The 72,089-nt window shown below is 44.9% G+C and overlaps 2 long non-coding RNA genes and 1 pseudogene across 3 annotated transcripts; 1 reads left to right on the top strand and 2 right to left on the bottom strand.

The window, feature by feature from the left end:
- Nucleotides 1-1,287: 1,287 nt before the first annotated feature.
- Nucleotides 1,288-4,116, bottom strand: LOC138355914 (uncharacterized). Its single transcript, XR_011224059.1, has 2 exons — nt 2,430-4,116; nt 1,288-2,041 (listed from the first exon to the last, which is right to left on the bottom strand). It is a non-coding gene; the product is annotated as an uncharacterized lncRNA (long non-coding RNA).
- Nucleotides 4,117-22,563: 18,447 nt separating this feature from the next.
- Nucleotides 22,564-48,371, top strand: LOC138355724 (uncharacterized). Of its 2 annotated transcripts, XR_011224009.1 has the most exons (3): nt 22,564-22,779; nt 26,443-26,528; nt 47,209-48,371. It is a non-coding gene; the product is annotated as an uncharacterized lncRNA (long non-coding RNA). The 2 variants fall into 2 exon arrangements; XR_011224008.1 differs by lacking the exon at nt 47,209-48,371 and having other exon boundaries at nt 26,443-29,707.
- Nucleotides 48,372-48,609: 238 nt separating this feature from the next.
- On the bottom strand, nt 48,610-56,876 carry LOC123759729 (tRNA (guanine-N(7)-)-methyltransferase-like; annotated as a pseudogene).
- Nucleotides 56,877-72,089: the final 15,213 nt, after the last annotated feature.

Raw genomic sequence — 72,089 nt, 5'->3', positions numbered from 1 at the left:
AGGAATATCCCTGCCCCCCCCCACCCCCCCCCCCACCCCCCCCCACCCCCCCAAAAAAAACAGGGGCCACGGCAGTTACCAGATGCGGCGCACAAGCTGTAGAACCAGCCTCAACAGGCGGAGCAGCAGACGGGCAATCAGGCGCCTCAAGCACAGTACCCACTCCATCCTCAGTACCGTCCGAACGCAACACGGGCGGAAAATCCTACGCACAAAAAACATGCACCCTACAAGTTGGTCCCACGACGCACGCTGCAGCCAGATGACTCTCGTGACCACACCGATAACAAGTGTGCAGTTGTCCCCGATACAGGCAGCGGAGAGTGTAACCCAAGACGGTCACTGACGACGGAACACTACACTTCAGCGTCATCATCAGGATGTGGGAGCCGTCAAGCATCCCAGCACAGTGTCTGGCAAGGACCTTGTGCCAACGAACACTTAACACAGTCCCAAACCGTTCAAAACAGGCGGTCAAAAGATCGTCCTGAAACTCGAAGGGGGCACCATACACCGCCACATGCATCCAGGTGACACTAAGACTCACCACTTAAACAGAACCGGCAGTATAAGGGAGAGGGTAAACACGCCCATTACACCACCCAAGAAACGTCTGAAAGGCAGCCAGCCTGACCACAGCACGGTTGCCCTGAAGCATCTGGACGCCCACTATGTCCGACAGCTGCACATGTAGCACGTCCACTAGGGCGACACCAAGCAACAGATGATCCACATGCTCCGTAAAGGCCAGACCAGCCGACGATGTCCTCTTCACTGTAAGCCGAGAAGTCCCCATGGCAAATCCAAACGCCATCCTGTCAGTGGCAAACCATCACCAGGCAGGACAACCAGCAATCGTCCAACGTAAACACTAGCTAGGAGCGGAGCGACCTCAGGAACATCCGACCCGGCTGGTGGTTGCCACCTATTATAGACTGTGGGTTGGTTGGTGTTGTCGTCGTTGATCCTTCTCTATGGACAACCCAACCCACAACTCGGCAGAGTGCTTATACTAGGAGATCACCCTTGGCGCTTCTGGCTCTTGGAGAGGGGCTCAACGTCACACGCTTAGGGGATGCGGCTCCAACACTTAGCCTCGTTGTCACGTGCACACACCCACTTGAGCCGCTGTGACTCCCCACTCTCTCCTTATGAGATATGATCTCAATCCCCTATGACTTACTAGTATTACCTCTTACCCTGTCCACAGCAGTGGTTCTTGGTTCTTTCTCTCTCCTTCTTTACTACCTCCTGGGAAGCCTCACTAGGACAAGGGCAAACACCAGCAAATTGTGACACATTTACTGGACAAAGCACATACACGATACATACACACATATAATAATAATGAATCCTATACTCGATAATCACAATCAGGTTGCACTCCAACACCATCAGAACTCTATTATCAGCTTATCCAGTGGTATCCTATCTCCTGGTTCACCACCTGATACTATTAACCTCCTCAAGTTGGTCAAACCTACATACACTGTTGCACTATCAGCAAGATAATGTATATATAGAAAATCAGCATTTGAATGCAATAACATATACCAGTATAAATGTTCATTGATACTTCAGTATAAAAAACTCCTTGACATAAGAATGCCAACAGTCACTCACCTCTCACTGCGTCTTGCACGCTACTGACAACCAAACACTATCAACTCCCTACAAGTAATCCATCAGAACTTCCCCTTCCACCTCTGGAAGTTCACAACCCTAATATCCTTAGGTTCTTCCGGGCTTCACTACCAGGATCCTCTGCAGCTCCTCCAGGCTGCTATCATGAAGTTTCCTTGAGTAACTACGGTGCTTCACCCTTCTGCTAGGTTCCTCCACAGCTCTCTTGGCTGCTACACCATGAAGTTTCCCCGAGCAACTATGGTGCTTCTCCACCTCTGCAGAAGCACGTGACACTCCTCTTCACTGCTGCTTCTCCTCACAGCTCGAGGTCCTCTGCTCCGCTACCTTGGAGTCTCATCAGCTACTTCATCTGCTGGCTTCGAAGTTCTCAGCAACTTCTTCCCCAAAGACAAACCTGCAACCCATCGACGTTCCAATAAAATGTTCCCCTTTAACACATAAACAAAAATAACCACACAATATGCTTGCCTCAAACCTCTATCTGTCCTCTACATACAGTGAGAGTGGACTCCCCCGTTTTGGGCGGGTCCATACTCCACCTCGCCTGGCGGCGGTCCTCACTCGCTGGGAGGGTCTTCCTCCATCCGGAGCCAGGCTCCCTCAGTCGTCCGCCAGCGCTCAGAGGGGGCGGACGTCGCTCCGTGTTCCTCCCTCTCCACTCTCTTATTTCAGGCTTTCTGCCTTATTAAAACATGTCTAACTTACAAATAAACATTGCTACTGTCGCTGGGCACACGACCAACTACAAGTGATCACTATGAACTGGCGTATATCGTGCTTACCACAGATTAATTGGTCGAGGGCGCTTTCCCTCTGACGGCGTCTGGTCAGGGCGCTCCCACGGCCCACAATAATGCCTCCGGGCGGCTTAATATTCACTAATTATCGTCCACGACTTGAGACCACACGTCCCCAGCTCGATTCCACAGCTGGCACGTCTGCACACTTCTCTTCTCTTAGAGATATATCACTAGGGGTTCCCTTCTGACGGGAGCTCAACGGAGCGCGGCTTCCCCCTGCGATGTCTGGCACTCAAGTGAGGTCAAGGTCCTCCAGAAGCGAGCCTCACGCCTCCAGCAAAATGTCCACATCTCCTAGCCCGTCATTTATCTATTTTCTTCTGCATTGCCCATAATCTCAAACTGTTACACATATCCAAGCAACTATTTTACATATGCGTTATCACCTCAATATTCGCTAGACCTTCTAGTTAGGTCAGGCTTGCTGAATAACTCTCAAGAAGGGAGACTCGTTTCTCCTGCAGGCTGAGATCATAACACTCCCCTCCCCTTATTTTTGAGAGTTATTCCAGTGGCAAAGCTCGGGATAATACATCCGCCACCACACTGTTTCTTTCTTCACCCCATATACTCTCTTAGGAGTCTACAATTAATTCGTTGCACCTTGCAACATCTGGCTCACAACTCTCCAGAAACACGATCTTCTCATAAACGATTTGACTTCTCTGGCACCTCTTGGCTAGGCTGTCCTCCTTGGAAGCCTGCAATCCATTGGTCCACTCTACTTACTGTCTCCACCCTCCGTTTCCTCGTCTTCTTCTCTTCCCGTCCAGAGTCAGACATCTACTGTCTGTATCTCCTCTGTCGTCTTCACACTTCCATCTACTGCCATTATACTTTCGTCTCCTGTCATCATACGTCACTCCCTCGTCTTCACCGACGATCCTCCCTTTCGTCTCTTCATTTATCCGAGACATCGTCTTGTTTGACCTCCATCGAGTCCTCGGCTTTCTTCTATTCCTCCATGCTTGCATCATCATCCTCTCCCCACACTTCTCACCTCTATACCACTCCATTTCTTCTCCTTCAACTCTTCTTCGTTCCCTAAAAGTTTCTTCGAGCACTGCACTACATCCAACAGCACTCGACCATACATGTCGCTTTGCCTCTCCCAAAGTGCTCGTAAGCATCTCTCCACACATACTGTCTCTTCTCCTTTCATTTTCTCGGCTATTACTCTTCTTCACTATCTCTCCTCCACGTTGTCTGCGAAACGTGTCAACTCTTGACATCTCAAACAACTTAACTCCACTATCCCTATGCCTCTGTGCTCGTGGACAACGTGACGCTCTACTCCCGTCCTCAGTATGTTCACATCTTTCCTCATTCATACTCAGCACAGTTGCATTCACCTTCCGACTCCTAATTTCAGCAGTCTGGGCTCTACTCAGGTCCGCTCTCTTCACATGATTCTTCTTCGGCTGGGTCATCCTCACTTTCGACCTCACCGAGACTCCATTTGCCTGGGCTGGCCCTTCATCAAACAGCCACGCTATATCTACGTCGATATCTTCCACCGGCTGAATCGACACTGTCTCACCTTCTCCAGTGTCTTCCTCGTCGGCCACCTCTGCCTTCGTCACTACCGAGACAGGGTTTTCAATGGCTTGGCGGTCTCCTGACTCATCTCCTCGGATGTCAGTCAGGTTCACACTCTCAGGTGTCCCACACGTGCCGTGGCCTTCTGGGCACTTCTCCGGCACAGTTTCCGCCATGACTCTTGTCAACACCTTTGTCCCACACAAGTCATTCCCCAGGATCACTTGAACTCCTGGAATAGGTATGTCGGGGCACACTCCCAACATCACCTCCGCCGACACATATTCCGACCTTAGCTGGACAGTACAAACGGGCATGTCACTCTCCGACAATAACCCATATACTCTCATCTTACTCCTGCCAGCTAACCGTCGATCATTCCCAATCAGGCTTCTCGTAATCAAGCTCTGATTAGCTCCGGTATCTCTTAAGATACCAACTTCTACCTCAGGTTGGCCTCCTACACTGATCCAACCTTTGCTCATGAACGGCCTATACCTCTCGTTCACTAAGTTCACTTTCTGTGGTTTGTCTCGGAACACATTAGTATATTTACCTCGGGGGTCACACATGGCCAGGGTCACAACTCTCTTGCCCTGCCGACAATCTCGCATCACGTGACCCAATCCGTTACATTGGTAACATCTCATCTGTGAAAAATCTCTCCTATAAGAACCAGAGTGGCTCTGACTTTGTCCACTCGCATGAGAGTTCCTAGGGCCAGGCACACTACCTGCACTCTGTGGGGCTTTACTGGACTCTTGGTTTCCTGGATAACGATTAGTTTCTCGTCTGGCTCCTCCATCTTCACTTTCAGACGAAGTGCGCGACCTACTCTTCTGAGTTTTAGGGTATTTACTTTTATCTGCCCATTTATCAAAATTTTTCTCACCCCAGACTCTTCTGGGTCTTTCATAATTTCTTCCTCCCCAGACTCCATTGGATCTGCTATTGCTGCATCTCGCCTCACTTCTCACTCTGTTCTCCCTTAAGCTCTTGTACGCTTCAGTAATCATATCCGCCCTATCTGCGGCATCTTTCACCTCCTTTATCCCTGCTTCTTGGATCTTGAACTTTGTTTCGGGATGCATCATCTCCACGAACTTCTCCATGACCATCAGTTGCTTCAGGTCAGCATAAGATCCAACTCCAGCAGCCTCAATCCACTTCTGGAATCGTCTTTCCAGATCCCTTGCTGTCTCAGCAAACGTACATGCTCCAACTTTGATCATTTCTCTGAAGCGCTTCCTATAAGCTTCTGGGGTTAACTGAAACGAGCGCAATATGCTGCTCTTTACTGTGGCATAATCCTGGCACTCTTCCAGTGACAATTGGGTGTATGCCTCCCTGGCTGCACCGGTCAATCTTAACTGGACCAGCTGGGCCCATTCCTCCTGTGGCCACTCCTTGATGCTGGCTACTTTTTCAAAGTGCTCGAAAAAGCTCTCTGCCTCTTCGGGAACAAACAAGGGAATGTCCTTCTCCCTAACCCTAACATCTGGTGGGTGTGATACCTGGGTGGTGCTCTCTGGCAACCCATGTTCAATCCTTTGCTCAGCCAAGGTTCTATTCGCTTCTATCTGCATTTGTTTTGTTCTCTCTTTTTCTTTTTCGACCTGGGCTTTTTCTTTTTCTTGTTCCAACTCCAGTTCTCTTACTCTGGTTTTCTCTTTTTCTACTTCCAACCTGGTTTTCTCTTTTTCTACTTCCAGCCTGATTTTCTCTTTTTCTACTTCCAGCCTGGTTTTCTCTTTTTCCTTCTCGGCTTCATTTTTCATCTGGAGTTCTAATTTCATCTTTTCCAGCTGGAACTGTCTCTCCTCACGCTGTTGTTGGATCTGGAGCTCTAACTGGAATCTCTCCAAGCTCCTATTTCCGCTACTCCTGCTACTGCGGCTACTCTTGCTGCTCCTACTCGATCCCTGGGATCTCACTTCATCCTGCCCATCATCCTCCTTTCCACTTTCAGCTCCTTTCTGGGCTCCTTGTTCTGCCGCTTCATTTTTGGCTCTTAACTGCCTCAGGATCTCATCCTTCATCCCAGCTACTTTAGATGCTTTCAACCTGATGCCACATTTTTCTGCTATTTGTTTCAATTGATCCCTCGTGCAACCTTCCAAGTCCTCAGGCTTGCCTGACTCCACAAACGCTTGCACCTTATCCATCTTTGTCCTGTGAGTCTTCCCAAGAGAGAGAGTATACACCTGCGGTCACACAGTTTATCTATTTCAGCAAGGGTGTACAAATCCACTCTTGGACAGGGTGTGGGTGTGTCAGTTCACTCTCCCGGACACAGGCCCCCAATTTATTATAGACTGTGGGTTGGTTGGTGTTGTCGTCGTTGATCCTTCTCTATGGACAACCCAACCCACAACTCGGCAGAGTGCTTATACTAGGAGATCACCCTTGGCGCTTCTGGCTCTTGGAGAGGGGCTCAACGTCACACGCTTAGGGGATGCGGCTCCAACACTTAGCCTCGTTGTCACGTGCACACACCCACTTGAGCCGCTGTGACTCCCCACTCTCTCCTTATGAGATATGATCTCAATCCCCTATGACTTACTAGTATTACCTCTTACCCTGTCCACAGCAGTGGTTCTTGGTTCTTTCTCTCTCCTTCTTTACTACCTCCTGGGAAGCCTCACTAGGACAAGGGCAAACACCAGCAAATTGTGACACATTTACTGGACAAAGCACATACACGATACATACACACATATAATAATAATGAATCCTATACTCGATAATCACAATCAGGTTGCACTCCAACACCATCAGAACTCTATTATCAGCTTATCCAGTGGTATCCTATCTCCTGGTTCACCACCTGATACTATTAACCTCCTCAAGTTGGTCAAACCTACATACACTGTTGCACTATCAGCAAGATAATGTATATATAGAAAATCAGCATTTGAATGCAATAACATATACCAGTATAAATGTTCATTGATACTTCAGTATAAAAAACTCCTTGACATAAGAATGCCAACAGTCACTCACCTCTCACTGCGTCTTGCACGCTACTGACAACCAAACACTATCAACTCCCTACAAGTAATCCATCAGAACTTCCCCTTCCACCTCTGGAAGTTCACAACCCTAATATCCTTAGGTTCTTCCGGGCTTCACTACCAGGATCCTCTGCAGCTCCTCCAGGCTGCTATCATGAAGTTTCCTTGAGTAACTACGGTGCTTCACCCTTCTGCTAGGTTCCTCCACAGCTCTCTTGGCTGCTACACCATGAAGTTTCCCCGAGCAACTATGGTGCTTCTCCACCTCTGCAGAAGCACGTGACACTCCTCTTCACTGCTGCTTCTCCTCACAGCTCGAGGTCCTCTGCTCCGCTACCTTGGAGTCTCATCAGCTACTTCATCTGCTGGCTTCGAAGTTCTCAGCAACTTCTTCCCCAAAGACAAACCTGCAACCCATCGACGTTCCAATAAAATGTTCCCCTTTAACACATAAACAAAAATAACCACACAATATGCTTGCCTCAAACCTCTATCTGTCCTCTACATACAGTGAGAGTGGACTCCCCCGTTTTGGGCGGGTCCATACTCCACCTCGCCTGGCGGCGGTCCTCACTCGCTGGGAGGGTCTTCCTCCATCCGGAGCCAGGCTCCCTCAGTCGTCCGCCAGCGCTCAGAGGGGGCGGACGTCGCTCCGTGTTCCTCCCTCTCCACTCTCTTATTTCAGGCTTTCTGCCTTATTAAAACATGTCTAACTTACAAATAAACATTGCTACTGTCGCTGGGCACACGACCAACTACAAGTGATCACTATGAACTGGCGTATATCGTGCTTACCACAGATTAATTGGTCGAGGGCGCTTTCCCTCTGACGGCGTCTGGTCAGGGCGCTCCCACGGCCCACAATAATGCCTCCGGGCGGCTTAATATTCACTAATTATCGTCCACGACTTGAGACCACACGTCCCCAGCTCGATTCCACAGCTGGCACGTCTGCACACTTCTCTTCTCTTAGAGATATATCACTAGGGGTTCCCTTCTGACGGGAGCTCAACGGAGCGCGGCTTCCCCCTGCGATGTCTGGCACTCAAGTGAGGTCAAGGTCCTCCAGAAGCGAGCCTCACGCCTCCAGCAAAATGTCCACATCTCCTAGCCCGTCATTTATCTATTTTCTTCTGCATTGCCCATAATCTCAAACTGTTACACATATCCAAGCAACTATTTTACATATGCGTTATCACCTCAATATTCGCTAGACCTTCTAGTTAGGTCAGGCTTGCTGAATAACTCTCAAGAAGGGAGACTCGTTTCTCCTGCAGGCTGAGATCATAACACTCCCCTCCCCTTATTTTTGAGAGTTATTCCAGTGGCAAAGCTCGGGATAATACATCCGCCACCACACTGTTTCTTTCTTCACCCCATATACTCTCTTAGGAGTCTACAATTAATTCGTTGCACCTTGCAACATCTGGCTCACAACTCTCCAGAAACACGATCTTCTCATAAACGATTTGACTTCTCTGGCACCTCTTGGCTAGGCTGTCCTCCTTGGAAGCCTGCAATCCATTGGTCCACTCTACTTACTGTCTCCACCCTCCGTTTCCTCGTCTTCTTCTCTTCCCGTCCAGAGTCAGACATCTACTGTCTGTATCTCCTCTGTCGTCTTCACACTTCCATCTACTGCCATTATACTTTCGTCTCCTGTCATCATACGTCACTCCCTCGTCTTCACCGACGATCCTCCCTTTCGTCTCTTCATTTATCCGAGACATCGTCTTGTTTGACCTCCATCGAGTCCTCGGCTTTCTTCTATTCCACCATGCTTGCATCATCATCCTCTTCCCACACTTCTCACCTCTATACCACTCCATTTCTTCTCCTTCAACTCTTCTTCGTTCCCTAAAAGTTTCTTCGAGCACTGCACTACATCCAACAGCACTCGACCATACATGTCGCTTTGCCTCTCCCAAAGTGCTCGTAAGCATCTCTCCACACATACTGTCTCTTCTCCTTTCATTTTCTCGGCTATTACTCTTCTTCACTATCTCTCCTCCACGTTGTCTGCGAAACGTGTCAACTCTTGACATCTCAAACAACTTAACTCCACTATCCCTATGCCTCTGTGCTCGTGGACAACGTGACGCTCTACTCCCGTCCTCAGTATGTTCACATCTTTCCTCATTCATACTCAGCACAGTTGCATTCACCTTCCGACTCCTAATTTCAGCAGTCTGGGCTCTACTCAGGTCCGCTCTCTTCACATGATTCTTCTTCGGCTGGGTCATCCTCACTTTCGACCTCACCGAGACTCCATTTGCCTGGGCTGGCCCTTCATCAAACAGCCACGCTATATCTACGTCGATATCTTCCACCGGCTGAATCGACACTGTCTCACCTTCTCCAGTGTCTTCCTCGTCGGCCACCTCTGCCTTCGTCACTACCGAGACAGGGTTTTCAATGGCTTGGCGGTCTCCTGACTCATCTCCTCGGATGTCAGTCAGGTTCACACTCTCAGGTGTCCCACACGTGCCGTGGCCTTCTGGGCACTTCTCCGGCACAGTTTCCGCCATGACTCTTGTCAACACCTTTGTCCCACACAAGTCATTCCCCAGGATCACTTGGACTCCTGGAATAGGTATGTCGGGGCACACTCCCAACATCACCTCCGCCGACACATATTCCGACCTTAGCTGGACAGTACAAACGGGCATGTCACTCTCCGACAATAACCCATATACTCTCATCTTACTCCTGCCAGCTAACCGTCGATCATTCCCAATCAGGCTTCTCGTAATCAAGCTCTGATTAGCTCCGGTATCTCTTAAGATACCAACTTCTACCTCAGGTTGGCCTCCTACACTGATCCAACCTTTGCTCATGAACGGCCTATACCTCTCGTTCACTAAGTTCACTTTCTGTGGTTTGTCTCGGAACACATTAGTATATTTACCTCGGGGGTCACACATGGCCAGGGTCACAACTCTCTTGCCCTGCCGACAATCTCGCATCACGTGACCCAATCCGTTACATTGGTAACATCTCATCTGTGAAAAATCTCTCCTATAAGAACCAGAGTGGCTCTGACTTTGTCCACTCGCATGAGAGTTCCTAGGGCCAGGCACACTACCTGCACTCTGTGGGGCTTTACTGGACTCTTGGTTTCCTGGATAACGATTAGTTTCTCGTCTGGCTCCTCCATCTTCACTTTCAGACGAAGTGCGCGACCTACTCTTCTGAGTTTTAGGGTATTTACTTTTATCTGCCCATTTATCAAAATTTTTCTCACCCCAGACTCTTCTGGGTCTTTCATAATTTCTTCCTCCCCAGACTCCATTGGATCTGCTATTGCTGCATCTCGCCTCACTTCTCACTCTGTTCTCCCTTAAGCTCTTGTACGCTTCAGTAATCATATCCGCCCTATCTGCGGCATCTTTCACCTCCTTTATCCCTGCTTCTTGGATCTTGAACTTTGTTTCGGGATGCATCATCTCCACGAACTTCTCCATGACCATCAGTTGCTTCAGGTCAGCATAAGATCCAACTCCAGCAGCCTCAATCCACTTCTGGAATCGTCTTTCCAGATCCCTTGCTGTCTCAGCAAACGTACATGCTCCAACTTTGATCATTTCTCTGAAGCGCTTCCTATAAGCTTCTGGGGTTAACTGAAACGAGCGCAATATGCTGCTCTTTACTGTGGCATAATCCTGGCACTCTTCCAGTGACAATTGGGTGTATGCCTCCCTGGCTGCACCGGTCAATCTTAACTGGACCAGCTGGGCCCATTCCTCCTGTGGCCACTCCTTGATGCTGGCTACTTTTTCAAAGTGCTCGAAAAAGCTCTCTGCCTCTTCGGGAACAAACAAGGGAATGTCCTTCTCCCTAACCCTAACATCTGGTGGGTGTGATACCTGGGTGGTGCTCTCTGGCAACCCATGTTCAATCCTTTGCTCAGCCAAGGTTCTATTCGCTTCTATCTGCATTTGTTTTGTTCTCTCTTTTTCTTTTTCGACCTGGGCTTTTTCTTTTTCTTGTTCCAACTCCAGTTCTCTTACTCTGGTTTTCTCTTTTTCTACTTCCAACCTGGTTTTCTCTTTTTCTACTTCCAGCCTGATTTTCTCTTTTTCCTTCTCGGCTTCATTTTTCATCTGGAGTTCTAATTTCATCTTTTCCAGCTGGAACTGTCTCTCCTCACGCTGTTGTTGGATCTGGAGCTCTAACTGGAATCTCTCCAAGCTCCTATTTCCGCTACTCCTGCTACTGCGGCTACTCTTGCTGCTCCTACTCGATCCCTGGGATCTCACTTCATCCTGCCCATCATCCTCCTTTCCACTTTCAGCTCCTTTCTGGGCTCCTTGTTCTGCCGCTTCATTTTTGGCTCTTAACTGCCTCAGGATCTCATCCTTCATCCCAGCTACTTTAGATGCTTTCAACCTGATGCCACATTTTTCTGCTATTTGTTTCAATTGATCCCTCGTGCAACCTTCCAAGTCCTCAGGCTTGCCTGACTCCACAAACGCTTGCACCTTATCCATCTTTGTCCTGTGAGTCTTCCCAAGAGAGAGAGTATACACCTGCGGTCACACAGTTTATCTATTTCAGCAAGGGTGTACAAATCCACTCTTGGACAGGGTGTGGGTGTGTCAGTTCACTCTCCCGGACACAGGCCCCCAATTTATTATAGACTGTGGGTTGGTTGGTGTTGTCGTCGTTGATCCTTCTCTATGGACAACCCAACCCACAACTCGGCAGAGTGCTTATACTAGGAGATCACCCTTGGCGCTTCTGGCTCTTGGAGAGGGGCTCAACGTCACACGCTTAGGGGATGCGGCTCCAACACTTAGCCTCGTTGTCACGTGCACACACCCACTTGAGCCGCTGTGACTCCCCACTCTCTCCTTATGAGATATGATCTCAATCCCCTATGACTTACTAGTATTACCTCTTACCCTGTCCACAGCAGTGGTTCTTGGTTCTTTCTCTCTCCTTCTTTACTACCTCCTGGGAAGCCTCACTAGGACAAGGGCAAACACCAGCAAATTGTGACACATTTACTGGACAAAGCACATACACGATACATACACACATATAATAATAATGAATCCTATACTCGATAATCACAATCAGGTTGCACTCCAACACCATCAGAACTCTATTATCAGCTTATCCAGTGGTATCCTATCTCCTGGTTCACCACCTGATACTATTAACCTCCTCAAGTTGGTCAAACCTACATACACTGTTGCACTATCAGCAAGATAATGTATATATAGAAAATCAGCATTTGAATGCAATAACATATACCAGTATAAATGTTCATTGATACTTCAGTATAAAAAACTCCTTGACATAAGAATGCCAACAGTCACTCACCTCTCACTGCGTCTTGCACGCTACTGACAACCAAACACTATCAACTCCCTACAAGTAATCCATCAGAACTTCCCCTTCCACCTCTGGAAGTTCACAACCCTAATATCCTTAGGTTCTTCCGGGCTTCACTACCAGGATCCTCTGCAGCTCCTCCAGGCTGCTATCATGAAGTTTCCTTGAGTAACTACGGTGCTTCACCCTTCTGCTAGGTTCCTCCACAGCTCTCTTGGCTGCTACACCATGAAGTTTCCCCGAGCAACTATGGTGCTTCTCCACCTCTGCAGAAGCACGTGACACTCCTCTTCACTGCTGCTTCTCCTCACAGCTCGAGGTCCTCTGCTCCGCTACCTTGGAGTCTCATCAGCTACTTCATCTGCTGGCTTCGAAGTTCTCAGCAACTTCTTCCCCAAAGACAAACCTGCAACCCATCGACGTTCCAATAAAATGTTCCCCTTTAACACATAAACAAAAATAATCACACAATATGCTTGCCTCAAACCTCTATCTGTCCTCTACATACAGTGAGAGTGGACTCCCCCGTTTTGGGCGGGTCCATACTCCACCTCGCCTGGCGGCGGTCCTCACTCGCTGGGAGGGTCTTCCTCCAACCGGAGCCAGGCTCCCTCAGTCGTCCGCCAGCGCTCAGAGGGGGCGGACGTCGCTCCGTGTTCCTCCCTCTCCACTCTCTTATTTCAGGCTTTCTGCCTTATTAAAACATGTCTAACTTACAAATAAACATTGCTACTGTCGCTGGGCACACGACCAACTACAAGTGATCACTATGAACTGGCGTATATCGTGCTTACCACAGATTAATTGGTCGAGGGCGCTTTCCCTCTGACGGCGTCTGGTCAGGGCGCTCCCACGGCCCACAATAATGCCTCCGGGCGGCTTAATATTCACTAATTATCGTCCACGACTTGAAACCACACGTCCCCAGCTCGATTCCACAGCTGGCACGTCTGCACACTTCTCTTCTCTTAGAGATATATCACTAGGGGTTCCCTTCTGACGGGAGCTCAACGGAGCGCGGCTTCCCCCTGCGATGTCTGGCACTCAAGTGAGGTCAAGGTCCTCCAGAAGCGAGCCTCACGCCTCCAGCAAAATGTCCACATCTCCTAGCCCGTCATTTATCTATTTTCTTCTGCATTGCCCATAATCTCAAACTGTTACACATATCCAAGCAACTATTTTACATATGCGTTATCACCTCAATATTCGCTAGACCTTCTAGTTAGGTCAGGCTTGCTGAATAACTCTCAAGAAGGGAGACTCGTTTCTCCTGCAGGCTGAGATCATAACACACCCCATCGTATACAGCTCTTGCTTGAGTGTTCACACTCGCTGAACACAAGTCGTCAACACTACAAAGATCAGTCACCAGGCACTCGTGTTTTCACTGCTCTAAGCAACTGCCACCGTCTAGTAGAGTTGTGCATGAACAATATTGGTGACGGTAAAATTGTCGGATTTGAAGATACATTGCACAACGTGAAGTAGTGTTTTGTGTAGCCATTTTGAGCAAGAGTTGAGGGTAAAAGTAAAAGTACAGTTTGTCTGATGACATATCAGTTCAGAAGTAATATTATTTACTATAGTCAAAATCATAGTTGTCAACATATCTTGGACTGGTTCTGCTTGAAATATGCGCTAATAGTACTGTAGAGGGAATTCTTCTGGAATAGAAAATTAGATGTGAAGAACCTTATTGGAATTGGAACAAGAGTGTTATGATTCCAATTAATTATTGAGTTTACACAAGATTAAACGTAAGTTATATCACTCGATTGGATGTGTATGCTACTCTTATGGCAAGTGTTGCAGCCAAGCAAAGACCTCTTACGGCAAGTGTTGCAGCCAAGCAAAGACCTCTTATGGCAAGTGTTGCAGCCAAGCAAAGACCTCTTATGGCAAGTGTTGCAGCCAAGCAAAGACCTCTTACGTCAAGTGTTGCAGCCAAGCAAAGACGTCTTATGGCAAGTGCTGCAGTCAAACAAAGACCTCTTATGGGAAGTGTTGTAGCCAAACAAAGACCTCTTACGTCAAGTGTTGCAGCCAAGCAAAGACCTCTTATGGCAAGTGTTGCAGCCAAGCAAAGGTCTCTTGCAGCAAGGGTTGCAGGCAAACAAAAACCTCTTATGGCAAGTGTTGTAGCCAAGCAAAGACCTCTTATGGCAAGTGTTGCAGCCAGACAAAGACCTCTTACGTCAAGTGTTGCAGCCAAGCAAAGACCTCTTACGTCAAGTGTTGCAGCCAAGCAAAGACCTCTTATGGCAAGTGTTGCAGCCAAACAAAGACTTCTTATGGCAAGTGTTGCAGCCAAGCAAAGACATCTTATGGGAAGTGATGCAGGCAAACAAAGACATCTTATGGGAAGTGATGCAGGCAAACAAAGACCTCTTATGGCAAGTGTTGCAGCCAAACAAAGACCTCTTATGGCAAGTGTTGCAGCCAAGCAAAGACATCTTATGGGAAGTGATGCAGGCAAACAAAGACATCTTATGGCAAGTGTTGCAGCGAAGCAAAGACATCTTATGGGAAGTGATGCAGGCAAACAAAGACATCTTATGGGAAGTGATGCAGGCAAACAAAGACTTCTCATGGCAAGTGTTGCAGGCAAACAAAGACCTCTTACGTCAAGTGTTGAAGCCAAACAAAGACCTCTTATGGCAAGTGTTGCAGCCAAGTAAAGACCTCTTACGGCAAGTGTTGAAGCCAAGCAAAGACCTCTTACGGCAAGTGTTGAAGCCAAACAAAGACCTCTTACGGCAAGTGTTGCAGCCAAGCAAAGACCTCTTATGGCAAGTGTTGCAGCCAAGCAAAGACCTCTTACGTCAAGTGTTGCAGCCAAACAAAGACTTCTTATGGGAAGTGTTGCAGGCAAACAAAGACTTCTTATGGCAAGTTATGCAGGCAAGCAAAGACGTAATAAACTTGTAAATTTAGTTGATTGGAATTTCAGACTTCTTCTGCAAAGAATTTCTTCACTTTATAGATGCCTTCCGGTTCAAATCCATTTAAAGAAATTATCAAATGTGCCGCCATCTCTGCATTAATATTAACACAGGCAAATGCTGAAGCAGAAAAGGTTTTCAGGTTGAGTTACATAAAATCAAAGTCTCTGGAATGAAATTGGAACTGGTATATACCATTTTAATAAAATAGTTTATCCAGATTAGAGGAATGTTGCGACTCCTAGGAACTTCCATCTAAGTTGTTGAATGACGGGAACACTCTTCCCACTCAACACCTTGAAGTGTCTTCTTAACCTGGCCCATAGAGTGCCGAAGATAAAGTTGAAGATTGTTTGTTGCTTAATGTAAAAATATTAAGTAGCATTTTTAGTTTTTTTTATTACGTTTCAGGAATTTATTTTCGTGAACTATGCTGGAGAATTATTAGTACACAAGAATTTTTAGTTGTGTTTTCGCAAAATTAGATAATTTTTTATTTTACTGATGTCTCTTAGTTGTAAACTTGAGAATTGTTGGCAACCTTATGAGGGATTTGGCAGTTGTCCTTCCCGCAGTCTTAGATGATTGACAGAACCCTTCAATTACTCTGCTTGCCTTGTTGCATGCGATTCCTTATTTCTTGGCTTATCTAGCTTAAAGTTCATATTTTTACCGCTCAAAAATATCAATAATGCCCATTGTTTTCTCAGGTAATGTTCTTTACATACAGATACCACTCTGGGTCCTAAATATAGAACCTACATATTTTTAAATCTAAAAAAAGGTTCATAGATTTTAAATCTACGAGACTGTAAAATATACTTACTGAAGTAGAATAACGTCCCAAACACGGCCAGCCTCGCATATTAGTCTCCTAAACCTTCCCTTAGACTTACGTACCACATTTCTGTAAAGTAATTTAAAATAAGAACACTGTTAAGGTTTCCTTTACTAAAACGGCTCACTATTTTAATAGTTGTGATTTCCTGTTGTAAGTAGTGTGTGCATTCGGTATGTTTAAAGCGATAATAAGCTAATTATAGGATCTGACCAGTTAATTTTAGTACAATTCGTCCAACACTTGACCCAGATGGAATAGATTTTCATAATGTTTCATTCGTTTCAGATTTTAGCCTATAATATCTAGGTTTTAGATTAGCCACATTGTAAGTGATAGTGCCCAACAAGTTTGGATCTTTAAGTATTTCTAATACTTCCATCATATATATGGGTAACAAATATTACCACCTAAAGTGGTTTAATATTTGGATAATATTCCTGGACATAACATTTTTTCCGATACTAAAGCCAGGACAAGCTTTACACTTGTCCCCCTCTATGGGACAGAAGGGGAACAACACTGGAGCACTAGTAGAGCAGGAGCTAGTCCACCGGCCCACAATACATTGTCCAGGAACAACACGGGAGCACCAAGAGAGCAAGAGCTAGTCCACCGGGGCCACAATACATTGTCCAGGAACAACACTGGAGCACCAGTAGAGCAAGAGCTAGTCCACCGGGGCCACAATACATTGTCCAGGAACAACACTGGAGCACCAGTAGAGCAAGAGCTAGTCCACCGGGGCCACAATACATTGTCCAGGAACAACACTGGAGCACCAGTAGAGCAAGAGCTAGTCCACCGGGGCCACAATACATTGTCCAGGAACAACACTGGAGCACCAGTAGAGCAGGAGCTAGTCCACCGGGGCCACAATACATTGTCCAGGAACAACACTGGAGCACCAGTAGAGCAGGAGCTAGTCCACCGGGGCAACAATACATTGGTCCGGCGTTCGAATCCCGGGCTTGGTGAGACGTTTGTCAACGTTTTACTTATAATATGAGCGGATGCCTCTGTCCATCAGGCCTTGGTGGATAGATACGTGATGGTGAGCTAACTCATGTGAGCTGCGTTCTGGGGACGATGAGCCACTGACAACGGCCACCTTGGTACGCCGGACGGGCTTCCTATCCCACACAACACCAAATACCAAAGGGACACAATGTTAGAACATGGGCACGAGGGATATTAAAGACTGACGATTGTAAGAGGCGAGGCAACGTTTGTTTACCTACAGAGACTCAGTCACGTGTGTGTGAATATCATGATAACACTTTCCTGGGAGTGACCAGCTGCCTCTTGTGGGTCAATAGTAGCTGCCTCTTGTGGGTCAATAGTGGCTGTCTCGTGTGGGTCAATAGTAGCTGCCTCTTGTGGGTCAATAGTAGCTGCCTCGTGTGGGTCAATAGTCGCTGTCTCGTGTGGGTCAATAGTAGCTGCCTCTTGTGGGTCAATAGTAGCTGCCTCATGTGGGTCAATAGTAGCTGCCTCTTGTGGGTCAATAGTAGCTGCCTCTTGTGAGTTAAGAGTGGCTACCTCGTGTGGGTCAATAGTAGCTGCCTCGTGTGTGTCAATAGTAGCTGCCTCGTGTGCATCAATAGTAGCTGCCTCGTGTGGGTCAGTAGTAGCTGCCTCGTGTTGGTCAATAGTAGCTGCCTTGTGTGAGTCAATAGTAGCTGCCTCGTGTGGGTCAATAGTAGCTGCCTCGTGTGGGTCAATAGTAGCTGCCTCGTGTGGATCAATAGTAGCTGCCTCGTATGGGTCAATAGTAGCTGCCTCGTTTGGGTCAATAGTAGCTGCCTCGTGTGGGTCAATAGTAGCTGCCTCGTGTGGGTCAAGAGAAGCTGCCTCGTGTGAGTCAATATCACTTCAAGTTGATCTAGATAGGGTTTTGAAATGGTCAAAGGATTGGCAGATGCAGTTTAATGCTGATAAATGTAAAGTTCTGAGGTTAGGTAATGATGATAGAGTTACAAGATACGAGCTAGATGGTGTTGAGATTGCGAAGTCGGATTGCGAAAGGGATCTGGGAGTTATGATTAGTAAGAATTTAAAACAAAAGGATCAATGCATAAATGTTCGTAATAAGGCAAATCGGACACTTGGATTTATTAATCGCAGCGTTAGTAACAAGACACCTGGTGTGGTTCTCAAGCTATATCTTGCTCTAGTTAGGCCCCATTTAGATTATGCAGTTCAGTTTTGGTCGCCACATTATAGAATGGATATAAATTCACTTGAACGTGTCCAGCATAGGATGACTAAGTTAATTCCCCAAATTAGAAATCTTTCATATGAAGAAAGATTAACAAAGCTTAAGTTGCATTCACTGGAAAGGCGAAGAGTTAGGGGTGACATGATAGAGGTTTACAAGTGGGTGAATGGACTTAACAAAGGGGATATTAATAGGGTATTAAAAGTATCAAAACAAGACAGAACACGAAACAATGGGTATAAATTGGATAAGTTTAGATTTAGGAAAGACTTGGTTAAATACTGGTTCAGTAACAGGGTTGTTGATTTGTGGAACCAATTACCGCGTAACGTGCTGGAGGTGGGGGTCCCTCGATTGTTTCAAGCGCAGGTTGGACAAGTATATGAGTGGGATACGGTGGTTATAAATAAGAGCTGCCTCGTATGGGCCAATAGGCCTTCTGCAGTTGCCTTTTTTCTTAAGTTTTTATGTTAATAGTAGCTGCCTCGTGTGGGTCAAGAGAAGCTGCCTCTTGTGGGTCAATAGTAGCTACCTCGTTTGGGTCAGTAGTAGTTGCCTCGTGTAGTTCAATAGTAGCTGCCTCGTGTGGTTCAATAGTAGCTGCCTCGTGTCGATCAACAGTAGCTGCCTCGTGTGGGTCAATAGTAGCTGCCTCGTGTGGGTCAATAGTAGGTGCCTATTGTGGGTGAATAGTAGCTGCCTCACATGGGTCAGTAGTAGCTGCTTCGTGTGGGTCAATAGTAGCTGCCTCGTGTGGCTCAATAGTAGCTGCCTCGTGTGGGTCATGAGGAAGCTACGAGTAGAGACTACGGGAATTAATCCTCACGTCACTGGGAGACAGAAGTGTTAGAGGGGACATGATCACCACATACAAGATTCTCAGTGGAATTGGTAGGGTAGATAAAGACAGACAATTTACCACAAGGGCACACGCAGTAGGGGACACAAGTGGAAATTGAGTGCCCAAATGAGCCATAGAGACGTTAGAAAGATTTTTTCAGTGAAGAGTAGTAGTGAAATGGAATGCATTAGAAAGTGATGTGGTGGAAGCTGACTCCATATGCAGCTTCAAGTGAAGATATGATAGAGCCCTGTAGGCTCAGGAACCTGTATATAAGTTGATTGACAGTTGAGAGGCGGGACCAGAGAGCTAGAGCTCAACTCCCGCAAGCACAATTAGGTGAGTACACACTCGAGGCTGAACACTATAACCGGTTACTGTACCTGGCCCCTGGCCTAGACCTCAACACACACACACACACACACACACACACACACACACACACACACACACACACACACACACACAAACACACACACACACACAAACACACACACACACACACAGGAATATGATAGAAACAACATGGCCACCATTAACATAATAGAAAGAGCAGCTTCTGTTGCTAGCAGGAATGGATATGGACTACTAATTATGGGAGACTTCAACCATGGGAAGATAGATTGGAAGAACAGAGACCCGCATGGAGGACCAGAAACATGGAGAGCTAAGCTGCTGGACGTGGCAACAAGAAACTTTCTAAGCCAGCACATCAAATAACCAACAAGAATGAGAGGAGAATATGAACCAGCAATGCTTGATTTGATATTTACCCTAAATGAGTGGGATATAAGAGAAGTTAAGATGGAAGCGCCCTTGGGAATGAGTGACCACAGTGTATTGAACTTTGAGTACCTGGTAGAGCAAGGACTTATCTCCCCCAAAAAAGAACTATGAATCAAAAGGCTGGCATACCGAAAGGGAAATTATGAACAGATAAGAAGTTTCCTAAGTGAAATACCTTGGGACACAGACCTCAGAGATAAGTCTGTACAGGGTATGATGGACTATGTTACCTAAAAGTGTCAGGAGGCAGTAAACAGGTTCATCCCGGCCCAAAGGGAAAAATCCGAGAAGCAACAGAAGAATCCATGGTATAATAGGGCATGTATGGAAGCGAAGAAACTGAACAAAAGGGCGTGGAGGAACTTCCGGAATAACAGAACACTAGAGAGCAGAGAGAGAACCAGGAATGAGTACGTCAGGGTGCGAAGAGAAGCAGAGAAAAGTTTTGAAAATGATATAGCAAACAAAGCCAAGACCAAACCAAAGCTACTCCACAGTCACATCAGAAGGAAAACAACAGGGAAAGAACAGGTATTGAAACTTCGAACAAGTGATGACAGGTATACAGAGAATGACAGAGAGGTGTGTGAAGAACTCAACAAGAGGTTCCAGGAGGTCTTCACAATAGAACAATGTGAGGTCACTGTGCTAGGAGAAAGGGAGGTAAACCAGGCGGCCTTGGAAGAGTTCGAAATTACGAGAGAGGAGGTCAAGAGACACCTGCTGGATCTGGATGTTAGAAAGGCTGTTGGTCCAGATGGGATCTCACCATGGATACTGATAGAGTGTGCAGAGGCACTTTGCTTGCCACTCTCCATAGTGTATAGTAAGTCACTGGAGACGGTAGACCTACCAGAAATATGGAAGACGGCGAATATGGCCCCAATATACAAAAAGGGCGACAGGCAAGAGGCACTGAACTACAGGCCAGTGTCCTTGACTTGTATACCATGCAAGGTGATGGAGAAGATCGTGAGAAAAAACCTGGTAACACATCTGGAGAGAAGGGACTTCGTGACAAATCGCCAACATGGGTTCAGGGAGGGTAAATCTTGCCTTACAGGCTTGATAGAATTCTACGATCAGGTGACAAAGATTAAGCAAGAAAGAGAGGGCTGGGCGGACTGCATTTTCTTGGATTGTCGGAAAGCCTTTGACACAGTACCGCATAAGAGGCTGGTACATAAGCTGGAGAGACAGGCAGGTGTAGCTGGTAAGGTGCTCCAGTGGATAAGGGAGTATCTAAGCAATAGGAAGCAGAGAGTTACGGTGAGGGGTGAGACCTCCGACTGGCGTGAAGTCACCAGTGGAGTCCCACAGGGCTCTGTACTCGGTCCTATCTTGTTTCTGATATATGTAAATGATCTCCCAGAGGGTATCGATTCATTTCTCTCAATGTTTGCGGACGATGCTAAAATTATGAGAAGGATTAAAACAGAAGAGGACTGTTTGAGGCTTCAAGAAGACCTAGACAAGCTGAAGGAATGGTCGAACAAATGGTTGTTAGAGTTTAACCCAACCAAATGTAATGTAATGAAGATAGGTGTAGGGAGCAGGTGGCTAGATACTAGGTATCATCTGGGAGAGGAAATTCTTCAGGAGTCAGAGAAGGAAAAAGACTTGGGGGTTGATATCACGCCAGACCTGTCTCCTGCAGCACATATCAAAGGGATAACATCAGCGGCATATGCCAGGCTGGCCAACATACGAACGGCATTCAGAAACTTGTGGAAAGAATCATTCAGAACTTTGTATACCACATATGTCAGGCCAATCCTGGAGTATGCAGCCTCAGCATGGAGTCCATATCTAGTCAAGGATAAAACTAAATTGGAAAAGGTTCAAAGGTTTGCCACCAGACTAGTACCGGAGCTGAGAGGTATGAGCTACGAGGAGAGACTACGGGAATTAAACCTCACTTCGCTGGAAGACAGAAGAGTTAGGGGGGACATGATCACAACATTCAAGATTCTGAAGGGAATTGATAGGGTAGATAAAGACAGGCTATTTAACACAAGGGGAACACGCACAAGGGGACACAGGTGGAAACTGAGTGCCCAAATGAGCCACATAGATATTCGAAAGAACTTTTTTAGTGTCAGAGTGATTGACAAATGGAATGCATTTGGCAGTGATGTGGTGGAGGCTGACTCCATACACACTTTCAAGTGTAGATATGATAGAGCCCGATAGGCTCAGGAATCTGTACACCTGTTGATTGACGGACGAGAGGCAGGACCAAAGAGCCAGAGCTCAATCCTGGTAAACACAACTAGGTGAGTACACACACACACGCGAGGCTGAACACCATAACCGGTTACTGTACCTGGCCCCTGGCCTAGACCCCAACATAACAGTTACAGAAGGCGTTAGGGAGCCTCCAAGCTACTAGGTGGGTGTGGTAGTGGGTTTAATGTCCAGTAGAGAAATATGTGCTTTTAATACATACTCACACTTGCTCGTACTTCACATTAATAGAAATAAACTATATTAATATTGTTGAAGTGACTTGTTACTTGTGAATTATTTGTAAGTGAGGCGGCCTCATGTGAGGTGAGGTGAATGACGTCACAGGTAGTCGATCCATCAGGCCAAGGTAGTCAAGAGGCACGGCGGGCAGTGTGGCGCCGGCCGTCGTGGAGAGAGGTGTTGCTCACCGCCCACCACAGGCCAAGATAGTCAAGAGGCGCGGCGGGCAGTGTGGCGCGGGCCGTCGTGGGGAGAGGTGCTGCTCACCGCCCGCCTCACTGGTGTTATTAATTAGTCACCTGTACAGTGCTGTAGATCAGGTTACCTGCGCCAGGCTTACAGGCAAGTTACTCTAGATGTTTAGTTATTTTATTACATTGTTTTCTGTTGGTAGAACAATATTTGCTGATTTTCTAATTAACCATGGCTACAAAATATTAAAACTTTATTTAAAATAATTCAATTAGCTCTGGTTTACTTGTTAGTAAATATGACAGTGTAATATACCTTTGTCTATTAGTAGACACTTTTACCTTGCTCAGGACTTTTCATGAAGCTTATTAAAACAAAATTAAATTCTAAAACGACTGCTACGTGATTACCTGTTCCATAACAGCGGCGTGTTAACTTTATAGTGAAATTGAACCTTCGACCAAAAGCAGGTGGAAAAAGTTTACAAATTATTATAGTTAAATTCTGGCAGTTACAGGGTGTTTCTTGTGAATTATCAGACTTCATGCTTTGAAATTCTGACCAAAGACTTTTAATTTAGCAAGTGTCACTCTTCACCCCCCCCCCTCCGACAATCCTATGTGAAAGCAACTAGCCATCCTGACTCAATGTCGTCCACGCTGCAGCCAACACCAGAGACGCCATAATTAGCATTAACCTCCTGTGTAACTAAACACTATATTTTGTCCAATACAAGTAAATATTAATGTATATTTATATAGTGTATAGGTCTGATAGTTGTTGGAAATTATAGCTCCCGAGTGTATTCCAACCAGTCTCCCTCCCGTAATAAATAACTATGTATAATAATAGTTCACGTATGAAAAACTATTTTAAATGAATCTTAGTGTTAAAATGTATGAACTGTTGTGGGTCAGGGCACGGAGGAGCATAGATTGAGGACAAGTTATGTGTGAAGCGTTCTTCACGTTCATGTTTGGCTGCCGGGTTAACGATCATATGGCCGTTGTTGAGAACGTTCATGTTTGGCTGCAAGGGTTAACGACCACTTGGCCGTTGTTGAGAACGTTCATGTTTGGCTGCCGGGTTAACGACCACTTGGCCGTTGGTGAGAACGTTCATGTTTGGCTGCCGGGTTAACGACCACTTGGCCGTTGTTGAGAACGTTCATGTTTGGCTGCCGGGTTAACAACCACTTGGCCGTTGTTGAGAACAGTCATGTTTGGCTGCCGGGTTAACGACCACTTGGCCGTTGTTGAGAACAGTCATGTTTGGCTGCCTGGGTTAATGTTCACTAGGCCGTTGTTGAGAACGGCCTGTAGATGAGTCAAGTCTGAGGTTGGGTTTTGACATAGTGGTAAGTCGGCGTTTTAGATCAACCAAAGTCTGACCTGATCGATTGTTTAGCGGGATATTTCTCAAACTTTTCATGAAACCTGGTTGATGGGGTTCTGGGAGTTCTTCTACTCACCAAGCCCGGCCCGAGGCCAGGCTTGACTTGTGAGAGTTTGGTCCACTAGGCTGTTGCTTGGAGCGGCCCGCAGGCCCACATACCCACCACAGCCCGGTTGGTCCGGCACTCCTTGGAGGAATAAATCTAGTTTCCTCTTGAAGATGTCCACGGTTGTTCCGGCAATATTTCTTATGCTTGCTGGGAGGACGTTGAACAACCGCGGATCTCTGATGTTTATACAGTGTTCTCTGATTGTGCCTATGGCACCTCTGCTCTTCACTGGTTCTATTCTACATTTTCTTCCATATCGTTCACTCCAGTACGTTGTTATTTTTCTGTGTAGATTTGGTACTTGGCCCTCCAGTATTTTCCAGGTGTATATTATTTGATATCTCTCTTGTCTTCTTTCTAGTGAGTACATTTGGAGAGCTTTGAGACGATCCCAATAATTTAGGTGCTTTATTGCGTCTATGCGTGCCGTATATGTTCTGTATTCCCTCTATTTCAGCAATCTCTCCTGCTCTGAAGGGGAAAGTGAGTACTGAGCAGTACTCAAGACAGGACGATACAAGTGCCTTGAAGAGTACAACCATTGTGATGGGATCCCTGGATTTGAAAGTTCTCGTAATCCATCCTATCATTTTTCTGGCTGTCGCAATATTTGCTTGGTTATGCTCCTTAAACGTTAGGTCGTCAGACATTATTATTCCCAAATCCTTTACATGCTGTTTTTCTACTATGGGTACATTTGATTGTGTTTTGTACTCTGTATTATGTTTAAGGTCCTCATTTTTACCGTACCTGAGTACCTGGAATTTATCACTGTTAAACATCATGTTATTTTCTGATGCCCAGTCGAAAACTTTATTAATATCAGCCTGAAGTTTTTCAATGTCTTCAGCCGAGGTAATTTTCATACTGATTTTTGTGTCATCTGCAAAGGATGATACGAAGCTGTGACTTGTATTTTTGTCTATATCTGACATGAGAATAAGGAAAAGCAGCGGTGCAAGGACTGTACCCTGAGGTACAGAGCTTTTAACTGCACTTGGACTAGATTTTATATGGTTGACCGTTACTCGCAGAGTCCTGTTTGACAGAAAACTGAGTATCCAGCGTCCTACTTTACCGGTTATTCCCATTGACTTCATTTTGTGTGCTATCACGCCATGGTCACATTTATCGAAAGCCTTTGCGAAGTCCGTGTATATCACATCAGCATTGTTTTTCTTCTAATGCCTCAGTGACTTTGTCGTAGTGCTCAAGTAGCTGTGAGAGGCACGATCTTCCCGCTCGAAATCCATGTTGGCCTGGGTTGTGAAGGTCATTGGTCTCCATGAAATTGGTGACCTGACTCCTAATCACTCTCTCAAGTACGTTTATGATGTGCGATGTTAGTGCAACTGGTCTATAATTATTTGCCAATGCTTTGCTCCCTCCCTTGTGTAGAGGGGCTATGTCTGCTACTTTAAGTGCATCTGGTATCTCTCCCGTGTCTAAGCTCTTCCTCCACACTATACTGAGTGCCTGTGCTACCGGCACTTTGCATTTCTTTAAATATTGAATTCCATGAGTCTGGACCTGGGGCCGAGTGCATGGGCATGTTTTCAATTTCTTTCAAAATTTAGTGCGTTCGTGTTTATATCAGTTATATTTACAGGGGTTTGAATATCCCGCATAAAGAAATTGTCTGGATCTTCCACCTTCATGTTTATTGGATTGCTAAACATGTCCTCATACTGTTTTTTTAGGATTTCACTAATTTCTGTCATCCTCCGTGTATGAACCTTCACTTGTATGAATAGGTCCAATACTGGCAGTGGTTTTTGCTTTTGATTTCGCATATGAGAAGAAATATTTTGGATTTTTCTTCATTTCCTGAATTGCTTTGTTCTAACGGCTTTTCTTCAGTTTCATATGAGTGTTTCAATTTCCGCTCGATTTCTTCAATCTCCCTATTTAAATTATTCCTTCTTTGACGGGAAATTCGTGTCTGCATAAGCAGTTCCGTTATTTTTTTCCTGTGTTTATAGTGTCGTCTGCGTTTTCCTTCTACGTTAGATCTCTTTCTGGCTTTCCTCAAAGGAACATGTTTCAGACAGACTTGATACGCTTCTGAAGTCAGTTTTTCTATTCCTTCTGTAGGACTTGTATTAGAAACGTTCCCCATGGAATGTTTGTAAGTTCCCTGTTTATTATCTCCTAGTCTATCCTTTTATTAAAATTGAATTTACTGAATAGCCCCTCTCGCTTTATCAACGTTTTAGGTTTGAGTATTGATGGTCGTTTGCACTTCAATGAGCTTGTGAAATGTGTTCATTTTATTATTTTGAGGCATTTAATATAATTTGTAATTTCAGATATGTACGAGAGTGCATCAGTACAACGGCACTGCAGCAAGGGTCAACCAGACCCAAGAAAGTGATCTCGTACAACGGTACTGCAGGTATGGAGGGATTAAAGTTACTTGGAAAAACTTCTCTCTAATCGCAGGGGTCATAATGTGTATATATTCCCACAAATACTATAAGTGAAGGGTTTAATCATTTTAATCATTTAACTCGCTATACCATGAGGCAGTGATCTTCTAATAGGTATAGTCTAATGTAATTTGTGCATCAACCACTTAAGTGGTAAACCATTCTTTTGGCCAGTAATTTGACCATTTAGTTGTAGGTAGTGTAACATGGTTAATGTTAATCTAACATTTTTGGGTACCTTTCAATCCTCTTGCCTCCCCTCTCCATCCACCCATCTGTTAGTCTCTTCTCTCCCACCAGTCCAATCAATTATAGACAAAAATTACCCAAGAGGGTGATGCTTCAGCTGGGGGTTAGAAGACTGTCCTGCGAGAGGAAAGTTATAGCATGAGGGGAAAGTGTCGGGGCAAAACTTAACAAGCTGAATATACCGTCGGGCACAGTTTCGGGAGACTGACCACTTGGCAGCTACGTGGCCATTATCCGCATCTTGCACAAGGTATTGGTAGCTCTGGAACGCTGCAGCATTTCTACAGATCAACAGATATTGTGGTCAGGTGGCAGGCCCTGTGAAGTGTTAGAGGTGAACGTTTCTGGGTCTCCAGAACTGCGTAACGTAGTTTACCTGGTTTGTTGTTAGTGCTACGTGTCCCTCATTATTGCAAGAAGAGACTATATAATTGGCAGAGCTCCTATGACCACAGGATAAAAGGTTTTAAAGCAGGGACACCAGACTACTCAAGGGGTCTATGGTTTTGCTGGGAATGAAGCTGTTGCTAATGTCACTGGGGGATATTCCCTTGTCCATGCTAACAAAGGAGGCTCCGAAGGAAGAGAGTTCCAGGCCGGATGTTCACCGAAGGTTTCCTTCATCCAAGACTAGAGCGTGTTAACTTACTTTCGGATGCTTTCTGAAGTTGTTGGAATGTGTAACTTGGGTAGAACTTTCCTCTATAGACTGGATGTGTGTTCCTGTACAAAATGTTGTCACTGGAGAGGGGCCAGTTTCTTGGCAGCTTTTCCTATGGTAGATTCTGGGCAGTCACTTGACTGCCCCAGAGCGCCTCCAAGCCTTTCCCCTGATTACTCTGATCACTAGTTACACCTTTGACTCGGGGTCCCAGGGAGAAAGGTAGATCTCTTGAGAGAGAAACCAGGTGGCAGGATGTTTATAAACGTGAAGGTTTCAGACTTTGTAATAATTTTTTATGGGCCTCTTTCTCCATCTATATATTTATATACCCAGGTACCTAAGAAGGGCAGCTCCTCCAAATGGTAAATTTCAGGTCTGGATGAATTTAGCCCATTCATGGATGGGTTGAACTGCAGTAAACTGTAGTAAACCAACCTGTCTTTTTCGACAAAGGTCAAATGCTCGTTTCCAGCATCCTTCCTCGGGTTAGGCTCATTGGTGGTGACCGCCCCCCTCCTTCCCTCCCGGTCAAATGTATTCATCCGCGTTTAACATTGTGTAAACAATTGGTTGCCATGAGTTATTATAATTTAAATTTCAATGTAAAGTTAGGGGGTAGGTTAGATTAGGTGTTAAGGTTCTGTTGGCTATTACTTATATTAGAAGTACGTGAAATGAAAGTTAGAGCTTGGAATTCTAATAGAGGTCGCCAGCTAGGCACTGAGACGTTTGCACACGATCTATTGAGTCAAGTGTAAAAGCTCGTCTTCGTAAACAAAGGCTAAAGTACATTCCATTCACCTACTAACCTCCTGCCCCCCCAAGGTTTATGAATGAAAAACCTGTTTTCACATGTCTCGCCTTGAGATGTTTCCGAGGCTTAGCATCACTGCGTCCCGGTCGTCGACCAGGCCTCCTGGTGGCTGGACTGGTCAACCAGCCCGTTGGACGCTGCTGCTCGCAGTCTGACGTACGAATCACAGCCTGGTTGATCAGGTAGGTCGCAACTGATGACGTTCAAACATATCTTTAACACTGATTCGTTGACGACTTTTGTTTGAACCACAATGCTGTAAATGCTTCACCCACGTACTACAAATAATTGCCAACATAACCTAAACACCTAACCTAACCAATGCCTAAATATGCACCATATACTAATTGTATAACAATTTTTTTTGTATTTCTTATTATATACTGCTTATCACATGGACCAACCAGGTCGTAACACTTGCACCAGAGAATCTTCTAAGGAACCAAATCTTTTGTATGGGACTTTACCTCATTTTGTTGTACCAATATCTCTTTTCCGTTGTATCCATAGTCGTTGTCTCTTGTGTAGCTCTCGTATCTCTAATTCCTTTTTTCGTAGTGAGTCTTCAAAAATGTATTGGCCCTCTGAGGCCAATGTTACAATTGGCAGTCATTTCATGGGTTGTCACACATTATTGAATCAGTTGACCTGGTTCCTATTCTGAGGGGAGAACCACAGCCTTCTCTGGGGGAGGGGGTGGCCCCTGTTACCAAATACCCGCAGGACATTACATGGTCTGTTACAGCTATAGCTGCTTTATGTAACTGGTCCTGGTGACCAGGCGTCTCTTTCTCTTGGTCTGGGCCTATCATTGTCTCCAGCCTGTTTGCCTTATCCATTATTTCTGTTCAATCGACAGAGTCTTTTATTCAATCTTATATTTTTTAAATGGACAGAAATATACTTTTTCTGCCATGTCCTGGGGGCTTACTGTAAGAATCTTAGTCCTGTGTACCCTTTGAAATCTATAGTCAAAGTCCATAATTCATCTAGGTCTGCTCAGAGTACTAGTACCATCATTATCACATACAAACAAGGATAGAACAAACTTCCTGGTTTCATGTTTTCTCTCAGTTGATGCTATTGATGAGTTCTGTTAGTAGTGTTTGCTGCACAATCCTGGCTGTGAAAAAAAAAACATAATTTGGTCTAGTTTTGCTTTGCCCAATTATCTAATGACCTAATAGACGAATAGCAGACAAATGTGTAAACGAATGTGTGATGGGAAACGTTGGTGGTCGTGCAGTCTCTAATACCAGTCACAAAATATTAAAAAAAAAAATAATTAAACTGCAAAGGTGTCTTCAGTGAGGTAAACTGTAGGATAAAGCAAAGGGAAAAATACATTTAAAAAATACTTTACTTTAAAAATAAATTAAACAAATTACAAAAATATCCAGGCTTGGCTCTAATACAAAGTGTGCAAAACAAACAGGATGAACAATCAAATTTACGTTATGGTTAGATGGAAAATAAAGGTGCAGGATACTATGGGCTAGTCTAAATCTGTTACACCACAAAGATGGGTTAACAGGTCTACTCAGCTGAGCACACAGGAGTAATCTAACTCATGTTGGGCAAAAACGCCCGATTTATACAGAATATCGGCCCAGCAGATGGCGCTGGTGACTACTTTAACTATTAACCGGCTGTTAAACTGCTTGTTTCGGAGGGTGTGGTCTCCCAGCGACCCAGGTGTGAGATGGGGTAGGTAGACTGGTGGTATTGTCTAGACGTCTGGTAGTAGTAGTTGTTCTTGTTTGCAGTTCTTGACTAAATAGATGTGAATGAGTAAAATAGGTAATAATGGAGTAGGCCGAATCTCTTCCTAGAGATTTTACCGTGACAAATGGCAATTCCATAATGTCGAGGTTTCATGGTGTCGTGGACTAGTAACAAGGAAGGTTAGACCTGCCTTAATGTGTGAGCGAACCCTTCAGGCCTGGGTGCACGAAACTAACCTTCTAAGTTCTCTCCCTATCATGGGAACAACTGAGTACCACTGATGACTTGCATAGTCTCCCCTGGTGATCTGGGCGTGCAACAACTCTTGCAATATCCTTGGCCAGCCCAGCCAGAGGCCAGCCCATAGAAACCATCAAGGCAGACCTTGGTCCCAGACCAGAGAATACAGGAGAGTGCACGGATGGATGTGCACTCCTGTTGATTCCACGCTGATGTACATCTGGTCATACTCACTCACCCAACTTAACACAAGTGAAAATCCTTTCTCTCATACCAGGACAAGCTTGTGCCACCTCCTTACTCTTCTGGGTGATGTAATCAATAACGTCTGTGCAGTCTTACTTTTTGAGCTTTGCTACCTGCGTTTATATTATAAATTTTGTTTCCTTGTAATTTCAATTTAGATATTGCAGGCTTTGGCTTTCTGGTACCTTCCCTAAACAAATTATCCCTTCTTTCACAATATATTTAAACGTAAAGACAGTGTTCACTCATTCCCATGGGTCTTCGAACATTATTTCCCATATATGTGAATCGTTCAGTGAATTCGAATAAAGTCAAGCTGGTTAATCATTACGTGTCGATTACATGTTGGATTAAAACGCTTGCCATGTCCAATAGTTTAGCTCGCTCGCTGTGCCACCATATGGTTCTTGTATCTTTTAATGGGTGGAGTCCCTATGATTGGAAGTCGGAATCGATTTTTAACAGGCGACAGTCTGCCCTTTCAGTTATGGTAGGAACTGCAATGGTTGTCATTTAATGGAGGTTATATATCACAGCTACTGTCTTTGGTCCTGCCATCGTCATGGTGACTGTTATGTAGTCTCTGAACTCCTCGCAGCCCGGGATATCAATCTCCTGGAAACCCTAATCCTTTATCAGCAGGGCCGCCACTCCTCCCCTTCCTTCCCTCTGTAGTGTGAGGTGTAATGTTGGCGCGAGTACACAGCCTTGTGGTACTCTAGTATTAGGGTCCAAATAGTCGGTGTTGGAGGAATCTCTTATTTTGTAGTTGTCAAAGAAGTATTTTATCGGAAGTGGAAGGTCATTCATAATTTACTAATGTAGTCAAGCCAGTGTGTCGATGGCTTTTTCAGTCTGTCAAGTGTTATATATTGTGTAGTAAATGTGCAGCTTCTCAGTATGTTAAGAATGTCTTGTGCAGGTCGGTTTGGCCTGACTCGGATTTTTAGTAACGTCGCCCAGTCTTGGGAACGTTTTGTGCTGCCCATATACATAGGTTTCTGATCTAAACAAAATAGGTTTTTATGCTGGTGTTTTCAGATCGTTGGGAATCGGTAATTTCTCTTATACCCGAGTGTTAAACAATATAGTCTTGACAAGAGATGTGGACACCTAGGTATAATTCAACTTCTTCCTTGTTACACGCAAATTTAGCTACAGTGTCAGTCATTATGGTGGGTTATATTTGTGAGATGGTATCCATACATGAGATTCTGAACCCTTTATTCTGCGACTATTTATAAGTGCAATTATGCTCTTAGTGTCGATCATGCTGGAAAAGTTTTAAAGAGCTTGAAGAGCAGACTTTGAAACGCAATTATTTCACCACCTCCTGTGACATTATATATACTGAGCTAGTTGTAGTTCAGCAGCAGTTTGTACAGAGGTCAGCCAGTTGTTAAACCTGACACTTACTGTGTGGAAGTATAGTTCCTGTACCTGCATACTGCTGCAGTCCGTCCTGTAGATGATTGGACTGGGTCATCGGTGTAGACAGTACTCATGGGATCTTAAAAGTTATGACGAGAGGCAATTATTTAAAGTGTGACAACTTTGGAAAGAGCAGATTCTCATTACCTTTCTTAGTGGCAGGTGTGTATGGTACTTGAATTGTGGGAACAGATGAAGAGGAATATCAGTTGCAGGTATATTGCATTTAAAAGGAATGTTCAGTTTGATTAGATTGTTGGGATTTTACTCGGTCATTTATCATACAAGGAGTGAGTTGGTATGTTGCACCACTTAATACGGTGTTAACGGTACAGAATACTTTGTCTCTGAGCAAGGCTGGAGATGTAGGGTCTCATGACTTTAAGGGAAAAGGTTGAGTTGACTTGTATGATTCTCTAGTATAGTTGGAAGCTTCAGTTCTTCCCTCAAGTTAATGATTCATGTGCATCTTGGGGTACCAAGAATTACCCTCATGGCTTCATTATGTATTACTTCCAATTTGTTCAAACAGAGGCGAGGAAGATAAATGCAATCAACTAACAAGTGTTGAATACTCTACCATATTTAACATTAATACCAATTTTCTTACCAGAAAGTATTTTCAGTGATTTGTCTTTTAACCTAAGATGGTCGTTTACATTGTCACTGATACCTACTCAAAGGTATTTGTGCTGCCTATATTTGTTTTGGTTGTTGACTTTGAAAGCTTGAGGGACATTGATTCATTTTAGGGAAAAAGAGCGATGGATTAAATTATATACAAAACTGAATTCGATGCTTTTAGCAGCGAGGGAATCGCGTAGAGGTTGCAGTCTCGCTTGGGTATTCGAAACAATACAAATGTCAGACATAACAGATGACAGCTTCATCAGCTATTGTGGGAATATCAGTTTATTTGGCGTTTTAGCACATTGAACAATGATGGGCTAAGCACGCCTCCTTTCGACGAACTAGATTAAAATGGTGTAGAATGTTTACTTTTGAGCCCCCTTGAAAGAACCGAGGCAGTTGTGATACAAGGGTACCCCATGAGGTATGTCAAGTATAACATCTCCAAAAGAGGTTAATTGTTCTAAGATTATTTCCCCTTTTTGATGAATCAAAAGCAGTTTTGGAGGTCAATAAATGTCGCCCGAGAACATGGTCCCTGTCAAATAAAATATTAAGTAAAGCAAGTCTGAATGATTCTTCCAGGAAGGAAACCATACAGGCTAGTAGCAAGTTGGAGTCTAATTTGAATCATTAGCCTGTCGTGTATAATGTTTTCAAGAACTTTAAACTTACAGGATGTCAGAGATGGGTCTGAAGGCACCAAGAAATCACATTAATGTGATGTATCAATGAGAAAATTAGGTGCTTGTGAGCAGGATTCGAACCTCGGCTCTGGGTAATCAGACATTCCAGGTTGCAATTTATTTGACCATGTGGTGGTGCAATTGTCTAATAACTTTGATTGGAAGTCCCCCGAGTATCGCTTCGGCTCTAACTCTCGACTCATTAATTTTTCTGATGTGGGCCTGAATTGTTGTTAATTTGGCTTGGGTATTATGAGTCAGTGTCCAGCTGTCAGGTAAGATACTATGCCTCAGACTAAGATTAAATAATAACAGCAGAGGACCAATGTAGGAGTTATTGAGGATGTAAAGGATGCCTACCGTCCTGGGTTGAAAATTAGGAAAGCAATACCGCGGATTTAAAACGTGGTTAAGTCATGCTGCAATGATGCATGTAACATTAAAAAGGTAAAATTATAGGAAACCAAATGTGTTTGATTAGATGCAAGATGTTACTGTAACGAAAAACGGAAACTAATAGCTCTTCTGTCCATTAGCCCGGTCATTATATTAACTATTCAAGAGTTCCCCAGAGTTCATACTACACTCTCCAGTTCAACACCCTGTAACCTCGATGATTGATCACCAAGGTACCACAAAAACAAGGCATTGTACCTGATCAGTTACAAGTAAACTCGAGAGACATACTTTTCACCGCAACCATCCATTCTAGTAAACCTATGTAATACAAGGAATGGAACTTGTCTGTACAACACAATATCAGAAATGTTCAGGTATCAACTGTAAGTTTGTACTCGTATATAATCAAGCCTTCAAGTCCATAAGCATCCGAGAACTCTTCCCCCTCCCCCCTCCCATTCCAACCTGCAACCTATCATAGGAAACCCAAGATCCCGGGATCGGAATTAAAGCCAATTTACAACAACAAATTAATCATTTATATTTACCATTAGGTCTTCACTTAAATGGGTAATACAATTCAACTATATCATTACATGTTCAATATCAATATGAATACACAAATGTGAATCACCATACAGGAAATTGACAGTTCTACGGCTGACTGCCCCTGAAAATCAAACAACACCTAAGTTGGAAAACACACTATACGTCACCTCACAAGCTCACTCACCCAAGACTGAGCCAAAGTTTGATAGAGAGGGGAGGGGGTGGGATGGTTACAGTTGAGTTCCCCACCCGGCCTGTGTAAGCCTCGCCTGGCTGTGGGACTCACGACCAGCGGTCTCCACTACTGTTCTGCTCAACATTCATTTTTGTCTCCTCTCAAAAGTACACTTCCATGGGTATTTGTGGGGGATCCTGGAGCTAAGCCTTGCCTACCCGGTAAGATAGCCTCAGGCTCTCCCTAAAACAATAGGCAGCTGCTTGTCTGAAGACACACCTTAGCCAGCTGACTACAATTATCGGCTTAGCAAAAGGCAAGGTCAACCTGTAGTCATTACTTCTAAAGGGTGAGATCCCTTAATTACTAAGACCAGACAGCATGGCGCCCTCAACTATCCTGTCTCGTTGTATGTGAATTTTACTAAAACACATTTATAGTGGTACATTACAAGATAAAATAGTAGGGTAAGAAGGGCATAAGTGACGAACGAAGTTAAAAACTTTCAAAACTATAATGTTTATTTTATCAATGTTTAATACAGTTTTTTCAATGTTTCGTACATTAGGTAGTGTAAGTATGGTTTTTCAACTGTAATTATCATTGCAACATGCCTGGGAATGAGGGGAAGGGAGGAAATTAGAAGAGAATTCCAAATGTTTTAAATTGATTCATAGTTGATCATTTCATATACTGTAAGAAAGAATTATCGTGAGAGATACAGCAAAAATTAGACTTTAATTTCGGGAGGAGAAACGTTTAGGGAAGAGTTTCAAATTGGTTAAGTCAGTTTCAATGAGGTTATCTTGATCATCTTGAGATGATTTCGGGGTTTAGTGTCCCTGCGGCCCGGTCCTCGACCAAGCCCCCTTTTGTTACATAAGAACATAAGAACAAAGGCAACTGCAGAAGGCCTATTGGCCCATACTAGGCAGTTCCTTTTTATAACCACCCAATCCCACTCATACATGTCCAACCCATGCTTGAAACAATCGAGGTACCCCACCTCCACAATGTTACGCGGCAATTGGTTCCACAAATCAACAACCCTGTTACTGAACCAGTATTTACCCAAGTCTTTCCTAAATCTAAACATATCCAATTTGTACCCATTGTTTCGTGTTCTGTCTTGTGTTGATACTTTTAATACCCTATTAATATCCCCTTTGTTATGTCCATTCACCCACTTGTAAACCTCTATCATGTCATCCCTAACTCTTCGCCTTTCCAGTGAATGCAACTTAAGCTTTGTTAATCTTTCTTCATATGAAAGATTTCTAATTTGGGGAATTAACTTAGTCATCCTACGCTGGACACGTTCAAGTGAATTTATATCCATTCTATAATGTGGCGACCAAAACTGAACTGCATAATCTTGTAACACGGGTTTGGGTTCTCTCTCTCTTTACTTCCTTCTTTCTACTCCCTCTACCCGTATTCTTACTTTTATTTCTAAACCAAGGGACTCCAAAACTTTTACCAAAGCCAACTCCACGCCACGTGGTCCTAAGACGATTGACCGACTTAGGATTCTACACCCAGTATGACGTGACCTAAGCTCTGAACAAAACCCTAGAGTCACCTCTGCTGCCACCACCAGACCAGTAATGCAAGAGCAATGATCGAGGTCTGGATCGATCACGCTAATTAATCAACCTAGGGGCTTGATCCCCACTATAAACGATGACCTTGAGTGTGGAATAAATTACACGGTAATGATAATTCCGATTCGATGTTAGAATCGGCGCCCAATGCAACTCTGCCTCGTGTGGACCACGTGACCAGGACAAGTATACACATAAAACACATGGAAACAATAAAATGCAAATTAATAACAAATTTAATTTATTAAAAGAAAACTAAAACAAAATCTAAATATGTTCACTCCCTATTACTTTAACACTCCCTACTTGACCTGAGTGGCAAATGAGAAGACTATTTCTATAATTAACAATAGCAACTATACCTTGGGCGACCAGCTAGATGTCTTGGCTGGTCTAGGGGAGAGGTAAGATGTTTGACCTCTCCTAGCTGCTTCCGTGACCACACTGATTTGTCCTCGTCTGGCCTAGCCCAGACTAGAACCTTGTATCCTTCCGCCTAGTCAAAGTTTTACCAAGTTACTAGCCAGGTTTAAGTTATAACAATTAACCTCTGTTGTACTTAATTGATCCAGACTGGTTGAATTATTTTACTGAATTGAATTACAAACATCTAACGGCAGAGCTGTTCCCGATCACAAAAATGGTTATTAAAACTTTGAGAAATATTAGACCTGTCAACCCCTGATGACCTATGACCGCCGGTCACTCCGCTTTAAAAGTTAGATCTGATTCGTGACGTCACTGATGGTGACTTAAACTCAATAATTAGAATACTCTTGATATTGTATCCAGTACTATTATACAATACAATTTTAATGCAAAATGAATAAAGGCTAATTTTCTCTAAATTCCTGAATACTATAGGATGATTCATTATACGCAGATATGAACAAAGCGTCGGTTATTTCCACCGCGAATTCCCCTGGGGGTCAGGTCACCATGCGGCTCAGCTTCCCATTCTCTTTTGTCGATAAACCACTCTGGATAATTCTTACAACAGCCTAGTTTGTTACAACCCCCCCGCACAAGCACTTAGTAAACCTTGTTAATTTGTTAAAATTCACGAGGTTTAGTATCCAAACCCACAATTCAACTCATGCCACAAACAAAAGCTAACCTAACTAATAAAATTTGACAAATAATAGTCCAACATCATAATGAACATGTTCATATTTCATAAATTTCTCAGCTGTCAACTGACAGCAATCCTCTAATATCAGGAAACATACATCCTATCCTTACTGACATAGCTAAATAACATGTCCCTACTCTACCATCAAAAACTAGCTATTAAACTCTCTTGGCTCTTCACTAGCCAAGTCCATGTGTCCTCTAGAGCCGGCCACACCGTGCTCAAACAAACATTAAAGTTATATCATCAGACTGAACTTTCAGTCATCCGGGAGCGTACTACGGAACTATCAAACTCACATCCGTGTACTAACCACTCCCCATCAATGTCAACCTTGACATGTTAAGGAACACACCTAACGTTTATTACATATATCTAAAAATAAAAATTCCTATACTATATCACAGGTTTCAGCTGACTGTACAGCCAAGTGTTCTCACTCACTAGAAGTGTCAATGTTTATATTGGTCCGCCTCTCCTGTGTTCAAACATTCTGAAAAAAATAGCACAACATAATTTTCCATAACCGTTTGTTCTGGGCTGAGACAATTACACAGGAGCTTCGATTTTGATTACTGACCAATTTATAGAGTAAAATTCATATGTTATACCAGAATTATTATTTTAAATCTGTTTTTCAACATTTAAAAAGTATTGATTCTAACTCTGTTTTTCAACATTTAAACAAAAGTGTCCAGATGTTCTTTACACAGATGTTCAGAGCCAACTTTGTTGTTTGTATCAATTGTTCATATTGAGTAATTGGAAAAAAAAAATCGATGCTGCTGGATGCTGAATGTAGTCGCTGACGATGACGGTGTCGATCTTGCTTCTTCATGTGTAGACATCAATACCTGGTCCTCTTGTACTCCCATCCGGTACTCCTGAATGACGACAGAGTGTAGTAGAGCTGAGTGCCAAGTGACAGCTGTAGAATACTGTTACTTCGGCCATTAATCTTGCTCTCGACAGTCCACACGCCTTCGTATCAATCACAGTTCACACGGCAGTCTTGATGTTAAACTTGACGGCGCAGATGACCACAGCAGAGCAGAACTGGATGTACCAACGGTGTCTCTTAGCAGGAGTGGTGTCAGAAGGTCGTAGAGGCGGGTTGCTTGTTTGCAGAACAGGCGAATCTCGTCTTCCATCATTGCTCACGTCATCTCAGGCGTTTCTTGATGTCCCCAGGTTACTAGGCCGTAAACACCAACTGTGTATACCCTCGTACCGCCGACTTTAGGCCAAAGGAGACAATTTTGCGACCTTCTATTGGCGAGTCCCGGTACTCTGTAGGGAAACCGTGCCTTCCACCTGTGACCGCCTTACTTCTGCTTTCTTGTTACTTCAGATGACGTAATCATTAATCTTCCGGCGAAATTCTTGAGTACTGCTACGTGCTTTCCATTTCTTGACCTCTCCTCCAACACTGCTGGACTGACTGCAGTCTTGATGACGCAGCAGGTGGGTATTGGTGATCTCGAGACAGCTACCCCGGCGTTGTATGGCACCTCCGGTGACTGCTATAATGTGGACAGCTCGCTGGCCCTGACAACCTCGTTAGTGACGTGAGGCGTCGGCCGGGTGACTCTTGGACAGTCACTCATCCCCAAAGTAACTGATGTATGGGTTACTGGGTCTGGTGGGGGAGGGCTTTGTGTAACGTGCCTCCCCCTCGGTCTTTACAGACAAGGGTTCACGTGTGGCTGGAACAACTGGGTCGGTGTACCAATCAGACCTGGGAACAGACAGACACAACACAGCGGAAGCATAGATATACTCTGGGTTTGGTGGAGGTGGAACCCCAGAGCACGGTAAAAGTTGCTACCTGAGTTAAGTATAGACATAGTACATCTCATTGCCTTTACAGGAAAATCTAATGAACACTAAATTATACTAACTAAGGAAGTTACTTTACTGTATAGCGCGAGATCTCGTCACCATAGGGTGGCGAGACTGCACCTGACTACTGATGAGCGATGACAGAGGGTCATCCTCATCTTCTGACTCGTCGGTGAAGCCATGAGTCAGCACTGCTGAGTCAGGAACTAGACCCGCTGAAGGCAGTTCTAATTCCTCTCTAGCATGATATTGTTTCAATTTATTTACATGAATTGTCCTTTCCACCTGGTCCTCGAACACTCCTTTTATAACAAGATTAACCGGCCCCGCCCTTTTAATTACTCTATATGGTCCTCGCCACCTCGGAGCTAGTTTCCTGCTCTGATTGGCGGGCGCAGCCTCATTCACTCTCAATACGAGGCTTCCTTCCTTCAACTCAAGAGGGCGCACTTTCTTGTCATAAAAATGAGCATACCGAGTCCGTGCCTTCTTGGACGCTTCAGCTGCAATATTCCATGCATTTCTCATTTTACCAAGGACCTCTGAAGGATAGTCCTCCCCGTATGCAACATTATGTCTGTTAAGCAGACCTGAGGGGAAATTGCATGAATTACCAGTAAACAAATGAAGTGGTTGGGTGTTAATTGATTGGTGGATGGCAGTATTCAAGGCGAACTGAACATAGGGTAGGTGTTCATCCCAGGTGTTTGCATCATGTTCAGCAAGGATTGCAAGCATATCCTTGACTGAACGATTAGTCCGTTCCGTCATTCCGTTTGCTTGTGGGTGGTAGGCCGTTGTAAAAGCCGAAGTTGTCTCTAAAATCTTACAAACTTCTCTAAATATATTCCCATTGAATTCTTGACCCCGGTCAGAGACTAAAACTTTAGGAGGTCCGAATACAGTAACGAACCTACGCAAGAATGCATCTGCAACCGTACGAGAATCCTTCTGAGGTAATGCAACTAGTGTAGTGTATCTAGACAGATGGTCAACTAGCACCAACACGTATCTGTTACCCGCATGACTGTGGTGTAAATCAATCAGATCGGCCCCCACACGATCTAACGGTTCACGAATTTCAGGAAATTCCTGAAGTGGGGCTTGTACCTTAAGGGTACCTTTCCTCCTCTGGCAACGAGGGCACGACTTCACGAAATTGATTACCTCAGAAAGTAATCCTGGAAAATAAAATAGAGACTTTGCTTTTAAGTGCGTTTTAAAGATCCCCGGATGCCCTGCAATTTTTGAAGCATGCGCAAGCTTTAACGCTGATGACCGCAACGCGTCCGGAATAACTAGCTGAAATACTGCCCTATCATTCTGGCTATTAATATAATACAGGACGCCCTGTTTCATCTCAAAATCATGTATAGGTAAGTTCTTTTTCTTTTTCGGGTATTTTCCTCCTTCTAAATACTCAATAATCTCTTTCCATCTAGGCTCGCTCATCTGGTATTCTCTCATTTTATCTGATGGAATGGTTTCAATGTTTTCATTAATTTGAACTGCCGCTATATTTCTACTTAGCGTATCTGGCACAACATGTGCTGGACCAGGCTTGTACAAGATCTGGAATGAGTGGGCCGAAAGTTCGTGAGACCAGCGTGACATTCGTGGGCATTTCGTTCGCTTTTTAAATATGTGTGTTAACGCTCGATGGTCTGTGTAGATTACAAAATGCCGCTGAAATAGGTAAGGCTCGAAATACCTAACTGATTCTACTACTGCCAGTGCCTCCCGATCCGTAGCTGAATAACGAACTTCAGGTCCTTTGACCTTCCTACTGAAATAGGCTACTGGATGGGGTAAATTATCTGCGTCTCGCTGAATTAAGCACCCGCCAATAGCAATACCGCTGGCGTCAGTGTGCACTTCCCACTCTTTATCAAAATCAGGAATAGCCAACACCGGTGTCGTGATTAGTTGGTCTTTCAGTTTGCGATAGGCCTCGTCATGTTCTGATTTCCACACAAACTTCGCATTTTTCTTTGTCAGATCAGTCAGGGGTGCTGAAATGCCAGCGAAACCTTCAATGTGACGACGAAAATATCCGGCCGCCCCCAAAAACCTACGCACGTCCTTTGCTGTCCTTGGAGTAGGCATGTCAGCAATGGCGCGGCAAGAATCTGGGTCAGGTCGGATACCGTCTGGGCACACCTGGAACCCCAGAAATTTGAATTTCTGAGCCGCCAAGGTGCACTTCTGAACATTCAGCCTGAAACCTGCCTGATCTAACAATTTCAAAGTCTCAGTCAAGTCCTGTAGGTGTTCCTCAAACGTCCTGGAATATATCACAACATCATCCAGGTACGCTAAAGAATGCCTACCCAGTACCGGACTAAGGATAAAGTTGATGGCCCTCTGAAACGACGAAGGCGCTGTCTTCAAACCAAACGGCATCCTACGGAATTGATAAGTGTGCCTACCATCCGAGAATGCTGTTTTTTCCCTATCCTGTTCTGCCACCGGAATCGCCCAATACGCCGATTTTGCGTCAAGAGTTGAGAAATACTTAGCAGCACCAAATTGATCTATTATCTCCTGTATTCGGGGCAACGGATACACATCACCCTTAGTTAATTCGTTCACCTTCCGGTAGTCAACACAGAAACGATAACTACCGTCCGGTTTCCGAACTAGCACAACAGGAGAGAGCCACGGTGACGTACTAGGCTCTATCACGCCCTGTCTCAACATTTTCTGGCACTCCTCCCTGATAATGTTCTTTGCCTGTTCCGGCAACCTCCACTGTCTCGTGTACACAGGCAAATGATCACCAGTTGGAATGGTGTGCTCGATCTTATCAAGGAGACCAATCTGGTCATCCTCTGTCGCAAACAATTTCGGGAATTTTCGTAAAACTCCTCTCAGTGCCTTCCTATCTGCCTGTGCAACATGTTGCAAATCAAGTGCTGAAATTAATTTTTCCACTTCCTCAACATTCTGTGCAACATTTCTCGTCTCGTATTGTACTTTGGATGGTGTTTTAGTTTTCAACATATTCAGTGCACTACATTGTGCAGTGACGGCTGGCGTCTCAGCTGACTCATGGTGAAAGATTTCTGTGTCCTCCACCATGGTTCCCTGAGATACCCTATCACCTGCCCTGAAGCGAAAAGTCTTATGTGAAAGATTGACAACTGGAATGAGTGCACCTTTATCGAGCACTACAACTAAGTGATGAGGAATTAATAAACTATCACATCTCCCAGCCACCTGAAGGGTGGTACCTGGTTGTATGTGACGTCCCACGGCTACTTTAATAAATTTAACAGAATGTGGTGGGCAACTCTGTTTGGTCAATGCATGCAAGGCGCATGACCTCTTAACTGTGTCTGGAAGAGACTTAAAAATCAATTTTGGATAGTGCGCATTATATTTCAGCTTCCTCTTAATTGAAGCTACAACTGGGGGATGGTCGATCATCTCCACTGGGTAGGAAGTCTGTCCCAACTGCAACCTGCAGTTCCTAGCCCCTTTTTGAGCAGACAAGGAATAATCAAATCGCGACAGAAAATCAGTTCCCATTAAGATGTGACCAGGAAAATCAAGGTTCTCTACGATCGTACATGTGTGAGGCTGCAATGCCCCATCAATCTCAAAATTAACTGTACCTTGACCTACGATCTCAATCTTTTCCCCATTGACTGCTGTTAATGTCTTTGCGCAACGTTGAAGACGTGCATACTTAAAATTGCTGAAGGCTGACTTTTTAATTACCGTTGCCTGGCTTCCTGTATCAACAAAAGCTGTCAATCTCACACCTTCCACTTTCACCTCAAAAGTAGGCCTACCATCACTAGGAGCCTGCTTTCATGCTTTCGTAGGAGTGACTTCGCAATCCCTCTGTATATGCCCGCGCTTCCAGCAGGAGTAACACCTCCGCGGATCTCTGTTAGTACCCCGCGCAGGGTGGCTCGAACTTGCAGCTGAGGGCTGCTTCCCGCCTGATGAACCCGCGCCACAGTTCCTCGGCTTGGCTCCCTCGCCTTTACTTAACGCCTCTACGTATGGCGACAACTGAGTGCCCGGCGTCTCCGTGCGCATCTGCCTGTCTACGGCTGTGGCGGCCTGGGGTTGGGGTTGAGGTATGGTGTGGGTGGCCTCGGGTTGGGGTGTGGATTGAGGTTGGGGTTGAGGTATGGTGTGGGTGACCTCAGGCTGGGGTGTGGATTGGGGTTGGGGTGGGTATGGGGTGGCCTGGGGCTGGAATGGGTATGGGTATGGGTATGGGGTGGCCTGGGGTTGGAATGGGTATGGGTATGGGGTGGCCTGGGGTTGGTATGGGTATGGGGTGGCCTGGGGTTGGTATGGGTATGGGGTGGCCTGGGGTTGGTATGGGTATGGGGTGGCCTGGGGTTGGAATGGGTATGGAGTGGCCTGGGGTTGGGGGAAGGGTTGGTATGGGAACTGAGGATGGGGTTGGTATGGGAATTGAGGATGGGGTTGGTGTTGTTGTAGTGACGGATGAGGTGTACCTAGGTGGTCCCCAGTGGTGTCGGAAGAGGTGCTGTCCTCTACACTTCCACTTCCACTGGTCCCCACTGACTGGTCATTATCTGGGTTAAACATTTTCTGTGATTCCTGGTGTGCCACGTCTCTTCTAAACTACCCTTTAGTACACCCTCGACCCGGACTCACTACAACCGTGATCTTACACAAATAATAAAAAAAAAAAATCGCAACTCTATTCTAAGAGAAAACTACTAACTTCCCAAAATAGGAAATACACAGATTTATCGAGAGAATCGCTGAAGTGAATCCAGTGAATCCAATGCCCCGCACTCGTGTCTGACCGTGAAATATCCCACAGTTCTATTGCTGAAGCCTAAGTCCTTTACGTTAAAAAAAAATTAAAGAATCTAATTTATATAAAACAATTTAAATGATAACGCAACTAACGCGCAGCCCTCGTGATGGATTAATAAAGAATATTTACTGTACTTGAATACTAAACGCGCTTGAAGTGAGCAGCGTGGCCACTGATGACTGATGGAGCAGGACCAGCTGCGCTGAAAAAAAACTAAGTCCCGCGCTTTTTCGCTTAAACGCTGAAAAATCAAAATCTTTGTTCTGAAGGAAAATAACTAGTTTTACGTTAGTAAATCGCTCTAGCGATTAATATAGACACCCAGGACCTATATATGCTTACTAAAAATTGAATTTTTATCAAAAACTGCGTTTTTACTCCATTGCTGGACTCTGCCAATTTTCCTGACTCTGAGGGAAAAAATATTCTATCACCCCAAATATCACAAAACTCCTTTAATTCACAAAAATTCGGGTTTCTCGTTCCCGGATATAAATACGTTATTATTTACTACTGACGTTATATGCAGAACAATACTGACACATCGGGCGGTTTCAACACTCACTAATTCGAATTTTCGTCAAAATCCGAGATTTTCACCTCAAATGGACTCTGACAAAATTACGACACGATTTTCTCGAAAAATAACTAAATTCGGCAAAAATGTAATTATCACTGTTTAATGCTTTACGAACAGAATTACGTCCCTTGCGCGCACTAGAGTAATACTGACCCTAGGATATACACAAAACCTGAAAATTAGAATTTCCGCCAAAAAGTCAGATTCTAGCCCAAGCTGGACTTAGAAAATTTTCCACCTACGTTTCTACTGAAAACAGAATTCTAAGTCTAAAAACACAATTCTACCGTCTTACTGGTAAAAACTAGAAAATATCACACGCATCGACTGGGGAATCCTAATGATACCCAGATCATACACGTGACCCACGAATACAAATTAATTATAGTTAACGACTTTCCGACATTGACTTAGCCGAAAACTTATCCCAAAATACTTAGAAATATTCCGCGGACAAATAACATTTACACGCAACTTACTATCCCTTAAACTCCTTCACTTATCTATCGTGACCGACATATAGCCCTAAGTCCAGAGGATTAACTACCCTCTAGTAACAACGCCTCTGACTTAGACTAATAGAACAGGGAATAACAAAACTTAACGTACGCACTTAGCCTAATATGCAAGAAAACGCTAAACACTTTGATAAAAAAAATTTTTTAACCGGGGATTGAATTTAGGGGAAAAAATTAATCTAGAACAACGCAAATAAACGGAAATAACTTTATAAATTTAAGTATACTTAATTAAAAAATGCACTCGACTTAATCTTATAATTGCTCCTACCGGCTCGCCGTACCACACCTAGCCTAGAGGCCACACCGTCTAGGTTCCAACAGAGCGACACGCAGCTTTCAGCAACAATTATGACTAGGGACGACTCAACCTCCACTAAGTGTGCGATCACTTAGTTGTTGAATCGCTGCTAGGTAGGTTACTAGTCCGTCCCTCGGAGGCCGCAACGCCCTTCACGGATTACGTTTTTCCTAGCGTTTTGGGTCGTCTAATAACGCCCTCGGACTATCTACTGGCGTCCCATAGATATATCCGCCCCCGACAGCCCTCAAGGAACTGCTGTTGAGAGTATGGTGGCTCCCAACACCTCTGAATTAATTGCAATGGGTCGAGTATGGTACCCAGTCCAATCAACTCGGAGCGGTCTCCTTTTCAATAAATCTATTTTTTTAATTCTAATCTTACTAACTAACCTTAATCATATCAGCCCGCATGACCCAAGATTCGCCAATCCCCACTCAAACGCACTTGTGGGGCGCACTGCTAATCCTGGCCCGCGGCTGTCTCCTTAGCATCCGCGCACGTGTTCGAACGGCTAGACGCGTGAGCCTTTCAACAATTTCAAACAAAATTGTTGAAACCACCGCTGTGCACCATTGTAACACGGTAATGAGTTCTCTCTCTCTTTACTTCCTTCTTTCTACTCCCTCTACCCGTATTCTTACTTTTATTTCTAAACCAAGGGACTCCAAAACTTTTACCAAAGCCAACTCCACGCCACGTGGTCCTAAGACGATTGACCGACTTAGGATTCTACACCCAGTATGACGTGACCTAAGCTCTGAACAAAACCCTAGAGTCACCTCTGCTGCCACCACCAGACCAGTAATGCAAGAGCAATGATCGAGGTCTGGATCGATAACGCTAATTAATCAACCTAGGGGCTTGATCCCCACTATAAACGATGACCTTGAGTGTGGAATAAATTACACGGTAATGATAATTCCGATTCGATGTTAGAATCGGCGCCCAATGCAACTCTGCCTCGTGTGGACCACGTGACCAGGACAAGTATACACATAAAACACATGGAAACAATAAAATGCAAATTAATAACAAATTTAATTTATTAAAAGAAAACTAAAACAAAATCTAAATATGTTCACTCCCTATTACTTTAACACTCCCTACTTGACCTGAGTGGCAAATGAGAAGACTATTTCTATAATTAACAATAGCAACTATACCTTGGGCGACCAGCTAGATGTCTTGGCTGGTCTAGGGGAGAGGTAAGATGTTTGACCTCTCCTAGCTGCTTCCGTGACCACACTGATTTGTCCTCGTCTGGCCTAGCCCAGACTAGAACCTTGTATCCTTCCGCCTAGTCAAAGTTTTACCAAGTTACTAGCCAGGTTTAAGTTATAACAATTAACCTCTGTTGTACTTAATTGATCCAGACTGGTTGAATTATTTTACTGAATTGAATTACAAACATCTAACGGCAGAGCTGTTCCCGATCACAAAAATGGTTATTAAAACTTTGAGAAATATTAGACCTGTCAACCCCTGATGACCTATGACCGCCGGTCACTCCGCTTTAAAAGTTAGATCTGATTCGTGACGTCACTGATGGTGACTTAAACTCAATAATTAGAATACTCTTGATATTGTATCCAGTACTATTATACAATACAATTTTAATGCAAAATGAATAAAGGCTAATTTTCTCTAAATTCCTGAATACTATAGGATGATTCATTATACGCAGATATGAACAAAGCGTCGGTTATTTCCACCGCGAATTCCCCTGGGGGTCAGGTCACCATGCGGCTCAGCTTCCCATTCTCTTTTGTCGATAAACCACTCTGGATAATTCTTACAACAGCCTAGTTTGTTACAATCTAAATGGGGCCTAACTAGAGCAAGATATAGCTTGAGAACCACACCAGGTGTCTTGTTACTAACGCTGCGATTAATAAATCCAAGTGTCCGATTTGCCTTATTACGAACATTTATGCATTGATCCTTTTGTTTTAAATTCTTACTAATCATAACTCCCAGATCCCTTTCGCAATCTCAACACCATCTAGCTCGTATCTTGTAACTCTATCATCATTACCTAACCTCAGAACTCACCTGAGGAGACCTCGCCCAGTGCTGGACACGCCAAGGATGGTCAGGTAATCTTCGTCTCCAAGACTCGGCCTTCACCTGTTCTGGCACTGACAGGCTAATCGCTGTGGACATGGACAAGTCAGTGGAAGACAATTCAACACACAAATAGTAAGTTCGTGAAAATCAAATCCACATCCAGGTGTCCTTATTTACACAAGATGGTGGCTGTGACCACACCCAGGGGTCCTTATTTACACAAAATGGTGGCTGTGACCACACCCAGGTGTCCTTATTTACACAAGATGGTGGCTGTGACCACACCCAGGTGTCCTTATTTACACAAGATGGTGGCTGTGACCACACCCAGGGGTCCTTATTTACACAAGATGGTGGCTGTGACCACACCAGGTGTCCTTATTTACACAAGATGGTGGCTGTGACCACACCCAGGTGACCTTATTTACACAAGATGGTGGCTGTGACCACACCCAGGTGTCCTTATTTACACAAAATGGTGGCTGTGACCACACCCAGGTGTCCTTATTTACACAAGATGGTGGCTGTGACCACACCCAGGTGTCCTTATTTACACAAGATGGTGGCTGTGACCACACCCAGGTGTCCTTATTTACACAAGATGGTGGCTGTGACCACAGATGGGTGACCACTGCGGTCAAGCACTTGCAGCTGCCCGAGGTTCAGGAACCACCAGGAGGAGGATGTTGGTAACGTTTGTACCTGTAGTACTGAGGCGCGAAGCTGCTAGAGATTGTTGGTGGTGTACACAGTGGGGGACATGTGTACCTGTAGTACTGAGGCGCGAAGCTGCTAGAGATTGTTGGTGGTGTACACAGTGGGGGGGACATGTGTACCTGTAGTACTGAGGCGCGAAGCTGCTAGAGATTGTTGGTGGTGTACACAGTGTGGGACATGTGTACCTGTAGTACTGAGGCACGAAGCTGCTAGAGATTGTTGGTAGTGTACACAGTGGGGGACATGTGTACCTGTAGTACTGAGGCACGAAGCTGCTAGAGATTGTTGGTGGTGTACACAGTGGTGGACATGTGTAAGAATGTTACTTGGCTGCCCTCGCTACTCGTCTTGAGGTTATCTTGATATGATTTTGGGGCTTGGCGTCCCCGCGGCCCAGTCCTCGACCAGGCCTCCCTTTTGTTACACCCCCCCCCCTCCAGGAAGCAGCCCATAGCAGCTGTCTATCTCCCAGGTACCTATTTACTGCTAGGTAACAGGGGACATCAGAATGAAAAACTTTTTGCCTATGTGTCTCCGCCGCCCCCGGGGATCGAACCCGGAACCTCAGGACTACGAATCCGAAGCGCTGTCCACTCAGCTGTCAGGCACCCACTCGTCTGTCGTCTGATACAGTTTGTTACTGTACACACACTTCCAAAATGCTAAGTTGTCCTGGATCTGACATGCTGCGACAAAGCAGCCAGGAACTTGTCTCCACTATTGCGGGATACCTTCTGACCCTCCTCGGTGCTCTCAAATAGGCACTGTGCCACTGGATCATTAGCCGAATTATTCTCATCCACACGAATAAATAAAGGATGTTCTGTAAAATGATGAACCATCCACTCATGAAGGTCCTTCACATCCGTCTCAGTGTACACAAGGCCCCCGTTCACGCAGAACGTAACCATATTCTGCCAGGAGTGATGCATTGATAATTCTCCATTTGTGCTTGGCTCTTTTGAAGTGTGGATGACGAAACAGGAACATTTTGCTTAAATGTCCTTTCTCAAAGAAATTTGGATGGTACTTCATTGCATTAATACGAATACAAGCTACATTTTGATATCCGCCAGGCACATCCTTCTTATCTCTCGAGCCATGAATGCGGTCAACAACAAAGTCTGGCACCTTCACCCGTATTTCCATGCTTAACATAAGCGTGTCAGGAAAAATCTGAGAAAGGACAACCAACACTCCTCCATAGCCACACACAATGTTAGCAAATTCCACCTTCTTGGTACTGTCTCCAGACAAGTACTTGGGGAAAGTATGGACTCCGGTCCATTGTAATTCCAATTCCAGTCCGGTAATTGGGTTGAAGTGAGCACACAGTCGATAATTTTTCTATTGTGGTCATTTAGGTATTTTTAGTGAATTAATGGAGAGCTTGGCAAGGGAGAGTAGGTTGTCTCTGGAGGCCTTTTTCTCTCCATTATTTGAGCAGTGTTGTTGGTTGTGGGGCGAAGAGCACACGTGGCCATGTGAGCACCGAGCACCGTAGTCCGGCTCACCACTCAAACCCAAGACGATGGCTGCAGTTGCTCATCACATAGCGCTCATGTGAAGGAATGCTCATCACATAGCGCTCATGTGAAGGAATGCTCATCACATAGCGCTCATGTCAAGGAATGTTCATCACCTGGCGGTGTTAGCATGAGCAAGAACCTCTTGAGCTCTCCGAGGTTATGACGACGGGGCCGTCTGCTGGATGAGGTCTTCTTGTAGACAATCACTACATAGCATCTGTTGGACTTGATGATCTTGTATTAAATGTTCTCAGACGAAACATTTTTGGTTCGCTGCAATCTCCAGTGATACGAGGAAGTGAACTTGCACAGCTGTTGATGCAACATGTTGACTGCATGTGTGTGTCGGGTCTCCGGGAGTGCGTGCCTCCGGGAGTGTGTGATGTTCTAGAATCTTTAATAATTGGGAGGGATCATGGATGTTTGGTATGTGTCAAGGCCAAGACGCTAATAAAAGTATACCATAACTTGGTCTATCCATTACGAATTGAGTGAAGCTATAATACAAATTACGAGTAGTGAAGCATCAGGCGAGAGGTAGAGGTAACTAAGAACTATAGGCTGTGGCTAAAGCTCATAATGACCTACATTACTAGGATGAGCCTATCACAAGCCGTGAGACTCGCCACTGGTACAGCAGAGGACACACACGGGTTTGTTCTATGGAAAACTTCAGACTTTGAGCAGTTATGAGATCAAATCCTTGCTGTTTTGTGAGGAACAACCAATTAGTACCCAAACTCTGGTCATATCTTGTTTGGAAGGAACGTTGAAGATTTCGTCTGCAATTCTTTTATAAATAGTTGTTGACTATTTGCTGTTTGCACATTATGCAGGAGACCCACAGTTACCACAGTGGTCTGGTAGCTCAGCTCCCATGACCTATTATTTTGTGTGAGGGCATTACCACTGACCAGGTCACTTAGTCATACCCTGAAGGGCGAGGCAATACCCTGTAGGTAGTGCCACAAAGGGGCATTTTACAAGGTGCACTGAGCTTGCCTCTGAAAGGTAGACCAAACAGCTCAATTAGGTGTTAGGTATCCCTGATTACAATGTTAAAATCACTTTAGACCTCCGTTGGAGTGAAATGAATTTCTCCAGACCTACGAGTGACTTTGAGATTAGGCCCCCCTCCCCGCTCAGCTCGTTTTTGCCATGAGGGGGACTTAGTGGGCGGCTGCTGGAGTGTGATGCTCCTTGGGACAGTCCTCTGTCCTTTTTTAGCCTTGTGCTCCTGCTGCCGTCCTCTCCAATTATGCTGAGCACCTTTTCCTTCTGTTTAGTTTTTCTCCCCCCTCTTCTATCTGCTTGTCGTTTCCTGCCGACCTTTTGCTTGTTCTGGTTCTTCCCTTGGACTTCTTCTATTTCGACGCCCGGGTGCTTGAGGAGGCATACTATTGCACCCGTAGAACTGTAGTACCAGACGTCGAGAGCGAGGGGAACCTATTATTGTCAATCCCCGTTTCGTCACTGAACCCGATCTCGACGGACTGTCGGTTCTTAAGGTGGCGTTTGTGGGGCGTATACTCACGATCGACGCACCCCTAGGAGGCCCCGGCATGATCGGCGATAGCTTCTTGTTGGGTGTCCTGCCTCTAATTGTGGCTCCATGGTGGGTGTGGGGGCACATTCGTGAATGAATATTCCTTTTCGTAGTGATGATAACCCCTGTTTCAACTGTTTCTGCTTTACCTTCTCAGGCTCGTGGGGTGGGCGACCAAGCCCCCGAGTCGGTCTGTGTTGGAAGACCGGGCGCTGTAGCCTCCGCTGCATTGGGCCTCGACCTTGCTCTTCCTTTGGCCTCTCTGACTCCTTCCCTTGGCTCCCTCCCTCCTCTGTGGTTGGGTCGAGCCCCAAGCCCCCAGTGGTGACTACCTCGTCCCCTGGCGCGGCTCCATCTCTAGTTGTAACTACTGCGCTTTTTAACCCCTCTCTCTGGGGGTTCTCACCACCATCCTCGTCACGGCCGCCCTCGCTCAATTCCTTCCCGTTCTGCTACCTATCAAGCCTTGTTTGGTCCCGCTTCGTGGGCCAAATATTTTGATCTCCCTCTTGCTTCTGCGCCTCATGACGATTTCTCCCTCCATCGACATCTCGTTGATTCCGTGGATGCCTCCATTACTTTCAACCCCACTCGTCTCGGTACACGTGTCGTTGCTGCTCCTCAGGATGCTGCTTCCCGCTTGGCTGTCTTATACTGCCTTGGCGAGACCCCTGTTCGGGTCTCGAAGAACGCTCAGTTGAATGGAAGTGTTGGCACTATTCTGCTCCCGCCCCATGTTGCGACCGGTGTTCGGGACCTGCGCGACTGCCACGACGATATTCGACATATCCTTGCTGCCCAGGGCCATTCTATTCTCCAGGTGGACAAGTTTACTCGTCCCCCTCGTGGTAGTCCCCGTCAACCCCTACGGGTTGTGAAGATTGCCTTTGATGGTAGGACTCTTCCATCCTTTTGTCATGATTGCTGGTGCCAGGTGCTCTGTCCAGGAGTACATTCCTTCTCCTCGGCTCTGTAACAAGTGCTGGAGGTTTGGGCATGGTGCCCTCCACTGCTCCGGGACTGTCTCTCTCTGTCCTTTGTGTGGTGGAGAAGGTCACTCTAAGTCGGAGTGCACTTCTCCCCGGGCTCGTTGCTTCAACTGCGGTGAGGCCCATCTTACCTTCTCCCGTGCGTGTGTCCATTACAAGCTTGAGGCAGCCGTCCTAAACTTGAAGCACTGGGAGCGTTTATCTTTTCCTGATGCGAGACGCCAGGTTCGCCGGCTCCCGCCTTATGCTAATATCTCTTATGCTCGCGTGTTGCACTCTTCCTCTCCTCGTCCTTCCCACCTTCCTCAGACTCACAACCGTTTCCGGGCCTTGGACCCTGATATGCCCACTGCCCCCTCCTCTGTTCCTTTGGGTTCTCTCCCGAAGGATCCACCTCCTGGTCCTCTGTCTGGGGTTCCCCTTCTTTCTACCCGGTCTGTCTTGTCTCCTGTGTCTTCTTCCTCGTCTCCCTCCGTTCCTCCTTCCCATCCTTCCCCTCCGTCTCTTGACTCTCCCCGCCGCCTGTCGGTGCGGGTTGATGTCCATCGCTCCCCAAACGGCCGTCATGTGTGCTCTCGTTCAGCTTCTCCTGTTGAGACGCTAGAATCCGTTGCCCAGTACGTGGTTGTTGGGACACCTGTCTCTTTAAGTCAGAAGCGTAAGCCTGGCTCCTCTCCTTCCTCCTCCCCAGCAGGTAAGAAGGTTTCGCTTTCTTCCTCGGTCCCTACTTCTGCCTCTCTCGCTCCTTCTCCCATTTCGGTGGTTGCGCCCCCTGTTCCTGCTATGGAGGTTTCTTTAGCCCCCGCTTCCCTCTCGGTTCCTGCCCTTGATGAGGTGCGCTCCCCTCTTTGTACCCCCACTCTTCCTGCTGCTGTCCTTGACTGCTCCGCCCGTTGTCTTCTCCTCTTCCTCCTCCGGACCCCGCCCGCCCACCTCTGGTCTGTTCTCCCGCCTCCTTCCCTCCGTCTTTGCTCAGTTTACCCATGCCCCCTAACCCTGACTTTGCTGACCCTGATATTCTTTAATGTGCTCTGTTGCTCTTTCGCCTTTGTTTCTTCTTTGTCCTTTCTCTTCTCGTCGATGTCTATTCTTCAATGGAACGTTCGAGGTTATTACGCCAATTTCCTCGAACTCCAACTTCTGATTTCGCGGTTTTCGCCCCTTTGTGTCTGTCGCCAGGAGCTGATGCATGGTGCTCGTCCTGGTCGTTTTCGTGGCTATTCCTTTCTCTCCCCCCCCCCCCCAGCCGTTGCTGAGGCTTCTAATTCTTCTGCTCTCTTGATTCGTGCTGATGTTCCCTTTGTTCCTTTACTTTTTCCTTCACCTCTCCATTGTTCTGCTGCTCGTGTCGTTGTGGTGAAATGGTACACAGTTTGTTCCATTTATCCCCCCCCGAGTGTCCCGCTTTCTCTTCCTGATTTGAACCAACACCTAGACTCCTTGCCGGAGCCTGTGCTTCTGCTGGGTGACTTCAATTGTCGTCATTCTCTTTGGGGTGACGTTTTGACGAATACCCGGGGTCGCTTTCTTGAGCCGTTTCTCCTCTCTTCTTCCCTGTCTCTTCTGAATTCTGGTGAGCCCACTCATTTGGACTCTCGGACTCGCACCCTTTCTTGTCTTGATCTTTCTCTCTGCTCTTCTTCTCTTTACTTAGATTTCACGTGGAAGGTTCTTGATGACCTACAAGGAAGTGATCATTTCCCCATCCTTGTTTCCTTTTTCTCTTTTCGCCCTTCCCTCTTTCCCTAGGTGGCAGTTTGCTAAGGCGGACTGGACCCTATTTACCCTCAGTGCTGCTCTCGCTGACCTCTCCCGTCTGCCTCTCTCTCGCGCTCTTTTCCTTTTTCATGACACTCTTCAACGCTACCCTCCGCCTTATTCCTCGCTCTTCCTCACGGGGTCCACGGAAGTGCGTGCCCTGGTGGAATGCGGACTGTGCTCGGCCTGTCCGCTGTAAGCGTGCAGCCTAGAAGAAGCACCGCCGTAGGCAGACGACCGATTCTTTTCTTTTCTTTTTTTTCGGAAAGCGAGTGCGGTGGCCCGTAGGGCCATCCGTACGGCTAAACGTGAATGTTGGGCATCTTATGTCTCAACAATTACGTCCGAAACTCCTCTGCCCCAGATCTGGAAGCGTATCCGCAAGATAGCGGGTAAGTTCGTTCTTGATGTTTCACTGGTCCTTCACCTCCATGATACTCTTGTGGCGGACCCGTTGCAGGTCGCTTCCGTACTGGGTTCCCTCTTTTCTTCTGTTAGCTCTGGTCTTAATCTTCCCCAATCTTTCCTTCTTCGTAAACCTGTCCTTGAGTCTCGTCCTTTAGATTTCTGCACTAGTCTTCAGCTTCCCTATAATGATCCCTTCTCACTCTGAACTTCGTTCTGCCCTGGCCCTCTGCGGTTCTACGGCGGCGGGCTCCGATGGTATTCATTATAAGATGCTTCGCCATCTCCCTCCGTCCACGTCTCAGTATTTACTGAGTCTGTATAGTCGGATCTGGGAGTCGTCGTCAGTCCCTGAGGACTGGCTCGATGCCGTTGTCCTCCCTGTTCGCAAACCAGGGTCCCTGGGTACTTTCCCTAAGGACTTTCGCCTTATTTCCCTCAAGTTGTGTCTGCAAACTCTTTGAACGTATTGTTAACGTTCGTCTGATGTGGTTCCTGGAACACCATCACCTCCTCTCCCCTTCTCAATTTGGTTTCTGCAAGTGCCGCAGCACGACAGATGTCTTGGTGAACTTGGAGGTCTATATTCGTATTGCTTTTGCTGCGAAGATCTCCGTTGTTGCCGTCCTTTTTGACCTGGAAAAGGCTTTCGACACCACTTGGTGGTATCATATTCTATCTCAGCTTCATTCTTTTGGCCTTCGTGGTCATCTCCCTCTCGTTCTCCGCAGTTTCCTCTCTCGTCGCTCCTTTCGGGTGCGCCATGGTACCGCTCTCTCTGCCTCTTTTCAGCAATACGAAGGTGTGCCCCAGGGTAGTGTTCTGAGCACTTCTTTTTCTGGTTGCCCTCAATAGTCTTCTTTCCTCTCTTCCTTCAGGTGTCTTCTCCACTCTATGACGATGATCTTACCCTTTGCTGTCAGGGGTGTTGATTCGCCTCTCCTTCAGCGCCGGCTTTAACTTGCAATTGATGCCGTGTCGTCTTGGGCCACCGATCATGGCTTCAAGTTCTCTACTTCTAAGACTTATGCTATGACTTTTACGCGGAAACGGGTCGTTCTTCGTCCCTCTTTGTCACTTTATGGTCATTCCCTTGAGTACAAAGATTCCGCGAAGCTTTTGGGGTTATTCCTTGACACTCGTTTGTCTTGGTCTCACCATGTCTCTTACCTCCGCGTTGAGTGCTCTAAGACCCTTACCCTCCTTCGGGTCTTGTCCCATACTTCCTGGGGGGCAGATAGGCGCACTCCTCTTGCTTTACATTCCTCTCTCGTCCTGTCTAAGCTCGATTATGGTTGCCCTGCTTACTCGTCTGCTTCTCCTTCTACTCTTCGCCGTCTTGATGCTTTGCACCATACTGGGTTGCGCCTCAGTTCTGTTGCCTTTCATTCGACTCCCGTCCTTAGCTTATATGTTAACACTGGCTTCCTGTCTCTCCAAGACCGCCGGGATCGCTACTGTCTTCGCTATCTTGCGCGGTCCTTGCAACATCCTTCCTCTCGCCTCTGTCGTGCTTTAAATTTTACCACTCCTGCGGTTCCTGTTCCTCTTCACCACCTCCCTCTTTCTGTTCGGTTATCTCGCCTACAGGACTCTTTCCGTTCGTATTACTAATGTTTCTCCTGGTGTTCCTTCTTTGCCCCCGTGGAGAGTCCCTCTTCCGCGGTTTTGTACATCCTTGACCCGTATCACTAAAGCTTTTACCCCTCCTACGGTTCTAAAACGCCTTTTCCTTGAGCACTTTTCTTCTCACTCCCGCTCCTTTTCTATCTTCACCGATGGGTCTAAGTCTGCGGACGGTGTTGGCTACTCTATTGTTTTTCCTGATGGCACTTACATGTGTCACTTACCTCCGGAGACTGGCATCTTTACAGCGGAGCTTTATTCTATTCTCTATGCTCTTTGTCTCCTGCTTTCTCGTTGTCTTCCTTTGTAGTTGTTGACTCTCAGTGCCCTCATGGCTCTCGGGTCCTTTAATCCAGTTCATCCAGTAGTTGTTGAGATCCAGTATTGGCTGTTTCTTGTTCACAGTAAATTTAAGTCGGTTGAGTTTTTTGGGTTCCCAGCCATATTGGTGTCTTTAAATGAGCGTGCAGATGCTGCCGCCAAGGAAGCTATCTGCTCTTGTCCCATCTCTCGTAAAGGTATTCTGTATTCCGACTTTTACCCGGTTATCCATTCCTCCGTCCTTACCCGTTGGCAGGCTTCTTGGTTGTCTGTTACTGGTAACAAACTACATACTCTTAAATGTTGTTTCCTAGTGGCCGTCCTCCTACCACCATAACCGGCGATAGGAAACAGCTCTGGCGAGGTTGCGTATTGGCCATACTCGCTTAACCCATGGTCACTTGGAGCGCCGCCCTGCTCCTTATTGTCCTAGTTGCATTGTCCCTATTACGGTCGTGCATGTCCTTCTTGAATGTCCTGACTTCCAGGACGAGCGTGTGTCGTGCTTTCCAACCGCCCCTCGCGGTCACCTGTCCCTCAATAGAATTCTTAGCGACTCAGATACTTTCGATATCGTTCGCCTTGTCCGTTTTTGTTCTCGTATTGGCATCCTTGGTGATATTTAGCGCCCTCTGATTATTGTGCGCATTTGATGGTGCTACATAGCCTTCCCGGTTTGGTGCCTTCTTTTGATAATTACTTACTTTGAGATTAGGGAGGGCAGTGAATCTGTCCTCACTATGAGGAAACGACATGGAGAAGTTCAGGAGAAAGGGGAAATGGAAGCCTTTTCCTGGCAACGAGGGACAGTGCACCGAGGAACAGCAAGTAGAGAAGGAAACTGCTATCAAGGCTACACAAAGTATTTCTACCAGAAAGACACAAGATATAATGAACCTACAGAGGATAACACCAGTCATACACCATCCACTGTCAGACTCGGCACATTTTCCCAAATTCAAGATAATGCACAGCCAACTTTCCTATAACATATGGAGTAGTAACGGCAATGGAAGAGGCAACCAGAGCTCAAAATTCCTATCTCAGTCAACCTAAAAGGATAAATTATAATGACACGACCAGACCAAAAGACTGCAATTTATCTAGAAATGGTAATATTCCTGTAAGGAAAATCTGTGTGCTTGCTCAAGCTGGACCCATCAGAAAGACGCGCACGAGTCGTGCTGTTGGGATACCCAGTCGACGTAACACTAGATCCAATACTAAAACACAAGCAAATCTTGAATGCAGAATGATGGCTCACAAAAATATACAAAAGCAGCTACACGTCAGGTTCTTGTGACCGTCATGGGATATGTGCCAGAAACATTAAGTCATGGAAGTTGGAGAATATGCAGAGACCATACGTCTCGGAACCCCTTTGCGGCTTCAGATGTCAGAATACGGCCTCCATCAAACACGCTGCACCGAGGAGGAGAGATGCGGAGTGTACAGCCTGAGGCATCCAACCAAAGACATTATAGCAAAGCACAAGGCAACCCAGACCACAGCAGCCAAATGTCCAAGTTATGGCGGCAAACATCGTGCATGGAGAACAACCTGAACCACACGGAAAGAAAAGGTACAGACAGCTGAGGTCAGGATAATCAGACCAGCACTACATAAACAAACACCAACGTCTGGCACACTCGTGCACAGCCACGACAGAAACGCGTACTCGGAACACAATTTACCGACTTAATCAACTCCAAATCGGATAATAAACAAAAACACTGCAGAAATACATGGTAACAAAATACAATTTTCAGCCGATGATTCACAATAACGGAAATTAGGTATTTTGCCCAATCCACACTAGAAAATGAAGGGACGACGACACTCCGGTGTGTTATGGACCATTCTCAAGTCGATTGTTAAGACAATTCGCTTTGAGAATTATCCAAAACGGACCGAAACGTCGTCGTCCCTTCATTTCCTAGTGTGGATTGGTCAAAATACAATTACTTTGAGTCAACACAAGATTTAGTTTTACAGAGGTCCAGCTGAGAAACATTGTGAACATCATGGCTTAAGACCATTATTAAGTGCTTACAGATAACGCAGACTCTCCCAACAAGACTCGATCAATCACGTGTAATAATAGACACATTATTATTATTATTGTGCATTAGACCACAGTTACATAAGCACGACATGGACATACTACCAATAAGAGTCTGGTAGTAAAGACATCAGACCATAACGATCCACAAAAGCAGCTGCAGGAAGCAGTAGCCACTCAGAATCAATGATATCTTGAAATTCAAGAGAGAGAGACATGAACAATCAATGCAGTTTGATATGTAGCAACAACGAAATACTGGATGACAGAGATGCATTCAGACACCACCAGAAACCGGCATAAATAATCAATGCAGAGTCAATTTCTGTTGGTGTTACCTGTCTTAGTAGAACTTATCTATGGAATCGACTTCCATATTCTCCACTTCGCTAGTAGCCATTGCAAATCGGACTGCATTGATTATATAATAATTATAATTATTTTGTAGACATTGACTCTTAGGCACAGATGCTATATTAAAGCTGCAAGGCCAAGTGCGAGACAACACTTGTATGAGAGTGGAACTCTTCGAGGAGTCCTCCTCTGCCATGGTCCTTTTGCCATCATAACTTTCGCCTTGGTCATGAGAGAGCCTGCATCTCCTGCATTACTCTGACATTATTCAGTGTTGTTAACACCCTAATGACTGATGCCAACTTAGTCTCACGCCTTTTGTGATTAATGGATGAGCAAAAATGCCTACAATCTCATCAAACTCGACATTCCTTTTACATTCAATCTACTTGTCTCCGATATTCCTCATCATCTGTACCTCACCACTCTGGTGTTATACACACCAGTCACCAAAAAAGGTTACGAGAAACTTGGTCTTCTCAAAAAGTTACACTTGAAACAATTGCCTACTTCAAAAAAGACGGATTGGCGCAGCATAAATGTTTTATAGAAATAACACATGCACACACACTGTCGGTGTCCGCTTAAACAACTGGCTGTACTCCACACAAGCAGAACTAGCAGCACTTGAACTAGCTACCAGTACATTAAAAAACATTGGAGGAAGAAAAATATTTAGTGATTCAAAGTTTGGTCTTCCAGCAATCGAAAACTTCTGGAATATCGATGGCAAGAGCCTCATACTACCACTTTTAAATGACCTAATCGCTGCACAGAGTAAAGGGTTTCGAATCTACTTTGCATGGATATCATCACACAAATATAAGCTATCATAATGCACACATAAATATAAGCCATCATAATGAAATTGCAGCCAAAATAGCGTGTAACAAAGATGAAGTTAAATTAGACCTGGGTATCCCCATCTCTGCTGTCAAAACTATATTGTTCCAAACACTCGGGTCTGATAGGAGAGAAATTAGACTCCCAACAACCTGAAAGCACCAGTATAAAAAGTTTTGTTCAGATATGCAACTGAAACACATGTTTATGGGCAGTACTAAACGTCCACCAAACTGTGCGACACAGTGGTTGCCAGGATCAGGTTGGGTTAGTTACCTGTGGCAGGTGGCTACAGGTGACAGATCTCCCAATCCTGAGCACTCCTGATGCAAACTGTGAGCAGGAACTGGGGTATGATCTTGCACACATCACCGAATGCCCAGTTATCAGACCATTCAGACCCTTTGGCATGAGGTACCTGGAGAATTGCAATAACTTTATTCACACTTGTGTTCTTGAGGATATCCTAATAATGCACCCAAAATTTGCCAGTGCAGGCTACTGCATATATAGCCCCAAATGACTAACCATCCTGTGTGATGGGGATTTAACCATCACGTAGCTAGCTTTTTGACACACTGTACTCCTCCATCATATTGTCTAGGATAGCTGCACAAATGCAGATGTACCTAAATATGTTAATAATAAAAAGTTACCATGGCATTTGCAGGAGTTAAATTAGAAAGCTATGCTGATACAGCATTAGTCGCCACAGGTCCTTCACTCTCGAATAAAGCACAAGTAGCACTAGATAAAGTAACCGCCGAATGCAGCATTTTACGGCTAAACATATCGGCACAGAAACCTAAGGCAATGAAACAAGGTGACAACACTCCAGACAGGTACCTACGCATTCACGACATTAACCTTCGGTGGGTTACAGAACTCTGGTATCTTCGGGGGATTAATTCTAAAATGACATTCAGCCAGTAAATTCAATATCAGAAGGCATAATTGCGACTGAACATTTATCACATGGTACATGGCGACTGAGCATCATCATCACAATAAGAGCAATCACATGGCACAGTCAAGGAGCTGGACAGTATTAATGTTTTACAAATGTGTCGTTCGTTCCCTAGTTGCTTATGCAGCGTTTGCCTTAATCATTCTTCCTACTGGCCAATCAGCCGATCCTCCAAACAGACCCAAAAGTGATTCCATGCACCTGCCAAACCCCCCTGTTTATGAATGAAAAACGGAATACACACGAATCGCAACCGATTTCATTAGAACACTTCCGGAACAAGTGCTTCACTGAGGAATTTCGTTCGAATCACAACGCTGTAAAAAATAACCCACGTACTACAAATACAAATAATCAACAGAACCTAAACACCTAACCTAACATATGCCTATATATGCACAATTTGCTATTATATTATATTAATTTATCTGAGAATTTCCGTTTTGAATGTACAGCATGTAAAAATTTTGGAGCGCATCTGTGGGGTCGCCCGCTGGATGTAATGGACTTTAGTCGAGGACGGGTTGGGCCAATGGGCACAGGTTGAGGTTGTTCAAACCGTTGTAATGTGAGACATAACAGGAGCGCCTAGATGAACGAAAATATTAAGCCCAAGACTAGAATTTAAACTAACATCGATTGAAATAACGGTAAATGGGCTTGATGCATACATGACCAAGATAATGATTAGACAATGAATCGGTTCACTTGAAATTATAATTACTGGAGCACCAACTCGGAACCGAAGAGCTTCAGACTCCAGCACGTGGACCCATTGTGCAATAAACACATCATACATAAGAGGTCACAAATACAATCACTGAGTGGGTTGTCGACGAAATACATGCAGACTTCTTTGTAGGCTCTTTGGTAATCTATCTGCCAGCTGACTTTAAGATCATTGCTCTTTAAGAAAAAAATAATCGGCCAAATCTCGATCAGTTGTTTCATTGCACAGATGAATACGAAGCCAACTTACCTGACAGATTCACTTCACTAACGGATCAGTAGACCAGCAGGGACATGAATCCGGAGCTGCAGTTAAGGCAGTAAATTCTATAGCTAGTTGGAGATACTCAAACAGGTGTTCTACCTTACAAAAATGCTAGCCATTCAAAAGGCTTTGGAACCTGCTCTTGTTGAACAGACATTGCAACATCCATCTGACTACAAATGTCATAGCATTAATGTGAACACTCGACAGTTAAGATTGTAGGATACTTAAGCAAACTTGCAACAAAGAGAAAAATCTAGACATTTACATTCTAGTTTAGCACAGATAAAGCAAATAATTGAGAGGGGAATGCCAAAGACGTATAGTGACCACAACACAGCAACTGCAACATCAGAATCGGTGGGATGGTTCAAGAATTTGACCAACTACGAGCCACTTACTTAAATGAAAGGGAGTAATAGAAAAACGGGGATTGCACCAGCCTTCAATGACTTAAATGTAAAGATATGGTTATGAAAACAGGGTCTTTAGCAGCACACACAGGCCAGAGATGAAATGATACATGAAACAGCTTCTGAAATTGCACCATGTTGAATATTTTGATTTGTCTAATTCAGGCCTTCCCCACAGTCATTGATATCGACCCTACAAATGTGCTAGATGGCCCTGAGAATGTTCAAGTTTGTGGGAAAGTTAGAGTCGCACGATTTTGTTTATGACGTCAGCTTTGAGGAATTCGCAAGGGAGGGAATTAGCCTAGTACTCCAAATTTGGCTTCTGTGACAGTTGTAGGGGAGTTGGTTCCCATCTAGGGCGGTGACACTGGTATACCCGGGATGCAACGAGAGACGTGATCGGCTACAGCCCTGCACCTTCCTCTAATCAGAAAGGAAAGGTGCAGTGCTGTACCTTCCGATTGTTTTGGGCGAGCCGAGCAACGAGACAGCTCATAGGTCCTGACGATGTAACTTATCTCAGAATTGGACGAGGAACGACGTACACGTGAGTGCTCAAAGATTTTTGCTGGATTACCTTTTGTTCTGTAATGTGTAGGTTTAAAGAGACAGCAATAGACCTCTTTACGTGAGGGGCGTCTGAAGACATTTTGAAGAGGTATATGGGATGGAAGAGGCTGTGCAGGAGGGCCTAGTGAGGAGTCGCTCCACAGCTTAATGAAGTGACCAAGGACATCAGCCACAACCCCAAGAGTAACTGTGGGCAGTGTAGTCACCCTCCAGGACCTCAACGCAGTCCCGAAGAAGTGAGGGAGTCGGCCAGTGGCCAGTGCACACGAAGTGCCAGTTTGGAAGTGGCCAGTGACAATTTTCACTGAAAAATTGTAATGTAAAATTTCATCAGTGTAATGTTTCCTGCCACTGCAATTTTTTGACTGAAAATTGCAGTGACAGGAAACATTACACTGATGCGGCAAGGCAGTGATTAATGAGAAGTTTGCTGTAGAGTTGAAAAACTATTGGTCAGCGGAGATGGTTAGTGTTAAATATTGGCCAACAAGTTGTGACAGTGGTTGTGTGGTTCTCGGCGCTAGTGTAGCTTGTTAGCGTGTGAAGCAACTTCCCAACAGCTACACGGGGATGGTGAGTAGGCTAGTAGAGCTAAGAGCTTTTACAACAGCTTAGCCCGAGTGGGTTCTGGAAGGCCCCCGAGAGGCTTCAGGAAAGGCCCCCGGGAACGCGACCTGTGACACTTACGAGGAAGCCCAGTAGTGGTGGGCTGAATGTGAGGAAGCTGGAATATGAAGCCAGTGAATACCCACCGAGGCTATTAGAAAATGGAGTGGATTGAAGGGTGCACCCAACATCGGAGGACAACTGGTGAGGGAGTACCGTCATTGGAGACCGCATCTGAAGCAGTGGCGAGACTTTGGCAAGGAGCAGCTCTTCGCCTCTGATACTAGTCAGCTGTTAATACCCCCCCCCTCCCCCCTCCCGTAATATCCCCTTATGATAAGGAGCGCCTGAGAATAGGTTTTATAATCTAATACTGTCAGGATATGGTTTGATTTACATATATTAATGTGTGCTGATTACTGATGTGTTTTAATATTCAAACTTGAGCTGTAGCCTAGTGGCGGTTAGAGGTCATCTGCTGAATTTTGACCAAGAGAATTTAAATTAAATTAAATTTTGGCTCAACATCTCGTAATTATTGGGGATTATTACTATTTGTCACTACCAGTATCTCTGTAATGTAGTGAAAACTGAGAACCATGGCCGAGAGCGGCTAATAAATACTTGGTAAATGAGGCTAGTACTACCAGTGTTGTATTTATTATTCTCGGTAAATGTTAGTTATTTTGTTTCCGTAGTCGCCTCTATTATGCTTTGCCATAGCAGCTATGAGTTGGTGAACTCGCGCCACCCCTGAGTATTAGAATAATTCAAGAATGTCCAACACTGCAGCAATGTTTTAAAAACACACGAAAGGGAGGAGGAGATGCAGGCTAAGTTACCTTGTGATCAGTGTTCTTTTTAATGCATTATTATTTATTACATATGTAATTATAATCATACTTTAACCAATTTTTAACAATTTTTAACAAAAAATTGATTTAAGTTCCTCAATGAATCATATTGAAAATATATTGTTTAGAATCTGCACTAGACGGAACATGTTCTACGGCATACTTGTTAGCTGCTCTGGTTTTGAGCAATAATTTGTGCTTAGCACGTTTCAGTTTGCGCTTTAATTCTACCCTTTCGGCAGATGGCATTTCTCTTCTAAGGTGCTTTTGTAGTTCTGCCTCGTCCTTTGCGTCCTTGACTGCATCAGTCAACCCCTCTAGCTCAAAAGCAATAATTGCCAGTTTGTCTGGTGGTGATCCTACTGACGATAGTAGTCAGACAGTGCCTCCATTACTTGTGGTCTCCATTTTGATGAACCTGTTAGCGAGCGTCCTGACAGTTACAGTTCAAGACGAAACTCATCAGAAACAGTCGTGACATTTCTGCCTGGTTGTGTGTGTGGGTTCTAAACTCAGGCCAATAGTTAACCAGAAGCTCGCAGTAGTGTTGATGCTGTTGAGGGGGAACCTAATCCAGAGTAGGACTGTAGGGTAACCTACTCTCTAATTTTCTTGACGGCTACGACAGGATGTAGCTGGGGGGAGCCGCGGTGAGCAAGTATGTTGCACTGGGTGAAGAGGTGTGTACCCCAACAACCAAGAACCAAAGGCATAAAAACCCAGTGTGTGGTGCTCATGGGGGATGCATGCCCCATTGCACCTCCTCTTCCACCCTCGGGGGACAGTGTTTCTGGCAGTCATCAGGGGACTTGCTAGGGTCCCTGTTGTCCTTGTGTGAAATAATGACAATTCTTAACGGGGGCATTAACAAGGGTACGAGAGCTGTGTGAGGACCCTCAACAGTATACTCGCCTAGTTGTGCTTGCAGGGGTTGAGCTCTGGCTCTTTGGTCCCGCCTCTCCACTGTCAATCAACTGGTGTATAGATTCCCGAGCTTTCTGGGCTGTATCATACCTACATTTGAAACTGTGTATGGAGTCAGCCTCCACCACATCACTGCCTGATGCAATCCATTTGTTAACTACTGACACTGAAAAAGTGCCTTCTGACGTCCTTGTCACTCATTTGGGTACTCGGCTTCCACCTGTGTCCCCTTGTTCACATACCACCAGTGTTAAAAATTTATCTTTATTCCCTGTAGATTCTTAGAATTATGTAGGTAGTGATCATGTCTCCCCGAGCTCTCCTGCCGTGTATGTGAATGTATATAATTGTTAGTATATTTTGAGAGCAGGTTTTCTCTAATACATGCGTAATTAAATACAATAGTATTGGCTTGGTAATTTTCTTAGGATTTTTTCTATTGTGTAAATATTTATCTGAAGAGCAGAGCCGTCTTGCCGCCTGGGCCCGATGGGCACTTGCCTGAGGGCCCCACGAGCATAGGGCATGTTCATTATGGAAGCAGGATGTATAAATATTAAAGTCATGTTGCAAGCACACTTATATAACACTACATCCTGGTGTTGGATTAAGTATTTAAGAAATATATTTCCAAGTGAATAACCCTTTCAGCAGAAATTAAACGTAATGTTCTGAGTGGAGCACAGAAGAGGAAGAGCTGCAGAGAAGAAAATAGGAAAACTTCCAAAATAAACATCATGGTTCTCAACACGGGTGCAACGACAGCCTCTCATACCATTCCTTCAGATATAGCACCCACATCTACATCCATTCCTGTTTATCAATCATTCAGTTTCAGCAGCCATATCATCATTGCCTGTTGCTGCTGCTAATGACATTTTACAAGAGGAAATACCCATATCTGTAACAGTAAAGGAGTTGGCAATCCAAGAGACATCCGGGGCTATGGAACATAATGACACTAGCAATAGATTACTGGATTCGTAGTGGGCCCTTGTCAGAATTATGATAGCAACCTTTCTAACTCGCACAGTGTGTAAAACGGCTAGAGTAGAGAATATGAAGGCAAGGTTACACACGGAAATCACAATAACGTGATGCATCAAATGAACAAGCCCACAAGGGCTGTGACGAGGATTCGAACCTGCGTCCAAAAGAATCCCAGACGCTGCCTTAATCGAATGAGCTACGTCATGGTCAAGAGTTGAAACCGAAGTTCTACTGAACTTGCTTACTTCGCCCTTACTTTATTACACTCTTGGACGCAGGTTTGAATCCTCGTCACGGCCCTTGTGGGTTTGTTCATCTGAACGCAAGGTATTTATCAATGTGTTCAAACGTGAACTGTGGAATGGCGAGCATGTAAAACTGTTGTCCACTCTATCACACTCCTAAGGTCGTTTGTACTACTCTGAATGTCGCCTATTGTCCAATAAATAATCTCCCTTTGCCACATTGCTGTGCTTCCAGTAACTGAACCACAATGTTATTGAAGATCATGAAAATGGAGAACATTGGCAGCATATTTGATAAGGCATAAAGAAACTGGAAATGTAGATTATTTATTACTTGAGCAACATCGCTCAGAGCAGGAATATTGGCATAGTGTTGACACGTGTGGTTCCTATAATTCTTTCGTGCCTTTAGAGGTTTGCCATTTCGTGGAGAAAATCATATTGGGTCAGCAAAACATGGCAACAATGTAGCTATACTAGAGAAGCTTAGTGAATTTAACCCTTTCTTGGAAGAAAATCTCAATTCATGCAAATCCTGCAAAAAGGAAATCTTCCATATTAATCTACAAATATGAGGAATTTATTGAATTATTGGGACAACAGGTTTTTTGTACAATTCTTTGAAGTATGAGTCAAAGTACTATTGATTAAGAATAGATTCCACTCCAGACATCTCGCACACGGATCAACTAATATTTACTGTCCAATACATTAATGGCTGTGAGCCTGTGGAACGTTTGAAAAACTTGAACGAAAACGAATTGTGCGTCTTAATAGATATGATGGATCGGCGGATGAGGCACTTCTCATTAAAACCGAAAATGTGAGGTGGAATATTTCCTCCCTATTCTGGTCACTCTAATCTTTGAATTGACAAAACGTACAGAAGCTTATTCAGATTTGAAATCTGTTTTTCGTTAGCGAATTGAAAACCATTGCTTCTGATGCATTAAAGAAAAAGTTTTGAACAAAAGTTTTATGTATCACAAACCTCAATTATGATTAACTTTTAAATAACGGTGAGCATCTCGAGGATTACATGGCTCTTGATGAAAATTTTGACTCCTCCTGCACTGAAAAGAAAAAACAATTTGGGACATTTTGAAATCTGTATTCCCGAATGTTGAAATTGCACTGTGTTCGTGTGCATGATAGTGACCAACTCTACGGTAGAACGTTCTTTTTCAAGACACACAAAATCTACTTTGTAGCACAATGGGGCAGCAGCATTTGAACTGGCTTTGTCATGTGCATGGAAAATCCCATCCTGAAAAACATTGACTTCAAGCTAATAATAAAGTAATTCTCTGAAAAGAAATACCACAAATCTAACAGTATTTATGTCATGGGTGACTTTAATATTAGTGGAATAAACTGGGTGAACAAAACAGGGAATAGTGAAGCAGAAGATTTTCTAGAATTAATTGACGATTGCTTTCTTACGCAACACATTAAGGAACCAACGCGGGAAAATAATATTTTAGATTTAGTGTTAACTAACAGGGAAACACAAATTAATGACATCGAAATAGGGAGTGAGCTAGGGAACAGTGATCACAAAGTAATCAGATTTAGCATAGAATGGAATAGACCTGTAGGAGAAAATTCTGTTAAAGTGCCAGATTTTCGAAAAGCTGATTTTAATAGCCTAAGAATTTTTTTGGGTCAAATAGATTTGAGTCTTGGGTATGGGGTGTGGGCCGGTCTTGGAGCGAGACATGAACCCAGGGATAGGTAATGTAAAAGGGGATTTCGATGTGGATTTAATATATAACTTATTAAAGAATATTCTAAACAAAGCACAGGAACGTAGTATACCAAACAAATTGAATAGATCGAATACTTATGACCCAAAGTGGATAACAAATAATTTAAAGAACCTTATAGGTAAAAAGAGAGCTTGGTACAAAAGGATTAAGAATGGGGAAGTCAGTTTAGAACAGGAATTCATACAACTGGTTAGAAACGTTAAAAAAGAGATTAGGAAAGCAAAAAGAAACTATGAAGTTCGCATAGCAGAGCAAGCAAAGTCAAATCCTAAAGGGTTTTTTCAGTTATATCGAACTAAGACTAGGGAAAGGATAGGTCCATTAAAATCTGAGACAGGTCAAATAACGGATAATGACAAGGAGACGAGTAGTATTTTTAACAAATATTTTATATCTGTATTTACTAAAGAAGAACTTAACAATATGCCTTCAGCCGAACAAGTCTGTGGGTGGGGATGAGGACAGGTCGACTAGTTTAGCAGTTGCCAGGCAGGATGTTCTTAAACAAATAGTAAAACTCAAACCAAACAAATCCCCAGGGCCGGATGAAGTGTTTGCCAGGGTGCTTAAAGAATGCAAAGAGTAGCTTTGTGACCCACTGTCAACCATATTTAGTAAATCAATAGTCAGGCAGAGTGCCAGAGTTTTGGAAAGTTGCTAATGTGATACCAGTTTTTAAGAAAGGAGATAGATCACTTGCGTCTAACTATCGACCAATTAGCCTAACGTCTATTGTGGGAAAGTTACTCGAATCTATAATAGCAAATAAAATTCGTCTTCATCTTGAAAAACATAAATTAATAATTGAGTCGCAACATGGTTTTATAAATGGCCGTTCATGTTTAACAAATTTATCTTTTTATTCTAGCATAGTTGAGGCAGTTGATAGTGGTAAGAATTGTGATGTTGTGTACCTTGACTTTAGCAGAGCTTTTGATACAGTTCCACATGAAAGACTGATTAAAAAGATAGTCTCATGGTATTGGGGGTGCTATATTAAGCTGGATTAGGGCATGGCTATACCAAAGGAAACAGAGTTAGTATACATGGAATCAAGTCAGTGGGAAAATGTTGTAAGTGGAGTGCCTCAAGGCTCTCTTGTTTATAATATATATAAATGATTTGGATTCAGGTTTGAGTAGCAACATTTGCAAATTTGCTGATACGAAAATCGGTAGGGAAATTAATTCGGAGGAGGACTCGCTATCACTTAAAGTTGATCTAGATAGGGTTTTGAAATGGTCAAAGGATTGGCAAATGCAGTTTAATGCTGATAAATGTAAAGTTCTGAGGCTAGGTAATGATGATAGTTACAAGATACGAGCTAGATGTTGAGATTGCGAAGTCGGATTGCGAAAGGGATCTGGGAGTTATGATTAGTAAGAATTTAAAACAAAAGGATCAATGCATGAATGTTCGTAGTAAGGCGAATAGGACACTGGGATTTATTAATCGAAGCATTAGTAACAAGACACCTGGTGTGGTTCTTAAGCTATATCTTGCTCTGGTTAGGCCCCATTTAGATTATGCAGTTCAGTTTTGGTCGCCGTATTATAGAATGGATATAAATTCACTTGAACGTGTCCAACGTAGGATGACTAAGTTAATTCCACAAATTAGAAATCTTTCATATGAAGAAAGATTAACAAAGCTTAAGTTGCATTCACTGGAAAGGCGAAGAGTTAGGGGTGACATGATATAGGTTTACAAGTGGATGAATGGACATAACAGGGGGGATATTAATAGGGTATTAAAAATATCAGCACAAGACACAACACGAAACAATGGGTATAAATTGGACTAGTTTAGATTTAGGAAAGACTTGGGTAAATACTGGTTCAGGAACAGGGTTGTTGATTTGTGGAACCAATTGCCGCGTAACGTGGTGGAGGTGGGGTCCCTGGATTGTTTCAAGCGCGGGTTGGATAAGTATATGAGTGGGATTGGGTGGTTATAGATAGGAGCTGCCTCGTATGGGCCAATAGGCCTTCTGCAGTTACCTTTGTTCTTATGTTCTTATGATCTTACAAATTCTTGTTATAATAAGTTCGTAGTAATTTTATGCTGTCATCTAATGTGTAGCCTACTGGAAACTATTGTTTTTTAAAGCCTTGTGTGTATTGTTCAAATATTTATCTAGTTGATGTTTTCCAGCATGATTTTTAATGTTTTAATTAACACCAGTTTTGTTGGTGCCAATAAAATTAATGTATAATATTACCGGCCATTTACTTGTTATTCCTGCGAGTGGTTGTCATAGGAACACTGGTTTGCCCAGGGGGGAGCCCCCCAGCGCACTGGTTTTCCCAGGGGGGGGGGGGGGAGAGCCCCCAGCGCATTGGTTTGCCAAGGGGGGGGGGGAGAGCCCCCAGCGCATTGGTTTGCCAAGGGGGGGGGGAGCCCCCAGCGCACTGGTTTGCCCAGGGGGGGGGAACCCCAGCGCACTGGTTTGCCCAGGGGGGGGGGCTTCCAGCGCACTGGTTTGCCCAGTGGGGGAGCCCCCAGCGCACTGGTTTGCCCAGAGGGGGGGGGGAAACCCCCAGCACACTGGTTTGCTCAGGGGGTGGGAGCCCCTAGCGCACTGGTTTGCCCAAGGCAGTGCTTGCCTTGGCCACGCATGAAAATGTAATTTATTGCTGGGGATTTTAATGCTCATTGTCTAGAGTTGGATGCGACTTGGTCAGCCAATGCAGATGGGCGCCATTTAGCTGCAGCTTTGCGAAAGGTAGCAGAGCTGCAGCTCCTGTTCTGTAATTCAGAACACATCATCACACTGGGGAACCCACTCACATTAAAGGGGGGGTCGGGTTCCATGATCTTACAATAATCTCAACCGCACTCAAGCATCAGGCGAAGTGGGAGGTAGACCCGGTGACCACCAGTGACCACTATGCTACTGTCACAACACTAAACACATAACGACCTCCTGCACCACTGCACAACCTAGGTGGAATTTAATAAAGTCAACTGAAATATATACCAGGAGGACCTTGAAAAATAGTATGCAACATACACGCCATCTGAGGATTTGAACATACGTGAGACAAATCTGCAGGAAGCCATTGCAGCTGCTGCAAACAAAGCTATTCCAATCATTATCCCAGGAAACACAAAATGAAACAACTATTGGTTCTATAGTAATGAAGTTAAAGAACAAAACCACAGAGTCAACATCTTTAGAAAACATCTGAAGAGAACCCTCACCCCAGAAGGTAGAACTCTAAGAATGGTGATATCTAAAGCAAGACGAGTTTCTAGAGGTAAAGGAGGCAAGATGGTTTGAGTAGTGTTAAACTCTAAATGAACATAGTAGTTTTGGGAAGATATGGGGTTAGATTAAAACCATATCAGGTCGACCAGCCTTACCACAGGTATCTCCTCTGGTGCCTCCTTGCCATGGTGAGAAGCTCACGTACACATCCCTGGGACCGGTGTGGGTTGCCTTTGCCCCCTCTCCTGCCCCCCTCTTTGGGTGGTGTACGTGCTGATGGGCACCATGTAGGGGCCTTGAGAGCCATCGGACCACCTGCTGGCGGGGTCACCTGTGAGAGGCCGCCCTGAGAGGATAGTTGGGTGTCCAGGCTGGGGCGATAGGGGGGAATGGGGTCTTAGCACCAGTGTGGGAGAATGAACGATGTAGTAGGACTCCCCTGTTGAAAAGGGGGAGCACCGCTGGGAACGACGCACCCTTCATGCACTGGCTCGCGCTCGGCCTCCCTGGCTGCCCTGGTAGGTGGTATCCCTTGGTTCCAGGTCCCAACCTTTGATTTTGTTTGCTATATGGATGACAACACGACTGCTCTTACCCAGGCTCATAGGGTGGGCGACCAGGCCCCTGAGTCGGACCGTCCAGGAAGGCCGGGATCTGTAGCCCCCACTACAGGGCCCGGTTTAGGCCCAGACCAGACTCTTCCTCCCTGCTCCCCTCCCTCTGTGGTTGGGTCGATCCCCAAGCCTATGATTTAGGTAATCCTTAATCCATCCTAGCATATTTCCCTTTACGCCTTTTTTTAACTAAGTGTGTAAAATTGCTTGCGGGGTCGCAAGTTAGAATGCGTTTTCTAGATCAAGGAAGATCACTATAGCCGGACCGCCTCGTTCCCTTGCACGGCTCCATCTCTTACTGTGACTACTGCGCCTTTTGACCTCTCTCTCTCTCTCTCTGAAGGTTCTCATCGCCGTCCCTGCAACGGCCGCTCTTGTATGCTCCCTTCCCATACTCATTCGTACCATGCTCTGTTTGGTCCTCCTACGTTGATTAATTACTTTGACTTCCCTCCTTTGGATTTAGCTCCTCCTGACGATTTTTCCCTTAATAGGCATCTTGTAGATTCAGTAGATGCCTCTGTTACCTTTAACCCCACCCGTCTTGGT

The sequence above is a fragment of the Procambarus clarkii genome, chromosome 69 (assembly GCF_040958095.1).
Source record: "Procambarus clarkii isolate CNS0578487 chromosome 69, FALCON_Pclarkii_2.0, whole genome shotgun sequence".
NCBI lineage: Eukaryota > Metazoa > Arthropoda > Malacostraca > Decapoda > Cambaridae > Procambarus > Procambarus clarkii.
The sequence above is the reverse complement of the archived record's forward strand: the minus strand, read 5'-3'. Positions and strand labels throughout refer to the sequence as shown.